Here is a 66,080-nt window from a genome sequence, read left to right as displayed (position 1 = left end):
TCAGCATGGACGCCAGCTATGGACGTTTGCTATTCTGTCCTACCTCTGCTCACTAGTGGTAACCCTCTCCAGTCTTCTCCCTCCTACAGTGGGGCAAAAGCCAAAGGGCAGAGGCCATCTCTTGTCACCCCCAAGTGTAGGGGTGATGACCTTTCCAGAGGCCAGGACGATGAGCAAAGGACCAGGGGCCTACTTCCAGCCCAGCAGCCAATCCCCAGCCCCTCTTTTCATCATGTGGATAATGGCTCCCAGCCAGTCTCAGAAGCCCCTCCGACCAGGGCCCTTCCACTGTGGGTAAATCATGGCTTTCCCGGAGCACGCTTCCAAGGCACTTCCATGTTGGCCAAGAGCAAGCAATCAGAGCGTGATTCATATTCTCTGGGGATGCAGCTCCATTGCCCAGACCCCGTTACTTAATGGGCTCTCAATTAATTGTTCATGAGCGGATGAATTACTAGAGCGAGTTAATGAATGAGTGAGTAAGTGAATGGCTGGATTCAAGCATGTGCCAGACTATAAGATGAACAAAGAAGGGAGAAATCAATGAGATTTACCACTCAGTCACAGCTGACGGGGCCAGAAGCAGCCCTGGAGACCATTTAGGTCAGTCAATTGATTCTACACGGCTCATAGGATGTAGGAGCTGGACGTTGCCTTGCAATCTTGAGTCCAACTCTCTCTACAGAGAAGGGAAGGTGACCCAGTGGTCACATGGGACACGGGAAGGGAGAGAAGGAAGGTGTGCAATGGGTAGAGATGGGAAAAGCGCCAAGGGGCAGAAGTGACCGTGATCCTTGTGAGGAACTGACTCAGAGAGAGGGGACAGGCTGAAAGAGAGCCGAAGTTGCCCTTCCAGAATCCCAATAGAGTCTTTCTGAGACCCAGAGTTCCATCTGGAAAAAGTGACAGATCAGCAGCTTTGGATCCCATGGGGAAGATTTGTGGGCCGGGCCTTCCACATCAGCAGGATCAACACTGGACGTTGTCCAGGACGACAGAGATGGGGCTCTGAGCCGATGGACGTTTCAGAGCAAGGAGATGTAGACTCAAAGGTTCACCCCAGCAGCTCTGCCCTGCCAACCCCAGACTGCTGGATGCTCCTAGATCCGCATCCTTGGAGACTATCCCATAACATATGGTACAGAGGTCCACTTCTCAGAGGTCTACTCCCTCAGCACTGAAGCTAAAACCCTAGGACAAAAATGGAAGGCGTACTTCAGGGGGAGAGGGCAGAAGCCCTGGCAAGGACCAGGGCTGGCCTGGGGATGATACCATAGAAAAAAACTCCATTGAGTCCAGAGACTTGGCTTCAAATCAAAGTCAAATAATTGAAGTAGACCATCTTAAAGACCGTTCCTTCTAGAACATTCCCAACAAGCAGATTTGTGCTTTAAAATCTCCAAGGAGGAGGTGCTGGGGGTGTTCATAGGACATCCATGATGAAATGGTTTTCTCTTGGTTCGGCTGATGAATTCACAGAAGAAGAGGGCCAGGCCACATGGGCATGAGGGCAAACGCAGGGCAAAGAAGTGTTGGCACTTTGTCAGCCCTTTTTGAGGGACGAAAACATTCGCCAGTATAAACTGATGGAATTCGGTGGCTAGCTCGTTTCTGACCATGGATCGGTGAGCTCCGATCAATATTTTACAAAAATAACCAGAGCAAAACCAAGCCAAACCCAGTCTCCAAGGGCTAGTTGAGGCTGGAGATAATTTTGCCCAGTAGGAAAATTTCTAGCTCATCTCTGTCTACTGTGTGACCTGTGGCAGCAGAGATAAAGAGCCACAAGAATCCAGTTCTCTCTTTTTAAAAAAGAATTGAAATATGTTTAATATTATTGATTTGTATAATTTATATCACATTGCTTGCCACCTTGGGGAAGGAGAAGGAGAGAAAGGGAAGGAGGGAGAAAGAAAATTTAGAACTCAAAATTTTAGAAAAGTGAATGTTGAAAACTATCTTGACACGTAATTATAAAAAGTAAAATACTGTTAAGTGTTGGGGGAAGTATTCTTTTAGTAAAGAATTTTCATTTTATTATTCGTTTATAATTTAAATGAAATGAATTTCATTTAGTTCAAATGAAAGTGCAGGTGGAACAGCACATATCAGTGATGATAGTGACTGGTAGAACTGTGTCAGCAATGGATCAGTAGTACCATCTGTGTGTCCAAAGGATGGAGTGTGAATTTACTGCTACACCATAGAATAGAAGCTAATCTAGAGCAGGGAAGTATCAAGTGTTCCATGCTGGTGTGCTTTGTGGTTGCTCAATAAATATTTTTTCTATTTTTTTTATTATTAAAGCTTTTTATTTTCAAAACATAGGCATGGAGATTTTTCAACATTGATCCTTGCATAGCCTTGTGTTCCAAATTCTCCCCTCCTCCCTCTACCCCTTCCCCTAGATGGCAAGTAATCCAATATGTGTTATACATGAAGAGCCCGGTTCTCAAGAAAGAGTATTCCTCTGAAGGGAATGGATTTTTTTCTCTCTCCCTTCCCTCCATGGTCATAGTGTCTAATCCAGTAGCTACTTGCTATGCCCCCAGCAGGGAACAGTCACCATTAGTCAAAGCCTGAAGACAGAGGAGCTTTGTGAGTTGAGAGAGCATCAGCCCTGGCCAGGAGTTGAACCATAGTGAGAAATCGTACCCAAGAGCACAGCCAGCGGAGCCGCCCCACCTAGATGATCAAACTTCAAGAAAAAGACAATAGGGCCCTGTAGTTTCTGGGTCACCTGTGTTCCCAAGTTCTGCTCTCTGGGTACCAGAAAACACTATGGCTGCATCCACACCCTTTTCCTGTTGATACCGCCTGTGTCTGTGACAAAGCACGGCCCCGCTCATCAGCCTCACGATGCCATCTTAGTAAAGGCCTTTGCTTGGGCCTCCTTGTGTACTGACTGACTATCAATGGCACCTGTGCCCAGGGTTGTTGTGGGGATCAAATGAGACAATTATAAAGCACTTGCTGCAGTCCCTGGCAATGGAAAGCACTGGATAAACTTTTAGTATTATTATTATTAAATAGAAGCAGCCCAGCGGTGGTTTGTAAGTCATTGTTTTAGGAGAGAGGATTCACCAAGTGATGATCGCCATACTCCCCCCAAGGACCGAGGCGGGGAGAGGTGAGAAAGGATGCAAGGGAGGGAATAAGTTTAATTGGGAGAGGGATGCAACATGTACATAAGTAAATGAATATAGTCATTACAGGAGGGAGAGATTTGTTGGGCGGGGGTGGGCACAGAGAGATCCGGAAAGGTCTTTGGTAGGCTATGGCACCTGGGCTGTGAAAAAAACTGAGAATTCTAAGAGATGAAGACAGGGAGGGAGGGCAGGCCCAGGGAACAGCCTGAGCCACATATGGAGTGACAGCAGAGAGCTGGGAGGTCGGCTTGGCTGGAACAGTATGAAACATGATGAGCAAGAAGGCAGCTGGGAGCCAGAGTGAAGTGGGTATGAGATGCCATTAATAAGTGGGTCGCTTTTTATCCTGGAGACAAAAGGAAACCGTGGGCCTTTGGTGCCTCGGGAGCTGAGGAAGAAGCATTTCCTCCCATTCACTCATTTTACAGACTTGTAGAAAGGGATTAGCTTTCCACTCCAACTGCCTCCCATTTCTGTAATGGAGGCTGTGTGCGAGAGCACCTGGACTCCCATGTGGGCAGCGTGCCCACATGGAGATCAATGAGTCAGTCAGGAAGAATTCAGTAAGTGTTGCTGTGTTTTAGGAGAGCGCTTAGGTGGGGCCTGCAGAGCGCTGCATCTGGAGGCAGGAAGAACGGAGCTCATGTCCAGCCTCAGATGTTAGCTGTGTGACTCTACGTCCGACCTTGATTTGCACCGTAACCCTCTTCTCTCCTCTTTAGTAAAAAACCTGCAATGGCAAACTGTGATCTCTGGGATAAAATGCCAACTCCACTTATTAATGACATTTAAAGCCTTCTCTCTACCTCCTTAAGCTTTTTTTTTTTTCCCCCCCTCATATTTTTATCCTTCATTCTTAATTCTGGTCAAAACTGGCCTCCCAGCCCTCTCCATGTCTTTTTTCTCCATCATTGAGGAAGAATTAATGTAGCCATCCAAGAAAGGAGGTCCCTCGGTCCCCTTGTTTACACCCATAATCCCCCGACTCCTTAACGGAAGTGGTCCAGCAGGGGATAATATTTTATCTATGTAATCTTTTTTCTTGTTCAAGATTCCTATAAATGTTACCTGGAGTCATCTTGGTGCATAAAGTCATATCTTGAGGGCCTGACCGAGGCTGTTCCATACCTGTAATATCTGGTGAACTAATAAAACGGATTTGCCATTCCCTCTCTTTATTAGGACTGATAGTTTGTCAATGCATATGCTATATTATTATTATTATTTAAATTTTTTTTTTGGTAAGGCAATTGGGATAAGTGACTTGCCCAGGGTCACATAGCCAGGAAGTGTTAAGTATCTGAGGCCAGATTTGAACTCAGGTCCTCCTGACTTCAGGGCTGGTGCTCTACCCTCTGGGCTACCTGGTTGCCCTAATGCATATGCTTTATTAATCCAAGTGTGCAATAATGACTCAATAGTCCAAAAACAACCTCTAATAGGAATTATTTAGTCAATCCCTTCTAATCTCACTAAATGTGTCTCCCTCCAGTCCTCACAAGGACGCTCCTTCTGGGTCCACTTGGACTGGGGGCTGAGGGTCTCCCTCCAACATGGGACTCCAACAAGCGACTCTCCATTACTCTACTCTTCAGTGAGCACATGATACTTTGGGAAACATGGGGAGCTATCTTTGTGGAGACCTACAGGCTGATGGCTGGGATGCCAGTGGCTTGTTATAGTTCTGGCTAAGGGTGGTCATAAAAATCCAAATTTCGATTGGTGATTGATTCCCCAAGCTTATGACAAAAAGAAAATATCAAGCAAAGATAACGTGATTATTGGCCATTGGGTTGTCACATTTGGGGTAGTTAGGTGGTACAGTGTATAGGACACTACAAGTAAGAATGACTCATCTTCCTGAATTTTCCAATCTGGTCTGACACTTCCTAGCTGTGTGACCCTGAACAAGTCACTTCACCCTGTCTGCCTCAGTTTCCTCATCTGTAAAATGAGTTGGAGAAGAAAGTGGCAAAAGACTCCAAGAAAACCCCAAATGGGGTCAGACACAACTGAACAACAACAAAACATTTGGAATGTTAGTCTGAAACTAGAATTTTACATCTTGCCAAGATGCCCGTGTTACCGGAAATCATCATGGGGCAGAGAATGTCAGAGCGTGGGAAACTCTACCATCTTTAAGCTCGCAATGACTGGATATCCTCATAAATACTAATAAATTAAATAAAATTGGTTCTGGCAGACTTGAGCCCCCAAATGCAGAGCACAGCAATAGCATTATTGTTTTCATTCGCAGTTTAAGCAGGGTTAGACGAGCAGGTGAGGCCTGAGAATAAACTCGTCTCCCAGTTCCTCATCTCCCACCACCTACTCCTTCAAGCCATCTTGGCTACAAACAGGAATGGGGTTACTCTGTGTCTGCTTGTTGACAGATTGATGAAGAGTCACACCCTGGACTTACCACCGCCCACAGGTGTTCCACTTCCAAGATAAAGAATTGTGAAATCCCTTGATCGAACCATTATCTAGAATCATTCCATTTCTCCTGCTGTCTCACTCCTCCTAACACCATCTGTCACCTCCTTGATGTCTAATTCCTTCTCAGGCCTCGCTTTCCCTGACTCAGAACCCATGTTAGCTGTTTCCATACTAATTTTGTGTCTGCTGCTGACAAATAGGGCCAGATTTCTCCCATCTGAATGGGATAAACTGAGGGAGGACCTCTCTTGGGGATATGCCTTGAACTATGACTTGAGACTTTGCCATAACAAGTTGAGCCATAGCTAAAAAGCTGCAGGTATTCGGTTGTTTTGGATGAACGGTTCCCCTCCCGTTTCTCCCCACCTCTCAATTAGTATTTAAGTAATTTTTTTTTAAGGTGATGGCATTGGGAATTCATTCCAGGATATCTACTTACTTGTATAGCAGTTCTCTAGGGAAATTTGAATTAAAAGATTGTTATTCAAAAGGTTTTGCAATTGTCAATGCTGAAAAATTACCCATGCATAAATCTTGTAAATAAAAAGCTATAATAAAAAATTTTTTTAAAAAGAGTTTGTTATTTATTCTTTTGTTTCTAGGATAGATTTCCATGTTTAGGGTGTACCGGACACCCCTAGCCAATGGGAGAAAACATCGGGGGTGGGGGAGTTTCTGTGTTTAGGGTCTATTTTATCTTGTGTTTTACAATTTGCCATTTGCATTTTTCTACTGACACCTTGTCTGTTGGGAGTTGCCCTTTCTCCAATATTGTAATAAATCCTTTTTTTTTGGTTGTTTTTTTTGGTAGCCTGGAGATTATCTGATTTTGATTTGAGTAAGTGTCACTATCCCACACACATCTTCAGAAAATCATCTCTTGAAACTATGATTCAGTCAAGTGATTCTCTAGTATCTCTCCTCCCTTTTACAAACAAATTTCAAAAGCCGTCTACACTGGTTACTTCCCCTGCCTTCTTTCTCTCACTCCTCAGCCCTCAGTAATTTGGCTTTTAATCTCATTGCTCAACTGATAATGCTTCCCCAGGTCCCAGTGGTCCGCCAACGGCCAACTCTAACAGCCTTTTCTCAATCTTGGTTTTAAGCCCCTTGTTTTTTTTTCAGATGTCACATTCAACATGACAATAGGCAACATTTGGGGGGAGGGGACCAATTTCTACTATTCTGGGTGATTTAAAAATTTTTATTTTTATTATTTTTCTTTTTATTTCTTTTGACTTCTTTTTCTTAACATTTATTTTTCCTTTCTACCACCTTGTCTTATTTACCTCATTGTACTCCACGCCCCTAAAATGATTGGGCTTTTGTTCTATCCAAGGGTAGATCCCTTTTTCTTTGTCCACTCACCTGAAGTGACTGACCCCATGACTCACCCTCCTCCACTGAGGAAGGATATTTGTTGTTCGATTGTGTCCAACCCTTGGTGATGCCATTTTGGGGTTTTCTTGGCAAAGATGCTAGACTTCTCTGGCTCATTTTACAGATAAGAAATGGAGGCAAACAGAATCACACAGCTAGTACATGTCTGAGGCTGCATTCGAACTCAGGAAGATGAGTCTCTTGCCTCTGGGTCTGGCGTTCTACCCACTGTACCACCGAGAAAGGATATTGCTATCTATTAAAGGGAGGAGGTGTCTTTGCTTATGTCAGAAGTGATGGTAGATAGCCTCTAAAAATAAAGCTCCTCCCAGGCACCCTTTCTTGCTGGGTCTCCATGACCCAGGCTCTTTCTGTCACACTAATTCTTCTCCGCTTCCTCACTGGATAAACGTGGCCATTATGGCCGCTCACTGTGAGTTCTTGCTTCTTTCCTCTCCACACCCTCCGGTGTCTATGTCACCTTGCTATCACCCACATACAAAAGATGAGGTGCAAATGATGAGGTCAGTGGTAGTGGGGATGAGGTGCGAGAATCAGGGTGGGGAGTCCCCTCTGGTCGGCGCTCATCCAATGGGAAAGAATTAGCAAACCCGAAATCTGTGTGGCAAAAGGGATTTATTGGCACTGAGACGCCAGCCTGCTAGGAAGACAGATTTCTCAGTGGCCAAAAAGGTCCTGTTAGGAGAACATCTTCACAGGGGGGCAAGAGTCCTGGCAGGCAGCTCTGCCAAGAGAGAGCTTCCTTGGCAGAGAAAATCTTGTTTGGGACTTCTGCAAAGTTTGGGGTTCTGAGTTGTCTTTTATCAGCCGTCTGAGGTTCGGCCTTCAACTCAAAACTGAATGAGGTTCCCTCAAATGTTGACAGTTTCGGGGCTTAGAGCTCTAATTGAAAAGAGATCACTTATTTTGGGAGTTTGAGCTACTGGGAGTGGTTCCGGATTGATCTTCAACTCAACAGAGGGGAGCGACCAGGACTGATGAAACCACTTCACTTCTTTGAGGGTGGCTCTCTCTCAGGAGAGTGTAGCCAATTTCAGGGTTCACCCCCATCATTCCCCCACAAAAGTCAAAGGGGACACAATTTGCATCACAGAGAACTCCCCACTCTATATACCAGCCCGACTCCCTCCCAACCCACCAGTTCCCTTGGCATTTGGATATTTCAAATGGGATATCCTGGAGTCAAGTCAACACCACAGGTTTAAATTGATCTGACTGTCACCCCAACACCCCCCTTTCTGAGCTGCCTTATTTCTGTCTGGTATGCCCGCTACCTAATTCAAAGCCGTGATTCCACCTACATCTGTCAGTGAATGTCGGTGATTCTAGCTCAGTGGCTGCCCCATTGATTTAGGGCCTTAATCTCTCGCCTGGACTATTGCCGTCCCCTAACTGGCCATGTTGCTGCCTCTTCTTCCTACTACAACTTGAGCTCCTGGACACTTCCCTTGTTCCAGGAGATCCCCACACCACACCATTCCCGGAGCCTCAGCCCATGTTGTCCGAGACCTTTTCTCCCTGCCCTGTGTCCTTACTACCACACACTATAAGCTCCTCTAGGGCAGGGGTGGATTTGCCTGCTCTTATTTCCTCAGACTTAGCCCATAGCCTGGCTGATAGAGCAAAGCATCTGGAGCAAGAGGCAGGAGGTAGCATGAGGCCCACAAGGCAAACTGTGCTGGCATCTTGGTCCCAATTTTCCCTCGGCTCCTGATGGGGACAGCCTGAGCCCAGGAGCCTCTAGCCCAGAGTTCATGTCCTGGGGACAGCCTGAGCCCAGGAGCCTCTAGCCCAGAGTTCATGTCCTGGGGACAGCCTGAGCCCAGGAGCCTCTAGCCCAGAGTTCATGTCCTGGGGACATCCTGGGAAGCCATCCTTGGGGACCATGCAACCGCAGCCATTGGAGGCCCAGAAGGGAAAGTTGTGACCCCAAAGTCTTGGGCCCTGTCCGGTGGTTCAACATCAGGAGAGAATAGCCCTGACCTTCTGCTTGGCTAAGGACCACAGGACTCCTCCATCCAAATGGCAGCTGAGACCTTTCTCCCATTGGAAGTTCTTACTTGAGGGGAGGAAGTATTTGCCTGGTCTCTTTTATCTCCACCCTTTAGCACAGTGCTTTACACATAGTCAATGCTTAATGCATACTTTTTTTCACTCATTCATTCATTAATTCAATACAGTACTTAATCTAAATTTCATCAATTCATTCATTTTTTTTTTCCTGATTTCATTTCCTCTAGCCTCTCTTCTCATTCATTTCTCACAAAAGTATACTCCGGGATTCTCCATCAGGCCCCAGAAATCTCTTCACCTTGCCAGCTCAGCCCTGTAATTCATACCTCAGAAGTACCCTCTACCCTTGGGCCCTCTCCCTGTGATTGGAGGGTGGAGGATTCTCCCAGACCCTCCTCTGAAGGATCTTGGACTGGTCATCACTTCATTTCTCCCCAGGATGTAATCCAAGCTTCTCCCCCCTACCCTAGCTAGATACCTCCTCCCTCCAGTTTCTTTGTAGGTCTTGTCTTTCCCCATTAGATTGAAGACTCCTTGAGGTCCGGTTTTGTGGTTTTTTTTTGCTCATAGTATTTGTATTTCCAGCATTTAACCCAGGGTTTGGTTATAGTATTCATTCATTCTTTCTTTCTCTCTTTCTCTCTTTCTCTCTTTCTCTCTTTCTTTCTTTCTTTCTTTCTTTCTTTCTTTCTTTCTTTCTTTCTTTCTTTCTTTCTTTCTTTCTTTCTTTCTTTCTTTCTTTCTTTCTTTCTTTCTTTCTTTCTTTCATTTAATCTTCCCCCTCCCCCCCAGGCTGGGGTTAAGTGACTTGCCCAGGGTCACACAGCTAGGAAGGAAGTGTTAAGTATCTGAGATCAGATTTGAACTCAGGTCCTCCTGAATTCAAGGCTGGTGCTCTATCCACTGCCCCACCTAGCTGCTCCTTAATCATTTTATTAACAAGGCCAACTGGTTATTAAAAAGAATGGTCGTTTGGCCATTTTCTTTTAGATCAAAGACAAATATTTTATCAAGGGTTTCTTGGGACTTGTGAGGGGAGACAACATGAGAGGAAAAAATGAAAAAATGGCAGACAAAAATGGCTTGACAAAAATAAAGGGGGCAAACCCCTTTGATAATTGGATCTTATAGATAAAAGATGAAAAGGAAAAAGTAGATGTCTACTTCTTCCTCTAGATACTTCTCCTGCAGTCCTGTGGCTCTGGTCTGTTCTTCAGCTCAGGCCAAGTGTAGAAGTTTCCTACAAAACTGATCTCAAAAGAACCTTCCAATTTACTTTGCTACTCAACAGGTAAGGACATGAAAGTTAACTCTAACTTTATGGAATCTTTCTAGACCAGGGAATTCACAATTTTACTTATCACCAATATCCATCACCTGTACACCGCTCTATGTCTACAAACAGAAATCAGAAGCCAGAATAATAAGATGTACTCCAATATATAAACAAATTCTTCTAAAGTTGCCAGATTTATCTAAAGTTAACAAAAGATTCTGGGATGGATACATAAACACAGTGAATAACAATTTTAAGTAATCCCAGTTTAAAGTTTAAAATAATGCATATGAGATTCACAATAAAACCATTTAACTTGTAGCTCTGTTCAAATGCACACACATCTGGACATCTCTTACTAAACATGTATTCCTTAACACAGAACAGACAGTTAATTATCCTCATAGCATTGAAAAGTCAAAGGATCTTTTAACTTAATATATAACCTTTGTCTGAACATCTCCTACTAGACATGTATTCCTTAACACAGAACAGACAGTTAATTATCCTCATAACATTGAAAAGTCAAAGGATCTTTTAACTTAATATATAACTAGTATACCTTTGTCTTTCTATATATATACTATCAGATATGCTCTTTAAATTAGCTTATGCAGATTTGATATTATTTTCATCCAACATTTTCATCCCGTTATATCATCCAACACGATTATAGAAATTTGGCGTATAGTTTCTTTTTTTTTTACATCATAGTTGGCTTTTTTATTATAGCTTTTCATTTACAAGATGTATACATGGGTGATTTCCAGCATTGACAATTGCCAAACCTTTTGCTCCAACTTTTCCCTTCCTTCCCCCCATCCCCTCCCCCAGATGGCAGGTTGACCAATACATGTTCAATATGTTAAAGTATATGTTAAATACAATATATGTATAATATCCAAACAGTTGTTTTGCTGAACAAAAAGAATTGGACTTTGAAATAGTGTATAATTAACCTGTGAAGGAAGTCAAAAATGGCATATAGTTTCTTGACCACTGACTCTTCTTCCAAATTCATTGTCCACCCAGCTGCCAAAACAATATTCCTAAAACTAGGTCAAACTATGGTCCTCCTCTCCTCAGAAAATCCTGTGTTTTTCTTTATCTTTTAGGTTCAGATACAAACTCCTCTGTTTGCCATTGAAAGCTCTTCATTCCTTGACCCCCAAATAATGTTTCTAAACATTATTGGACATCAGTCTCCTTCTCATATTCACTGACCCAACCAAACTGTTATTCTCACTGTTCTTCCCATAAGACACCATCTAAGGGTGCCATGCTTCTGTACAGTTTGCTCCCCATGCCTGGAATTCATTCCCTCTTAATCTCTGCCTTTTGGAACTATTCAGTTTCTTCAAAACTCAGCTCAGGAGATCTCTCCTAAACTGCATGCTCAAAACAGAAATGAGTACCTCCTTTCAAAAAAAAAAAAAAAAAAGCCTTTGGTTTATCAAATCTGTCTTGTACACACTTGTGTACATGAAGAGAATGGAAGCTCCTACATCTACAGGGCCCAGTGGTAGTTGGTTTGGATTCAAAGTGTGTCGGCCTTGGTCAAAAAAAGGGGAGGGGTAAGGTTCCTCAACCTCATGACCTTCAAAGAGAGAAGAGACCTTCCTTCAGTGATGTCATGGATCTTTGCCATCTCCTCTGTGCTTAGAGCCCTGCAAGTTCTCTGGGGGAATGTGGGAATTATTTCCCCATCCCTGCTCCTTTCAGGGATTGGAGGCTCCCCTTTTTCCTGGGTGTTTTAGACTTGATCCTGCCAGGAAAGGACCAGACTTTCATTTCTAAGGATTATACTTGGCTCTAGGACCCCAGGTCTAGCCTGGATGAGTAGGAAGAGGCTGGGAGAGGGATTGTCAAGAAAATGGGGGGGTAGCCTAGATTATAATAGCTGCTGCTATTACCACTGTTATCCCTGATGCTGCTACTATTACTACTATTATTCTTGATGCTGTTACCATTACCACTATTATTCCTGATGCTGCTACTATTACCACTATTATTCCTGATGCTGTTACTATTACTACTATTATTCCTGCTGCTGCTGCTATTACCATTATTATTCTTGATGCTGTTACCATTACCACTATTATTCCTGATGCTGTTACTATTACTACTATTATTCCTGCTGCTGCTGCTATTACCACTGTTATCCCTGATGCTGCTACTATTACCACTATTATTCCTGATGCTGTTACTATTACTACTATTATTCCTGCTGCTGCTGCTATTATCACTGTTATCCCTGATGCTGCTACTATTACCACTATTATTCCTGATGCTGTTACTATTACTACTATTATTCCTGCTGCTGCTGCTATTACCATTATTATTCTTGATGCTGTTACCATTACCACTATTATTCCTGATGCTGTTACTATTACCACTATTATTCCTGATGCTGTTACTATTACTACTATTATTCCTGCTGCTGCTACTATTACCACTATTATTCCTGATGCTGTTACTATTACTACTATTATTCTTGATGCTGTTACCATTACCACTATTATTCCTGCTGCTGCTACTATTACCACTATTATTCCTGATGCTGTTACTATTACTACTATTATTCCTGCTGCTGCTGCTATTACCACTGTTATCCCTGATGCTGCTACTATTACCACTATTATTCCTGATGCTGTTACTATTACTACTATTATTCCTGCTGCTGCTGCTATTACCACTATTATTCCTGCTGCTGCTACTATTACCACTATTATTCCTGCTGCTGCTGCTATTACTACTATTATTCCTGCTGCTGCTGCTATTACCACTGTTATCCCTGATGCTGCTACTATTACCACTATTATTCCTGATGCTGTTACTATTACTACTATTATTCCTGCTGCTGCTGCTATTACCACTATTATTCCTGCTGCTGCTGCTATTACTACTATTATTCCTGCTGCTGCTACTATTACCACTATTATTCCTGCTGCTGCTGCTATTACTACTATTATTCCTGCTGCTGCTACTATTACCACTATTATTCCTGCTGCTGCTACTATTACCAGTGTTATTCCTACTGATGCACTGGGGGGCACAGCGAATGTGAGGCCAAATTTGAACTCAGACCTTCCTGAGTGCATTATCATTGCGCTCCCTTTCCTAGAGGTCAGCAAGATTATAGATGACGATTTGCCAGGTTCTGGTGACCTTTGATGTTCTCTGAGATTCTAGGATTCTGTGAAAGGCACTCTAGTGGAAGGAGCCAGGCCTTACATCACAGAACCGTCTCCCTGGAAACAACCAGGTCCCTCCACAGAATGTGAGACCCCACAAGTCCATTGAATGAACTGAGGTAAGGAGAGTTGCGGATGAGAGGTTGGGGAGGGCGAGAAGAACCGGGTCTGGAGGTACCCAGGCCAATCATCTGTCACTCTCGTGTCAGTTCCAGAGTTCCTTTTCAAGATGAATTACTTAACGGTTCCAGAGGAGATCCGGAGGGAGGTCGAGACCCCAGAGTCCCAGGCTGCTACTCTTCCAGCACCCTCTTCCATTGCCTCTGGTGTGTCACATAGCAGAACTGTGCATATGAAGCACACTCCCCGATCCTGGAGCCTAAAGAGCAAGCCCTCTCGAAGTAGCAGCCGAATTCAGCCATCGTACAGCTCCATGGGGCAAAACTGGGAACAAGATCACCGCCTAAAGATGAGGAGAAGTAAGACAATCCGCCTATCGATCCCTAGGCCTGGGAACCCCGGCTCGGCCCCTCCCTTCCACCCAGGAGTACCCGCTTCTGGATCCTGCTCCCTGGAGCCCTTCGGGCACTCTGATGGAGCCAGTGGAAGTGTGTCACGGCTCCCCAACCTCTATCTCAGTCAGAGTCAAGGGAATATTAGGGTGCTGTGAAGGGCACGGCTGTTCCTGATCTCAAGACAGAAAAGCATCGCTGCCCAGTGTTTGGCTTGGTGCCCTTGTGCCCAGCATTAATATGGCCTAAGCCCTCCCCCAAGTGTCTTTGGGGCTGCCCTCCCATTGTCTTGTGTTACACTTTAAAAGCCAGGCTGGGGCCCGGCAGGCAGAGGCTCCTTCACATCACGGCTCATATTCTCTGTGTACAGTGAAGGGGTCGGTCTCTTCCAGATTTAAGTAGGTGAGTCTGAGAGGGAGCCAGGGGCCGCATGCCCGTCTGCCTCTCTGACGGGGACGGTGCCAGAGCTGCCGCCCGCTCGGTTACTGATGATCTCCGAGCCCCCGTCGGGGCGCCCACCGAGCAGAATGAGGCTCGGCACAGTCAGTGCCCAGGGCCTGACCTCCTTCTGTCCCAAACTCCCACCTTGTAGTGAGGATGCAGCGGACCCACAAGAAGCAGATGGCCACCAACGAGCTCCTCCACAAGTGCTGCTGGAAGATCTTTGAAGTCTTTCTCCACATCCAGTCCATGCTGGCCGTCCTGGTGGAGAGCCTCGGCTTTGAAATCTTCATCTTCATCGTGGTCTGTTTAAACACCATCATCCTGGTGGTCCAGACCTTTGCTGAGGTGGAGATCTGGGGAGGTGAGCATCCTTGGCAGGGGCTGAGAGAGACGCTACCTGATCCGGTCTGGTTCTGAAACTCGGGGGGCCGCTAGAAGTGACCAGGGAGCCCATTAGGACTAGCTGCTCCGTCTCCAGCTTCCTGGAGGAGGAGGAAGAGGAGGAAAAAGAGCGGGGGAGGAAGATGAGAATAAAGGGAAAGGGGAAGAGAATGGGGGAATTTCAGCCCACTTATATCTTGAAAGAAAAATAAAGCGACTGTTAAGTCAATCCGGAACATGTCATTTGGGATTTAATATCTAAGAGGGAGATATAACTGTCAGAAGACTATTTGTCCTAGAAAGACGATTCCTCGGGGTTACTGGGAATCCTGCCTGAGGAGAGCCAGGAGGTGGTTGGGTCAGGGCAGAGGGAGGAAGTGTGTGTGGGGGCTGAGACCTGCACTGACATGGAGGATCTCCCCCCCCCCTCCCCACAGAATGGTACTTCACAGCTTTTGACTCGATCTTCCTCTGCATCTACTTCATGGAGGCTTTCCTAAAGATCATAGTCATGGGAATAGGCTACTTTGATTCTTGGAACAGCCTAGGTGGGTGAGGTGGGGAGGGCTTGGATGGGAGGAGGGTTGGAGGAGGTTAGGAACAAGCAGGGGAGGAACCCGCCATGGAGTGGCGGTAGTAATGAATTGGCAGGTCCTGCAGGGAATGGTCTTCCAGCTGGGGAAAGGGGCTGGATGGAATAGAGGGGGAGTACCAATAGGGGCTCCAGATTTAGGGAAAAGAGGTTCCGCCACCTTGCCCAGGAGCTTGCTTTTCTGATGGAGACCCCCTGGCTAGTGGTCAGAACACTGAATCCTAGAGCCCAGAAGACCTGGGTGCAAATTCCACCTTCAGCACTGACCAACCATGCAACCCCCAGACAGCTCATTTTTCTTAAATCCCAGCTTCCTCATGCATATAACGCCTGAGGTAACTCTCTCCCAGGGTGACTGGGGAGGTTCAAGCGCTAGAAGAGGGGTGGGTGCTTCCCCAGCCTAAGGGAGGCAGGTCACCTGCACCATGAGGGGCTGGAGCTTTGCAGGGCGGGCTCTTGAGATGGGCGCTGTGCCCCTGCCCCCTCAGATTTCTTCATCATGGTCATGGCCATGGTGGACTTCATACTCAAGCAGATCTACTTCTCGTCTGTCACAAGAATGGCCCACAGCAAGACCGTCTTCGGCATCCTCAAGATCTTCAAAAGCCTCCGAGCACTGAGGGCCGTCATGGTGCTCCGCAGGCTCAGGTGAGGGCCAGCTGGGCTCTTGGATCCCACAAAAAGAACCCACAAAATCAAAAGCTCTTTGGACGATCCTCAATAATTTTTAATCACAAAAAGACGCCAAGAACCAAAGTCTGAGAGCCACTGAATTAACAGATGATTCTAAATGACTCTTCTAGATGCGAATCTATGACCTTATTCCTGAATGAATAGCCACATTCCTCAGTTTCCCCATCTATAAAATGGAAGGATTGGGTTACAAGCCCGCTAGGCAGCTTCTCCCTGGAAATCTAGGGTTTTCTGGGTTCTAGGTCCTCAGCTCCAAGGTTCCTCCCAGCTTTTTCTCCTCTTCTCCTAGGTCAGCCGTTCTCCACCCTGGGCTCTAAGGGGGTCTCCCTGCCCTGACCCCTTGCCTTTGGCCTCAGACCCTCCCTAATTCCAAGGTTCTCTGAAGCCCCCGGGGAGCCTGGCCAGGCCCTCTGACCGCCTCGTCTCCTCCTGCTTTCAGCTTCCTCAACAACCTCCAGGAGGTGACGGGGACACTGGCCAGGTCGCTGCCATCCATCGGGGCCATCCTTGTCCTGATGTTCACCTGCCTCTGTATCTGCCCAGGAGGGAGCTGGGGAGGGAGGGGGATGGCAGGGCCACAGGAGGTGGGAGGCTGGGGGGGCGGCATCTGAGGCTGGGCAGAGGTGGAGGGCTGGCCAACACTGCAAGGGCCTTGGGGCCGCCTTAGCCTCCCCAGTCTTCTTCTCAGTGATATTCCGATCCCTCTTCAACCAATCGGACCCCAAGCGCTTCCAGAACATCTTCACCACCATCTTCACACTTTTTACTATGCTCACGCTGGATGACTGGTCCCTCATCTACTTGTCCAGCCGAGCGAAAGGTAGCGGGAAGGGGCCTTGGAGGGGGGTTGGGGTCCAGCAAGGTGGGAAGTTGCACCGGTCTTGGGAGCTTCGGAGCAGGAGTGGTAACTAGGGTGAGACAATGGGGACTGTGGCCCAGAATGCAAAATTCAAAGGGGGCTTCCGAATACAATTCTTCCTTTGCAACAACAACAACAACAACAACAAAATCCGGTTCTGCACATATATATTGTACCTGGGATATACTATAAGATATTTAATACGTATGGGAATGCCTGCCATCTAGGGGAGGGGGTGGAGGGAAGGAGGGGAAAAATTTGGAACAGAAAGGAGTACAAGGGATAATGTTGTAAAAAAAAAAATTACCTATGCATATGTACTGTCAAAAAAATGTTATAATTATAAAATTAATAAAAAAAAATTCAAAGAGGGCTGATCCAGAAAAGTGACAGCATCCAATTAGAAAGAAAAATTAAGATGATAAACTCTCAGGGGGTAGTCCCCCACTTCCCACCCCCCTCTTGCTCCTCTCCAGCTATGGGCATCCTTCCCATGACTTGCCTCAGTCTCTGAGTACAAAATTTCCTCCCCCAGGTGCCTGGTACATCGTTCCCATCCTCATGATCTACATTATTATACAATACTTCATTTTCCTCAAGTGAGAAACCAAGCCCCCTCTCCCCTCCCCACCCTGGCTCCCCAGTCCCTGGCTGCCCCCCTCCCCCCCAGGGCCTTCCCAACCTCCTCTTCTGGGCCTCAGGCCCGTGCCCCTCTCCTCAGACAAGCCCCAGCTCAGCCCCAGTTCTGCCTAGGAGTCCGCCGGGGAGCCCCTGCCCCCCATGCCCTCCCTGTGTGGCCCTGCCCCTGCTCCCGGGGCCTCAGACCTCATCCCGTGTCTTGTAGCCTGGTGATCGCGGTGCTGGTGGACAACTTCCAGATGGCCTTACTCAAGGGACTGGAAAAGGAGAAGCAGAAGGTACGGGGGTGGCAATACCCACTATGTGCCAGCCATGGAGCTGAGGGGGACGCCAGCTTTACTAGGGGCCCCGGCCAGAAAGATGGCCTCCGCAGCCAGGAGCTCCACCTGCCCTGTGTCATTTCTCTGCCGGCCTAGTCCTGGGCTGGGGGAGGGAAGGCTCCCAGGCTGCAGCCCCCGTCCCAGCGAGGGGTCAAGGGCTGAGGGTCCCCACCAAGTCCCATGGACGCCCACATCCCAGGTTGCGCAGCCCACACCCTCCATTGCAGTCCCTCTGACGAAAGCCCGTGTTTTCCTCTTGTTTTCATCCCAACCTCCCCTGAGCGCCCTCCAGGACAGAAACAGCCAGACAGGCATTTAGCCAAGGATGCAAGCCACCCCCCCCCCCAGGGCCTCCACCCCTGCCAGGGAGACCACCTCCTTCCCCTAGGACTCTCTCCGGGGAGGGAAGAAGTGACTCCTCTCCTCCAATTGGCTCCCCAGAAAGTGGCCCGGATGCACGAGCGCCTTCTGGACGAGTCGCTGACCATCCTCGAGAAAGGTATCGACGCCTCGGAACCCGCTGGCTACGTCCCCCCCTTTCTTGAGCCTCCTAGACTCCCGGAGGCAGCCGGTGCCGGAGAGGGGCATTTCCAGGCCCAGAGGCCCTGCTGGAACCCCCTCCCATCAGCCTGGACCCTGGCCTCTCCCCCATTTTCTGGCCACCTCTCTTCACAGAACCGGAGGAGAATTTGAGCGGAACTTCTCTACAAATGAAGATAATTGAGAAAAAATATGGGGACCTGACAGAATCGTAAGGAGAAGCTCCGGGGGCTGGGCGCTTGGGGAGCCGTCAGGAAGACCAGGGTCAGGGGGGTCAGTGGACCAAGAGGGGAAAGGAGGCAGGAGCCACTGGGGGAAGGACCTGGGGGCCTGAGGCTCTGGGCTAAGGGAAAAGAAATGGCTTTGGCCCTTAGGAACTTGAGTCACTGGGGAGATGGGGCCCTCATTTTATAAAGGGTAAACTGAGGCCCAGAATGGGAAAGGAGCTTGCCTTGGGTCAGAAATGGGGAAAAGGCTCAGGATCAGGAGTCGAATCAACCCTTCGACCTCAAGGCTTCTCAGTGCTCTGAACTGCATCCCCTAAGGCACAGGCGTCTGGGATCCAGGATGCCGGCTATCCCTGGGGCTAGGATAGTTAGTGGGGGAGAGTATTGTGGGAACAGTGTTCCCACTTTCTCCTAAAATCTGAAGGCTCCTTCATGCTCTGAGCCCTCCCCATCCCCAGGGGCTGAGCTTCCCTTGAGGGGGGAGCCTAAAAGGCTGCAAGGAAGGGTCCTGGGTCTAAAGGCGGCAGCCTGCGCCGTGCCCCACTCCTGGGCCCCCTTCTGAGACAGAGAGGTCTCTGCCCGGCCCCCAGCTTGTCTGGCTTGGGGGGCAGAAGGGTTTTCCAGCCCAACCTTAATGGTTTGTAGAACAGTCAAACTTTGGGCCTGGGAGACTCGAAAACAGAGAACAAAGAACCTCGGCATGGGGAGGGCTTGGAACCAGAAATGGTAGAATTGGAAGGGGCCTATCAAAGCTGGGGGCCCCTTAGAGAGCAGACGATGTCAGAGCGGGGGGGGGCCTTAGAACATGGAAAATCAGAGAACAGAGTGCGAGCTGGGAGGGGACCTCAGAGCCCAGTCACCTGGCGCGCAGCCTCATTCTGGAGCAGCCGCTCAGCGAGGCTGGGAGCCTGGGCCCACGGCTCTTGGGCCCCACCAGTGTCGGAGAAGGCTGTGGGGGTGGGACAGCCGAGGAGACCCCCTGCTGCTGCCCCTCTAGACACGCCCTGTGTGCCCCTGCATGTCCCCCAGCTCTGGCAGCTCTGGTCCTCTGCCATTGGAGCAAGCCCGCTCTCCTCTGTGGCCCTCAGTTTCCTGGTCCGTAACCGGGGAGCAATAATCCTCGCACAAGCTGCCAGAGGAAAGCCCGGGGGTCCCCGTTCTGGGGAGCTGCCCCCCCAGCTGAGGGCCCCCTGTGCCTCTGTCTCCCAGACAGCAGAACCAATTGTTCCACTACCTGCAGCTGATGGCGGCCGTGGAGCACCACCAGCAGGTGTTCCGCTCGCAGGCGGCCGTCATCGATGAGATCATCGACAGGGTTTTCGAGGTGAGCTGGGGACCCTGGGGGTGGCGGGTTCCTCTGGCTCAGCCCTGACCCCCCCCCTCCTTCCTCTCAGGCCGGAGAAGAAGATTACAAGAAGTGAATGGAGAAGTCGCTGAGTGACCGGAAGTGGATCCACTTCCGCCCTTTGTGGCCTTGGGGCCGGCCGCAGGCCTGGGACTGCCCGGAAGCCGCATTCCAATAGAGTCCTGAAGTCTCTTTCTAAGCTCTTGTCTCCTTCCTGGCTGCAAATCAGTGGGCTTGTAGGAGAGACCCCCGCCCCCCCCACAGCCGCCCTCCCCCCGGTTTTCCGGCCAAGGGAGCCCGGCTTGTGCGGCTTCCCCATCAGAGCCTCATTGCAGCCTGTGGCGTGGGCAGTCCATAGAGCGGTCAGCCTGTGGCCCAGGAGTCCCAGACTCCAGAGGGCAGAGACAAGAGCAGCTGGGGGACGCCCTGGGTTGGGGAGGGGGAGAAGAGCAGCAGGTACGAAAGCTAACTCTTAGGAGACTTGAAGTTCTGTGACTGTTTTCTCATTTAAGCCTCCCATCAATCCTGGGAAACAAGAGCCCCATTTTATAGATGAGGAAACTGAGGCAGACAGGTAAAGTGATCCAGCTAGTAAGTCTGAGGCCAGCTTTGAACTCCATTTTGCCTGCCTCCAGGGCTTGCCCCCTTCCCACTGTACCCACGGCCAGCTGCTGGTAAACGGCAGGAATATCCCAGGTAAAATGAGCCGCTGTGGGCGGGCGGGAGGGAGCTGCCTCCCAGGAGGTCTCGCGGGAGGCTGGAGGCCCCCGCTCGGCCTGGGACAGACCATCCCTGCTGCCTCAAGCTGAGGGATGCTCATTGACACCTGGCCCCAGAAGGGCAGGGCTGGGGCTAAGGAAGGCCCAAGACTCAGAGCGGGGCAGACCTCCCCGTGTGGTCAGTGTGCCCCAAACCTACCATGCGGGAAGGACTCCCCCCCACTCCGGGGTGATGAGCCCCAGCTCTCCTAGGCCCCGGAGCCAGGGAGAACCCTGTTACTCAGAGTGATGGCCACGGGCCAGGCGTCAGCTGGGCCTGAGTCACTTGTCACCAGGCCAGAGTATTGTGCCCAATGCCCAGGGAGCCAGTGATGACATGGGCCGGGCAGGGGCCCCGCCCACAGCCAGGTGTGCAAATGGCCAGGGATGGCCACTCAGGGCCAGGCACCGGCACGGCGGGTGCTCGGGAGGGGCCTGAAGGCCGCAGCGGACCAGGGCTGCCGGGTCCGGGATGGGTGAATAAAGGGGCTGGAGCATCCACTTGGACGTCCCGCCATTGCCATAGGACCTTGTTTCCCCCCTCCATCCCGCCCCATGAGGGGCCTGAACCTCGCTGCTGGGGACCTAGGCCGATGAGCCTGGAGCTCAGAATGGCTTCAGTTGGATCCAATTCAGTGAGTACTTATTAAGTACCTGCTGTATGCTGGGCCCTGCAATTAGCTAGGGGCCCTTTCAGCTTTGAATCTCAGGGTGGGACCGGCTCTGCCCTAGGTGACAAATGACGGCTTGAGGGCACCAGGAGGGACAAAGGAGGAGAGAGGAAGCGAGAGGGAGGAAAGGGAGGAAAGGGAGGATGCCAGCGGAAATTGGAAAGGAAGAAGACGGTGGGCGGCCCTGAGGAGGAAGTACGGGAACCTAGCCAGGACCCATCACAGCCCTCTTTCCCCTGTCAGACGTCCTGTTCGGGGTCCCCCCCCATCCTGAGCCTTCCTCCCCTGCCTGCTGTTGGGCCTAGAAGGCTCTGAGACATCTCCTGGGCCAGCCAGGTCTGCCTCCCCCCACCCCCTGCCCCCAGTGCGAGCCCTGTTCCCGGAGGCTAATGGTGAACCACCAGGGAGGGCCCAAGGGAGGGAGCTGGAGGGGCCCACGGGGAGCCTCCCAGGAGCCTGCAGGGGTTTAAGCTTTGGGCAGCAGGGAATCTCTGCTGGAGGGCAGGGGCACCTGGCCAGGGCAGTCACAGGCAGAGGCCCCCCCGCCCAGTGCCCGTTTCCTAGCTCCACTTTGGCCGCCAGAGGGCTAGTGGCGGTCTTCCCAGGAACCTTTGTGTGTGTGTGCGTGTGTGTGCAGCTCTGCAGGCAGCTGGATTCTGGGAAAAAGGACCAGGGAACCCCCCCCCATGAAGTCCTAACAAGCCCTCCCCCCATTAAGCCCCCTTAAAGCAGAGCTCGGGGCAGCCCAGTCTGGCCCTGCAGGGCTCCTGGGCCTGGCCTCCTGGGCCCTTCTTCCAGCAGAACTCCACTCCCTGATAAGCGGGCTGGGGGGGAGCCAAGAGGGGAGGGGGAGGAAACCTTGGGAACCCAAAATCTTACAAAAATGAATCTGAAATCTCTCTTTTTGTGGAATTGGAAAAATAGGGTTGAGAGAAGCTGGGGTTCACCCGTTTTCACGCCCAGCACCGGGCGCAGCATTAGCCCTAAAGGCTCGTGACCGTCCTGGGATGTTCCTGCCCCCCTCCCCCTGGTCCTCACTTGGGGGCTCGCAGTGAGCAGAGAAGGCAATGGGTTTATCCGTTTATTCAGACAGCCAAGGCTGCTGTTCAATCTCCAGGGCCTGGAAGATCCCCCCCCCTCCCCGCCTGTCCCATCTTCCTCTGCAGGCGCCCCCCTCCCCCCATGCTGGGCCAGGGCTTAGGCGGGCAGACAGGAGAACTTCTCGACCGTGGTCTGGTTTTTCCAGGGAACCTGCAGGATCTCAAAGTCACAGCGGAAATTCTGGGGGAACAGACAGAGCCGAAGAATGGAGAGCGTCCCCCTCCCTCTCAGGCCCCCCAGATCCTCGCCCCCTTTGTCTCAGGGAGTCCCTGCAGAGGCCGCCCGGCCGGCTGGGGATGGGCAGAGGGCAGCTGCGCCAGAGGCTGGAAGGGGAAACCCGGGGCAGGGGCGAGAGCAGGAAGCCCTTTGATTGTGTGCTCATCCGGGCTCGGCCCAGAAGGTTCTGGGGAAGGAGGAGGCCACGGCCTGGGACCTCCCCTAGAACGGGGTGAAGGGATGCTGAGAGCCTCCTCGGGGAGCCGTCAGCCTCCGCCTGGGCCCAGCTGCCCCAGGACCAGTCAGGACCATGGGCTTAGGGCTGGAAGGGACCTGAGAGGCCAGCTTACAGGAGGGGAAACTGAGGCTGAATGGGGGGGGAATGGCTCAGTCTCCCAGATAGGAGATGGCAGCATCAGGATCTGAATCAGCGGCCCCCCTCCCCAACCCCTCAGCCCCTCCTCCACTGTCCAGGGGGCTGGGGGAAGAAGGCAGGGGCGCCCTAGTCTGACAAAGGCATCTGGTCCCTGATTCTTCTCAGTCACATGAGCTCCCACCCACAGCCATATGTGCTCACACTCTGACATTGTCCCCAGCTGGATGTAGCCTCTCTGAGGTGGATCCTGGGGTCTCAGGAGACCCCTGCTTGCAGGACTGTTGAGCCCTCCCCCCCAGGCTTTGCTCTGGAGTCAGGGTGGCTTGGGAGGACCCAGGCCCCTTTGCGGCTCTTACCTGCTGCTCTGCGGAGAATGGGCACTGGGTCAAGTTCACTCCCTCGCCCGTATCGGCGCCCTTCCGGCACTCGGTGTTCCTAATCTCCATGGTCAGGAAGTATTTGATGCCAGACACAAGCTAGACACAGCAGTCCCTGGATCAGGCGGGGGGCCGGCCACCCCGCCAAGCCTGCTGGAAGGGACCCCGAAGCCACCCACCGGGGCCCTGAGCCCCTGCCGCGTCCCCCAGGTACTCTGCGAGCCGCCTTGCAGACCTCTGGGGCTGGGGAGCTCACTACCTTCCCGGGCAGTGCTTTGGTCCCTTCTAAGGACTGAAAATTTGTCTTCGACGGAGCCTCAAGTTCCCCTTCCTCCCCACTCTAACCACGCTGCCTCAGTGGAGAGTCCAGCCTGAGGGTCGGGCCCTTTCCTGGGAATCCCCCAGACAGACTGACTCACGGCCCCGAGGGAGATCCCCAAACCCAGCTGGGGCTCCTGGCCCTCTGAGCCCCTCACCCACCTGACCCTCCCAGGGGCCGCCAGGACGAGGGTCTGGCCCCTGAGCCCCCAGACCCGCCTGCCCCACCCCCGCCGGCCGGGGCCCCTCACCTGCTTCTCGGCCTTGAGGACTTTGGTGTCCCTGAAGTAGTACATGCTGTTGCTGCCGGTGTTGAAGGTCTCCACGGCCAGCTGGGCGTACTCCTTCACCTCGGGGCTGCTGGTGGACACGGGGATGCGGGCGCCCAGCAGGTTCCCCGGCCGGGGCCCGTCGCTGCTCCCCTGGTCCCCGTGGGCCACGGGCAGGCTCAGGGAGGCGACACACAGCACCAGCAGCGGCACCAGCATCTCGGCTATGGGCAGGCCTTGGGAGCTCAGGGGAGCAGGCCGGCCAGAGCCTTTTACCTGCTCTGGGAGCCCCACCCCCGGGCGCCGGGGAGTCCCCTCCCCCTCCTTCTCCACCCCTAGGAGCTGCCCGACAGGTCCTGGGCCGCCTCCCTCCCCAGCCTCGGGCTGGATGGAAACTACTGTTCCTGTCTCCCTCCTCCTGGAACGCAGCACCCTGGGCCCTCGGCCCCCCCTCCCAGAGCCCCCGGAGCGGGAGGGGGCTCCCCCTTTCAGGGGTGAAATCTGCTCCTCTCCAGCCTATGGATCCCTTGCCTCCAGGCACTGTAGGGGTGACCATTCCACCTCCTGAGAGCACTTACAAAACAGTGTCCATCCATACACGGATGTGGGAAACTGGGGAGTGTGCAGCTAATATCCCAGTCACCCACACAGGCAGACATTGTGGGACTTATCACCCAGGAGAAGCAGCAGCCTCAGGTTTACTGATACAGACCCCTAATAAGCAACCTGGTGACGTCGCCCAGATTCTGACTCCAAGCAGCAGAGCCCAGGAATATTCTCCCATGCCCCGTTCCAGGAGGAGGAGCCTGGGAGCCTGAGCATCCTCAGGGCACACGGTGATCACTCAATGCTGGCTGCCTGATCCCCCAGACGCAGGGGGAGAGCGGCCAGGTTTGGGATGAGGGCCCCCACCCCGGCCCTGGTCCTCTCAGAACTGACCTTTGGCCCCTACGATGGAGGAGGGGGACAGGTGGAACCCTGGGAGACGCCAAGGAGCCAGCCTCCATTGGGCGCTTCCTGCGCCCCCGGGGGTGCCCGTTCTTTGGGCCCAAGCTCGATGGCTCTGCCAGGGGGGAGGGGCTGCTCCTAGAATTTAGAGCCCAAAGGGAACTGAGAGATGGTTTTGGCAAAGCCCCCAAAGAGGTAAACTGAGGACAGGTTTGGTCCAGGGACATGCTCGGAGACATAAAGCTGCCACTGGCAGTTGACGATTCGAATCCAGGGTCCCTGACTCCAACCTGCCTCCCGCTACCGAAGCTGCTTTTGGGGAGCCGAGCTTTCCTCCGGGAGGGCCGGGCAGCCTCCTTCGCCGCCAGGTGCCCTGACTTCCCATGTCCCACAGCAAGGCTTATAGCCTTGGTGCATTGATTCGGCCCCGATTCCCAGGTCTTGTGCTGAGTGACGTTCCCCGTGATGTCCACGTGTCCGGCAGGAGATGCCGTGGTCTTCACTGCTCTGAAGCCATTGCAGCCCCAGCCCAAAGCCCCCGGGGGCCCAATGAGCTTGCTCCTCACGGGAAAGCCCCGGATCTCCAAGAGAGAGCAAGCCAGGGAGAGGGATGTGGGGGGGCTGCCGACCCCCAAGCTGGCTTCTTCCCTTCAGTAATCTGGAGAGAAATCCAAGTCTTCCACCTTCTCTCTCAGAGCCCCAACGGGGCTTGGGAAACCCAAAGGGCAGAAGAGGATCCCAGGAAAGCGGAGGGCTCATCCTCCGGAGATTTTCAATAAACTTCTGCCTTCTACTGAGTGATCTCTGAGTAGTCATCTTGGGTAAGGGTCTTCTCCATCCTCACATGAGGAAGGCCCTTTGCAGGCTGGGGGGCCCAGGCCCTTGTTTTCTTTGTTGTTGTTCTATTTTATCCCCCATCCACTCCCCGGGTCACGAATCCCCTTCCTCCTAAAGGGGTGGTTCCCACTCGCAGGCGCCAGGAGCCTGGCAGGATTCAGGCCCCAGTGACCCTGTGATTACTGTCTGCGAGGGCGGGGCCTGAGGAGACTCACAGGATGGACATCTGAGGGGGGCTTACAAAGATGGAGGACGAGACACGGGAGAACGGGAGCAGCCTAGCACCCAAGGCCGAGCTTCCCTCCTGACTCCTCGCGGGCCTCCGGTTCCCCATCTGCCAAGGAAGAATGTGTCCCTTGTGGCTCAAAGAGCCCAAATCAGGACAGAGGGCAGCCACGGCCTCGGCCCCCCAAAGAGCAGGGGTTTTCTCCCACTTGCACCCCGGAAACAGCTGGCAGTCCAGGAGTTTTCTGGGCTGGGACCTCAGCTTGCTCTTCCAGTGGGGAAAGAAAGAGGACGACCTGGCCCAGCCTGGTCCCAGAAACACTTTGGGTCCCGAGGCCAGTCAGGAGAGGGGAGACTGCAGAGGGAGGAGGAAGCCTTCCAGGGAAGGGGGGCCCTGAGCTTCCCGCCCCGACAGTCAAACCCAGAGCCCTTTCCTCCTTAATAAGGGACCAAAAGACACAGTCTCAAGCAGCCACTCTCATCGCCCAAAGCTCAGCAGAACGGGCCGGGGACTCTCCCCCTTCTCGCCAGGGGCTGAATCTGCTGAAATGAGCCGCTGGGTCTCTGCGAGTGGCCACGGGCACCTCCTGGCCGGGCGAGCCTGGACAAGTCACTTCACCCTGCTTGCCTCAGTTTACTTATCTGTAAAATGAAAAGAAGGAGGAAATGGCAAGAAAAGTCCAAATGGGTCACAAAAAGTCGGACATGAGTGAAGCTGGGTTTTATTACAGAAAGATCATTCTTTTTGGAAAAAGTTGTTTTTGCAATTAACAAGCATTTATTTTCTCTTCCTCCTACCTCCCCATCCCCCAATTGAACAAACACACACACACACATACACATACACACACACACACAGACACACACACACACATACACATACACACACACATACACATACACACACATACACACATACACACACATACACACATACACACACATACACACACACACATACACACATACACACACATACACACACACACATACACACATACACACATACACACACATACACACACACACACACACACACACACACACACACACACACACACACACACACATACACACACATAAGCCCCTTGAGGACGGTGTCTGAACTGTGCTTCTTGATGCACCTCTGGGGCTCCGGTTGGCTCTCACACTTTGGAACAGTTAGAAAATGGCAGCGGGCAGTAGTGGGAGAGCGAGGAGCCCGGGGGGGGTGCCACGGGGCACAGAGCACCCGGCCTGGAGACTCCTCTTCCTGAGTCGAATCCGGCCTCAGACACTCATTAGCTGTGTGGTCCTGGCAAGTCTCTTCTCCCTGCCCATCCCCATTCCATAATCTGTAAAACGGGCGGCAGAGGGAAGTGGTGGACCCCAGTATCTTTGGCAAGAAAAACCCAAGGAGGGTCATGAGAGCAGGAGCCAAGTGAGCAGCAATGACAGTGGGGAGACAGGAATGAAGAAACACCGAGGGAAGGAGGGAGCTCCGAGCCCCAACTTGTGGATGATGCCCCACAAAGGGCCATGATTTGCCTGGGACAAGGGTCACAGGGGAGGGCGGTGCCCTTCCCAGCCTCTGTTTCCTGACCCGTCTGACTGAGATTTCAGTTCAAGGAAAGGGCCCTTAATCCTCCATCCTCAGCATGTGACCCAGCGATCCCACTCTGGGACTTGGGGGGAATCCACACAGAAACAGGGTCCCCGATTCCCCAAACGTCCTTCTCCACACTCCTAGAGGTAGAAAAGGCCCAGCTGCCTATTAATCACCAAACATGGAAAGAGTGATGCCGTGGAGGCCCCCCTGTCCCCGTGGGCGCAGGATCCCCAGCTGTTTGCTTGGGCAGCAATTCCCTCCCTGGAGGCTCTGGCCCAGCTGCTTTCCACCTGCTACCTGGGCGCCATCCTCCCTCCTACTAACCCTTAGGCCATCCCACCTTGATGTGGGATGCGCTGTCCCCCTGAGCCTCCCGCCACCTCCCCCCTTCTCCCTGATCTCTGACTTCTGGAGACTGCCCTCCATTCCAGTCCCATGGCCGCTGCCAGTTCCACCCCCCTACGCCCACATCGGGAGCACTCCCTTTTCAGCTCCCTTCCCCTGGAATTCTTGGCTTCCCGGGAGCATCCTTCAGGTGGTGTCCGCTGGCCCTCCCCTCCTCCCTCTGGCTTTGGCTCCCTCCCTGACGGCCCTTCCATCCTTGGTGAGATCTTGCTCCTGCTCCGTATTGACTGTACTTCCTGGGAGACCGGAAGCCCTTGGGACCAGGGCCAGCCAGGTTTTATTTGGGTTTTTCGTTTTACTCGCTCCACAAGCCTCTAATACTCGTGAACCTAATAAATATTTGTTGGATAAAATGGAGTCATGTAATAATAAATTAATGTTTAAATCCATTGACTCACAGAAAACATTTAGGAAATGCTTACTATGTACCAGACACTGCATCAGGTTACAAATACAAGCAAGATGGTCTATGCCCATTGCACTGAAGCAATCAGGGTTAAGTGACTTGTCCAGGGTCACACAGCCAGGAACTATTTAGTGTCTGAGGTCACATTTGAACTCAGGTCCTCCTGACTTCAGGGCTGGTGCGCTACCCACTGCACCACCCAGATGCCCCATGTAGCTTATATGCTAACGGGGCTGGCTAGAAATTTCACCTTCTATTACAAATCGTTGACACCATATGAAAGACTGCCCCAAATCATTAGTAATAAGAGAAATGGAAATTAAACAATTAGAAAGTTTCGCCGAACCACCAGAGATGGCAAAAAATGGGACGTCGGTGTTAGAGGGCTTAGAGGGAGGCAGGCACACTAATATTTTGGGGCGGGATCACAATGAATAAAGCATACCTTCAAAATAGACCTTTTTTTTTTAGTGGTTTTGCATCTCCTAGAATTCCCCCACCCAGTGTTCCCTTTCTCGGTCCCAGAGAACCATCTCTAATAATTAATAATTTTCTATAAGAGGAAGAGAAAGAAATTCAGCAAAAACAGTCAAGACACGGAAAAAAATTATGACCTTATCTACAGCGTTCCAAACCCTTGACCCAGCTGCCCCTCTGCAAAGGAATAGGAGCGAAGTCTTCTCGTCTTAGGGGTCAACCACCCCTGAGCTTTATTCCACACCATTTCGAGTGTTTCATGGTTTTCCCCGGTCTCACAATTGTTGTGTACACTCTTCGCGGTTCTGCTGACTCTTCTCTGCATCAGTTGTATGCTTCTCGGTTTGGATGGTTTCTTATAGCGCAGTAATACACCTTTGTATCTGTGGAGCCATTTCCCAAATGATGGACATCCACTTTATTTCCCATTCTTTGCTATCACTAAAAGAGCTGCTGTATTTAACATAGACTTTAACATATTTAACATGTATGGGACTGCCTGCCATCTGGAGGAGGGGGTGGAGGGAAGGAGGGAAAAGTTGGAATAGAAGGTTTTGCAAAGGTCAATGCTGAAAAATTACCTGTGCATATGTTTGGTAAATAAAAAGCTGTAAAAAAAAAAGAGGTGCTTTAAACATTTTGGCATCCATGGACCCCCTTGAGATTGTTTAATGTTTAAATTAATGTTTAAATTAATTGACACACAGGAAACATTTAGGAAATGCTTACTGTGTGCCAGACACTGCATTCAGTTACAAATACAAGCAAGATGGTCTCTGCCCAAGTGCAGCATATATATTTGTACTGAAGCAATCAGGGTTAAGTGACTTGCCCAGGGTCTCACAAACTAGCAAGTGTTAAGTGTCAGAGGTCACATTTGAACTCAGGCCCTCCTGACTTCAGGACTGGTGCTCTATCCACTCCACCACCCAGCTGCCTCACATAGCTTATATTCTAAGAGGGCTGGCTAGAAATTTCACCTTCTATTGCAAATTGCTGACACCATATGAAAGATTGCTCCAAATCATTAGTAATAAGAGAAATGGAAATTAAACAATTTGAAAAATAAAGCACACTGATACACTGTTGAAGGAGTTGCAAATTGAGTCCAACCATTTTGGAAAGCAATTTGGAGTTCCATGAAATTGGGCAAGAGATGCCGCTCCGAGGAGTATTTTCTTTCTTTTTTTTTTTTTTTCCCCCTGAGGCTGGGTTAAGTGACTTGCCCAGGGTCACACAGCTAGGAAGTGTTAAGTGTCTGAGACCAGATTTGAACTCTGGTCCTCCTGAATCAAGGCTGGTGCTCTATCCACTGCGCCACCTAGCTGCCCCTGAGGAGTATTTTCCAAGGGTTCGTGATAAAAAGAAAGGTTCCAGATGCCAAAATGTTTATTGCACCCATTTCTGTGTAGAAAAGAACTGGAGAAAGGGGAGGTGTAGATGTCCGTTACTTGGAGAATAGCTGAGCAAAGGTGACGTGATTTGCCCGTGTGTGTGTGTGTGTGTGTGTGTGTGTGTGTCGTGTGTGTGCATGTATGGCAATTGGGTCTGCTTAGGGTTCTTGCCCAGCATTTTAGTATTGGGTGACTTACCCATACTAATAGGTGTCAAAAAGTGGTTGAGGCTAGATTTGAATTCAAGTCCCCTTGACTCCAGCACCAGACCCCCGAGCTGCCCCCTTTGGTTCCTGAGTATAATAGCCTATTACGATGTCGTAAGAACATTGAAAATGGAAGCATGGGAAAATTTATATGAACAAGTGCAAAGCAAAACAAGCAGAATCAGGAAGGTAACCGATCCAACAATGAAGTCATTGTATAGGAGAGAACAATAGCAATTAAAGAGCCAAAAATGATGGCTGAGAAATCCTGCTGCTAAAGAGAGCTGAGGATGGAGCTCCCCCCTTCTCTGCAGAGGTGAAGGCCTATGGGTGTGGAACGCTGAATGTGTCACACTTGGGTCACGCCTCGCCTCGTTTTGCTGAATTGCAGTTTGCTCCTTTCTTCTTTATTCCAAGAGGAGGCTGGTAGAGTGGGAAAGAGAGTAGATTTAGTTTGAATCCTGCAACTTGACTAAACTTGTTACTTGTTTGTAGGAACTTTGTAGTTGATTCTCGATTTACTGTCAAATCACCTGCAGTGATAATGGTATTTCCTCCTTGCCCACTTGAATTCCTTTCATTTCTTTTTCTTCTCATTGCTAAAGCTGACATTTCTAACACAATACCCAACAGTAATGGCGATAGTGGGCAGCTGGCTTCTGCTAGTCAGAAACATCGGGCTGTAAGAGTGGTGACTCCCAAATCAGCCCTCAGGCATCTTCACTGGGGGATCAGATCAGGGCGGCTCCAAGTCTGCGTGGCCAACCCGACCCTCCCAGCCGGGGTCAGACGCAGGTGGGATGCTCTGCCTTCTCCCTGCGGCCCATCCACTGCAGACAAGTTTAGCATCCGGGTTAGCAATGGGTTCTTTTAGCGTTTTGGTGTGTTTTGTTGGCGACTTTGCTGTGTAACGTTCTATTCCTTTGATTGGCCCGTGATGTCACCCTGTCAGGAAAGGAAATGGGACCAAGTCTGGTGTGGCCTTCTTGGGAAGGAGGAAGCCCTGCTGACCGTTCTGTTTCTGAAGCTTGGTTCATCATTCCTTAGATAACAGGGTCCAGCGAGTTGCCAGGAAGTCCGTGTACAGTTTTTTTCTGAAAAGTGGCCCATGTGTCCTCCTTTGCGTCCCTGTCCTGTTCTCTCCAGTGCTCACTTCATATCCTTCAGTCCTATGCCATTTCCCCTTCTCTTCCATCCTCCACAAAGTAGCTGATGACCTGGTAGTCACATGACCTGGTACCAGACACCTGCTAGGCCTCTGGTCCCAGAGCAGCTCTGTTCCCGCCGCTCTCTCTTCTGCACAGGAAGTTAGCTTGGGGGCTGATGCTCCACCTCTGGCCATCCAGCTGTTTGCAAACCCAGGCTCCAGACGTTTCCTGACCTTTTCCCTTAGCCAGTCTGTATGTCCAGCGAAGCTCAACTGCGTTTAGCATATTTCCTTGGGTTCTGGAGATGTTTGCATCTGAATGACTCGTATGGTGGGAATCCGGGGCTCAGAATCAGCAGGGCTGAACCCTGTCTTTCACTGGCTTAGCCCCCATTCAGTCTGCGGGACCCCAAGGAAGGACCCTATATGTCTATGAGGATATGGGGGGGGTTGGTGGGCTCCATTGAACTTCCTCAGATTCCAAAGAAGGGCCCTCGCCCCAGCTCTAGAGTTCCAGATCGTTCCAATCAAACCTAGACCAGCAACTGCTAGCAGGGTGGGGGTGGAGGGCATTGAAAAGGTCAGGCTGGGCAAGGCTGGGGAGCGGAGTGGGCGCTCAGTCAATATTTGCCTATAGTGAAGCCCAGCCCCGTCCTCTGCTCCTGGTGAGCACACCCAGCCTGGGATTCCTGTGGGCCTAAGATCAGATAACACCCCCTTGGGCAGGGAACAGCAAGTTGCTGGCTCACCCAGCCTGTCCAACCCAACAGAAGCCCTTTGTCTTGTGGTCCTCTGGCCACTGTCACACTTTCCAAAGCCATGATCCCAAGTGCTAACATCACGAGTGGCCACAGACCTCGGGCCGTTCTCCCCCCACCAGCAGAAGGCAGGGACCAGCTGACGTCACTCTCCCCATCTCCCATCAGCCTAACTTGGGCCGAGAACCTGCAGAATGGGGACCGCCGGCTTCCTGAGCCCCCGCCACACGCTTGGCTCCCTGCGCTTGCAACCTCGAGGCAGACTCAGTGCCTCCCAAGAGTCCCCAAACAGGACAATATTTCAGTGTCTGACCAACAGAAAGCCTGGGAAGGTAACAGAAGGGGGAGAAGTCAGTGTGGGCTGGAGTCCGGGAAGGCTTCCTGGAGGCAGTGGGAGTCTGAGTTACCCAACTTAGCCCCAGGGACATTCCTTCTCCACACAGAACATAGAAATCCAGCCTCCGCTTTCCTCTTGCTATCAGTCTCACAGGATCCAAGGTCTAGAGCTGGCAGTAAACACTCTAACTTGTAAAAGATGAGGAAGTCGGAGTCCAGAGAGGGATTTGCTTCGTTATACTGGTCACAACAGGGGAATATTTTAAAGCCAGGGCCTTGGCTTCCAAGCCATGTGGTAACAGAATGTCAGGGGGGATGTTCATAAACTTCTCTCTCGACAGAAAATGTGCGGGTTCTTTGGGCAGATCAGGGATGGTGAATGATTTTTCACATCAAGCAGTTTTTCTTCTCAAGGAACTGAAATGTTCCTTTGAGCTTTAATTCCTCCTTGGCACCTGGCTCTCCATCCCAAATCCTCAGGTGTTTTCTTACACCTGGAATGTTGTGGTTAACAAAGCAATGGCACCTTCCTCCCTCAGTCATTCTGAAGGTGAACAGCTGGGTTCCCACCCCCACCTGATCTAATACAGGAAACTCCGATCAGTCATGCCCTGAGCTTGGCAGCCGGCCCGTCTCAGCAGGTGATCGATGACCCACATCCTGGGCTGCCCACCACCGACCGCCAGACCACTCTGCCGTTACCACCTACTTGGACACACCTGAAACCTCCGCCCTAGGAAGAAACTTCCCACCCCCCTTAACGAAGGAGTTGGGACACCAACATGTCGGTCCGTGCCCGGAGACACTGACTCCAACGGCCCGAAGGTGACCAGCTTTCCAGTTTGACTTGGTGGTTGATAAAAGTCCTGTTTCTGAAGACGCCCCCTCCCCCGCTCTTGCACCTCCCTCCCCACTTCCTATTGCACACATTAAGACCAGATGTCAAGGCTGCTGACTTTTATTGGTTTTAAAAAACTCTTTACAATGGCAGTGAATGTTCTTTTGCCAAAACTATCCAAATGGCATAAAAGAAACAAGAAGTGGGGTTTAGGGAGTGGGGAAGTCACTCCAGAGACCCACCCAGGAAAGTTAATAACTATCGCCACTGGAATTTACGGGACAGGACACATGCTGAGGTGAGGGCAGGGAGACTCGAGTCAAAACGATAGTGGAGAGGGGGAGGTGTCCCAAGGAGGGGCGGCAGCAAAAATCTTTCCTTTTCTTGGGAGTGGGGAGGGGAGGAGGGATTTCCCACTTGGGGGTGCTAACTGTGAAGCCCCATCTGAGGGGTAACGGGGGGCCGGCCCCCAGGCACAGGGCTCACAAGAAGGCATCACACCACTCTCGGAGGCAGCAAAAGCAATCCCGAGACTGCTTGGCATTTGCCCCGCAGGTGTCTTTGAGCCACTCCCGGAAGAGGTCTTCGTCTTTTTTCAGCACCAGGAACTGGCCTAGAACCACGTAGGCCTGGAAGAGACAGAGAATAAAGGGTCTGGGCTCTGCTCGCGGAACACCGGGCTGAGATGGGAGGGAGGGGATGGTCAGCGCCCGTGCCAGCCTGCTCTGGCTCAGTCTCCGGGTCCCGCTCTCTTCCCTTCCAACTGAAATCTGAGTGTCCGAGGACCACCTCCCAGAGGCCTGACCCTTCCCCTCCCTCAGAAACTGCCCTACCCCCGTTCTGCTCTCCTGCTTGGCTGAGAAATGGGGTGGGGGGACAGGTATCAAACAAAGGTGTGGCCTGACAGCAGCCTCCGCCACGTGCCTCCTTCCTGAGGCCCCTCCCCAAGAATCCACGCTGGGAAAATCATTTGGGGCTTGCAGTCTGCACGCCACGTGCACCCTTGGGTCTGCAAACCGCAGGCCCTGGGGACGGCCCCTCCCCGCCCTCAGCTTCCCCTTGTGTCCACAGGGCCCGGACCTTGTCGAAACCCTTGTCCTCAAGCTTCTTGCCCAGCACTTCTCCGATGCCCGCCAGGCAGCACACGGCCTTGTCCCCCATGGGCTCCGCCACGAAGTCCCGGTGCTTCTGGGAGGTCGTCATGGCTTCTCGGACCTGCTGGCCACTACCCCTGGGGGGGAAGGAGGCTCCGGAGGGGGAGCCAGAGGGGGAGTCACTGCACCCATCCCGCCCCTCGCAGCTCCCGACCTGCCTCCCCGTGGCCCGCTCGCCCCCCTTCTTCCTCCCCCCATCCCACCAGATGCAGCCCGCTCTGGTTTGACAGCTTGGTCCACGTGGCCCCGCCCTTTCTCCCCCCCTCCCTCAATTCGGTGTAGGGAAGAGGAAAATATCCCACACGGCCCGCCCCGCCCACACGTGCAGGCCTGCCTCTCCCGCCTGCAGGATTCACGTGGTCCCGCCCCTTCCCTGACCCCGCCCCCTCCTCCCCAAGCCAGCCCCCCACGTTCCTCAGCGGGAGGGAGCGAGGGGGCCACAACACCCGGCCGACCCTCCCCCGTCCCCTCTTTGCTTTCCCGCCCCACCCGTGCCCGAGACCCCGGCGCCCGCAAGCCGCGCGCGCGCCCACCGGCTCCGGCTCCGGCTCCCGTAACGGTCACAATCCCAGCAACTGGCCTCTCCCGCCTCAGCCTCAATCCCGCACGGCGAGTGCCGGCTTCCGCTTCCAGGTTGTCGAGGGCGTTTCCGGGGCATGGGCGATTTGAATGAAGGCGGGAAAGGGGCGGGGCCAGACTGTGGCTGGGACGTCTGGGAGGCGAGAGCTGAACGTTCTACTGGGCGGGTTCTGTCCGAGTAAGTGACCATAGAGACGGCGCACGCCCTCCTGCGGCGGAAGCGAGCTTCCGGAAGGTTACCACGGAGATGGCGTGCGCTCTGCCCTCCCTTCTCTATGGCCAGACCTCCGGCCGCGCTCTTCCCGGTGCAGCGAAGGGCGCTCTGCACACTCGCGGCGCCTCCGGAGGCTCTCCACTCAGTCCACCTGGGGGCCGGCGGCGGCAGCGGAACTGAAGCGCCGGGGTCTGCGCTGCCTCCCAGGGGGAAGAGTTAGGCGGGGACTCCGAGGCCCCGGAGGGGAGCCCTTGGGCCTGCGCACCGGAAGTGTGGTCTCCGGAAGTCCCTGGCTCCGGCTGGCGAGGTCTGTCGGAAGCAGCGGCGGCGGCGGTGGCCGGAGGAAGGTAAGCGGGAAGAGGGCCGGTGGCGCTGTCCGGGAGGGCTTCGTGCAGGCGGTGATTCGGGGCTCGGGCTCCGAGACCCCGCCCCACGACCCAGGCCTCCCCTTCGCCTCATTCAGTGGTGGCCGCCCGAGCCCGGCGCGCACCCAGACATTGAGATTCTCGAAACTGGGGCGGCCCCCTGCGACCCCCCCCCCTCCGTCCTTGCATCGCATGTCTCACTTTACTCATTTGCAAGACGAGGGTTGGGTTCGGGCCCCAGAGTTGGGTGTGTGGGTGTGACAGAATCCCCCAGCAGGCCACTGACCCCTCTGCGGGGGGGCGGGGGTTCCGTCCTGTTATTTACAGCCTCAGACCCAGCATGTCTCAGGCTACCAAGAGGAAGCACGTGGTACAGGAGGTTCTCGGGGAGCACATGGTGCCCTCGGACCAGCAACAGATCGTCAGGGTGAGCTCCCCCAGTGTCCTCGCCCATCCCTGCTGCTGGATCGTTGGGGAGGGGGGTGCACCAGGCCACAGTTGCTTCACTTCCCCCTCCAGGATTCACTGCCCTTCCCCACAGGACCACTGCCCCTCCCCCCTTCACTCCCCCATCCCTGGCTCTCTTCCATCACGGGGCAGGTTTTAGGGACCCCTGGCAACAACCTGCACGAAGTAGAGACTGCCCAGGGGCAGCGCTTTCTGGTCAGCATGCCCTCCAAGTACCGCAAGAACATCTGGATCAAGAGAGGTGAGGGGTGGGTCGGGGGCCGGGGCGGCCGGGAAACCCCAGCCTTTTGGGCAGCCCCGAAGCCTCAGCGGGCACCTCTCCCACAGGTGACTTTCTCATCGTGGACCCCATTGAGGAAGGGGAGAAGGTGAAGGCCGAGATCTCCTTTGTGCTCTGCAAGGACCACGTGCGCTCCCTGCAGAAGGAGGGGCTCTGGTAGGGGCTGCCTGGTCCTGGGGGAAGGGCTTGTGTGGTCCAGCTCGTCCCCACCCCAACTCATCATCCTCTTTATTTAGGCCGGAAGCCTTCTCTGAGGTAGCCGAGAAGCAGAGCAACAGCAGGAACAGGTGAGGAAGCCCCGGCCCCTCCGAGCTCAGAGATGGGCTGTGTCCAGCCCGGCCCTCGGGTTCTCAGGCAGCAGGAGGCCTCTGTCCAAGTCCGACTCCTCACCACGAGGTCTGGAAAGGCCCAAGGAACCCCTCTCACTCCCGTCTGCCTCCTCCCTGCAGACCGCCTCAGCCAGAACTTCCAGGAGAAACCCAGTCTTCTGAAGACGACAGTTCCGAAGATGATTCCGACCTCTTCGTCAACACCAATCGGGTCCAGTACCAGGAGAGTGAGGAGGAGGAGAGCGAGGAGGAGGCCTGAGGCTCCAGCCTCCCTGCCAGCTGGAAGCCGAGTCTGCCCCCGACCCCACCTCCACGGACATAAATGGGCTTGCTCTGTGTGCCCACCCCCTGGATGGGGATGAGGCCGGGCTCCCACCTGAACTCCTGCTCTTCTCTGTAAGAGATTAAACCCCTGGTGGGTTGAGAGAGAGCCGTGCATTGACGTGTACCAGTGTGCCTAGTAAAGCGATTCCGACTTTGATGTCTCACTCCAGTGAAAAGGAGACCAAAAGAATGGGTGGGTGGGGTTTGCTGGTGTTCCCCGGCCACCAGGGGCAATTCAGAATGGGCCTGGGCAGAGGGCAATACTTATTTTTGTGCCCGCCCCACTCTTTAGCTCAAAGCAGGGAAAAATGGAATCATAACTTAAACGAGGGAGGAAAAAATAAGTAGGGATATTTATTTAATATTAAAGGACTGGGGAAATGGGACGTCTTCACTTTGTGATGGTGTTCCTGTGGAAAGAAGAGGTGGGAGATGAGGAAGAGATGGCAAAAGAAGCAAATGTAGGCAACCTCCCCTCCTCCCCCGCTCCCCAGCCAAAGAAAGACCCCATCCCCTGCTCACGCGTTCATGCTCTTGCCACTGCCACTAAGCACAATGTAAGGGGTCTTCTGGGCCTTCTGTTTCTCCTGGAGCAAGGCCACTGTGCCCAGGGGGGTGTCACTGGAGCTCATCTTCTTCAAGAGCTGTAACAAGGGGACAGCTCATACTCAGCCCCCTTTCTCTGGCTAAGCAGCCATACTCTGCAAACCCTTGAAAGATGTCCCACCCCACCCTGGGCTTGATTAGCCACTCACAGCTTCCTCATCGAGCTTCTTCATCCGTCGTTCGGTCTTCATTTTGCCTGAGCCCTTGCCATGGAATCGGTGGGACAGCTGCCGGAAAGCCTGAACAGAAAGATCAGTCAGTGAGAGCTTGGGGCAACAGGTTCTGCACTAGAGAATCCACAAGGACAGCTAGTTCTGCTTTGGGGAAATAAAACTGGAGGCACAGAAGCAGACTAGAAAAAGCATCAAATTTTATATCACAAGCCCCTATTCTGAGGGGAAGAAATGTGGGAAAGCCATGAAGTACCTTTGAGCCTCAGTAATTAGAAGGGGATCTTCATCCCCATGAACTCAGCTGGTAGTTTTGGGGATGGAAGGGGAAGAAAAGGGAAAGAGGATGCTACAAGCCAGATGATGACATTACTGGGTGCCACAGGTGAGGAGACTGAGGGAGAGGGAGTCTGGAGGCAGTCCACAGGACGGGAGTCTATTCGGAGCCCAGAGGAAGGACAGGCGGCCTTGGATGTTTGGCTAAGATGGGGCTCAAAAGAAGTCACTGGCAAAGCCTACAGCCAACCCTGAGGGGCTACAGGATGGGAATCCTTGCCAGCTTTGGCATTACTGTGACTGACTTCAAGGCTTGGAGGACACAATGTGTACTTGTGGAAGCTGGCTCAAAACAGGGCTCCTGGCCAGTGCTGGCCACAAGAAAACAGACCCACAGCAGAGCATGGCCTCGGGCACATTACACACAAGTGTGCGAGTCTGCTCAGGCCTACCACCAGGAGGTTGGTTCAACTGCACAGAAAGGACTGGTGAAGGAATCCAATCTGATGCAGAAGAGAGATCTGGGCCAAGGTCAGAAAAGGATCGGCCAGGGAGTGACCGTCCTAACATGTCTGCGGCCTGCTTTAATACTATTGTCTTCAAACAGAGGACATGGCTGAACAAAGGACATCTGAGATAACTTTGGGAAAGGCAGGTGAATTCCCAAGAACCACATAAGAGTCAAGCAGAAAAACCCAAGGCGGCCCACTACACAGACCTCAGATAAGCCACCAACTTTCCCAAGATGCTGAGAAGACAGCAGCCCAGGGGAGTAAGAACCAAAAGAAGAGGTGCACAGGCTTGAACCTGGGGGAGGCTTTGGGGGTTAGATCAGGAGCAAGATAAAGGAGGGAGAAGAACACAGCTCAGAGAAGATTGGCTGGGAGTGAAAATCTGGAAAAAAGAAAAACGACGCAGTATTTCATCTGCTTTTTTCTTCTCAGGAAGACTATTTGGACTAGGAGGAACAGAACAGTTTGTCACCTAGCTCAAGAGAACTGCCCCCCTCACTGTCCTATAATAGCTGAGAGGACGGCTGACCCATATGATCTTCACAGAGAAGGAGACAAGCAGCGGGACCAAGAAAAAGCTGATGTCCCCATTTTCAACAGGAGTAGCAAATGCCAGGACAGGCTGGTGAGTGTGACTGAGGCTTGGCAAGACTGGCAGATGGGATTCAAGGGATGGTTGGTTTGTGAGGGATCTGAAACAAATGCGATGGTTGCCAATAGCCAAAATGGGACTTGCCTTATCTGATCAGGCATCAGACACAGGCACTCTGCAAAATCTCTCAAGGTTTCCTCATGGGCTACAAAACACTGGAGGCTGGCTACTTCAAAACTGGTTCAATGCGGGCACAGAGGGCTTGTTCACCCAAAGGCAGATGAGACAAAAGATAAAATGGACAGCAACAGGCTGTGGCCCAGGCCCTCGTTCCTCTGACAGTTCACTTCCCAAGCCCTATTGGGACCTAGGGGAGGCCAAGCTGGCCAAGTCCGAACATCTGAGCTCAGAAAGAAGGCCTGGAAGGCCTATTCATTTTACTGATGAAACAGGACCAGACACAGATGAGATCATATGGATGGTTATGGGAAGAAGCAGAGTAGGTAAATAACCCAGATGTTGCCCTGCCTTCTCTTGCCCTCCCCACAGTACACAGGACCCAACTGGCACGTGGGCTGGCAGCCAGAAAAGTGAATGCCTTTCTGGGCCGCACCAAGAAGCCTGGGTTTCAAGGAAAGGACAAACACCTTAATAAAAATTACAATGCATTATTAGGATAGATCCATGAGGTAAACCCAATGGCAAGGGAATTAGAAACCAGACCCATGCGAGGACTGCTGTAAATATGAGGCAAGTTGACCCCCAGAATATCTTAGGAATTCCCACCTCTTGAAGAAGAGTGTTGTTCCACCTGTTGCCCTGGGCTCGAGGTGGAACTAAAAGGCAGTTTTAGGAAAAAGAAAAAGAAAGCTGCCAGTGAGGCATCCCAAAGGCAGAAGTAGGACTGACCAGGGCGTTGTGCTTTCCTACCTCCTTGGGTGTCAGCTTTCTCCCAGTCTCATCCACATACTCGATCTTGACATCCGGCTTGTAGCCATCTTTCTCCTTGAAATCCTGTGTGAAGCCTCGGTACTCCTCCCGTCGGCTGTATTTGTCATCGATGGCCCTGTGGCGGACGACACAAAGGCCCTTCAGAAGTCGAACCCCTCCCAGCCCCCCAGCTCCAAGGGTCAGGGGCTCCCTACCGCACTCACATCTTATCCTCGATGCAGTACACAGCAGAGGGCAGAGACTTGTTGGGGGCCTTGACCCGCGCTACCTTCTGCACCGTTGTCTCCAGCAGCCCTGAGGAAGAGAGTCCTTAGAACCTCCCCCCCAGGCCCTCCCCAGACTGTGCACCCCCACCGGAGCTTCCCCGTTACCTTTGTTCTGACACAAGAGCAGGGCGGCGGCCAGGCCCCTGTTCACGATGGGCTCCTCATCTAGAATGGTGGTGGACGCAGCAGAGAACTGGTGGAAGAGAGGAAGGAACCTAAGCCAATGGTGGGTGTGCAGGCCCCCCGCCCCACCCTGCCTACTCTATGGGCCCCTCCTCACGTCCTGCTGCTGCTTCTCCTCGTCCAGGTTGACGGTGCTCCAGCCGATGTTCTCTTCCCCATCAGACTCTGAGCCTCCATTGGCAGACCTTTCTTCATCTCGCTCAAAGTCCTGGGGGGGGAGGGGGAACCAGGGAACCAGAATGATGCTAACAGATGCCACACAGGTTCCTCGTGCCCTGGGCCTGCTCATTCATCACCAGCCCAGCCCGTCCTAAGAGGACCTACCATGAGCTCCTCTTGGTCCTCCCGGTTGCCAGCCAGCCCATAGGTAGGGATCTCCCCCAAGGTCCGGCAGAACTCCGAGGTGGCGTTGAACACGATGGCCCCTTTCCGCTCCGGATCCTCCTCCTCCTCCCGGTTTCGCTGCATTTCAAGTTTCTTCACAATCTCAATCACCTATGGGGAGATGGGGATGTTTAGCCTAGAGAAGAGAAGATTTAGGGGAGACGTGATAGTTGTCTTGGAAAAGTGGAAGGACGGCTAAGTCAGTCTTCCCTGCTTGGGCTCAGAGGCTACAATGGGGGTGGGAGGCAGACATTCCCACAGAAGGGGCTGGATGGTGGCTGCACAGTGCCAGGCTTTGGGCAGCCCTGTTGATGAGATGCCCACAGGCCCTTCTCACCCCTCCCGTGCCCAGAGGCTCCCATGACTCTCACCTTCTCCCCACTGTCTCTGAGCTGCTGCAGCTGCCTCAGCTTCCGACCCTTCTCCAGCTGCTTCTGTAGCTCGGCCTCCACTTCATCCTCCTCCAGGATCTCGGGGGAGCCTGTCACCTGGGCCCCCTCCTCTGGGAGACAGACACGGGCCCAATGGTAGCCTTGCCTCTTGTGCTCTCCCCCTCCCTCCAGCCAGCCCCTCCCCTCACCATCATCACTGATGTCCATGTTTTCCACTCTGGTGTCATCAGACTGGGGGGGCTGAGAAGGGGCTTCCTTCTCAGGATCTCCAGAGACTTCGTCCTCAGCCTCGGGGACTCGGCGACGGCCCCTCCCCCGCAACCTGTGGGAGGGGTAGACCACTGAGCCCCTGCAGCACCTCTCACCCCCCCTCCCAGCCCTCCTCCTCCCCTATCCAGGCAGCCCCAATTACCTGGAGCCAAAGTCTCCTTCACTGGTCTCATTACCAAGAGGAAGCAGATCATCGGCCCGAACCACAACCTCCTTCTCCTTCTTTCGGATTTTCCTCACTCTCCGTTTCGTCTTTTTGAAGGTCACCTGCGGGGGAACAGAAAGGCAGAGATGAGCCTCAGAGGTGACCCTGAGACCTCATCAGCGCCCCCAGACTCCTAAACCTTCGGTCCCTCTGCCCCTCCCTATCCCATTTTTCAGCTCTGAAAGGGCCTTGGACAGGTTCTCTTCCCTTCAGGCCCCTGCAGCATTCTGGAGGGCTGATGCCAAGCCCACCCACGGTCCTTTGCCACCACCTCCAGATGAGTGTCAATCAGTCCTCCCCAAGCTTAGTCTCCCTTCCTCATTGTCCTTTCTGCTTTCTTTTGCACATTCTCTAGCTCAGCGATGTCCTCCCTGACGTGTGGTGCCCAGAGCTGCCGGCTGTGCCAGACCCTCTCCTGCTGTGGCTTCCTCCAACTCTGCTTGGAGCTTTACTCCCCTTGGCTCACTGAACCCGTGAGCCAAAGCTTGTCCAGTGAGACCTCCATCAGACATTTCCTTAATCCTTCCTCTGGTCTGGCCCAGGCACTCGGCTGGCACCCTACTTGATTTCAAACTGTTTGTGAGCCCTTGCCTGGGGTCCCACTCATTCCTCTTCCCCTTTTCCACAAGACTAGGCAAGTAAAGGCCCGGTAAACTCCTTACCGCATTCCTAACCCACCACTTTAGAAACGCTCGCAAAAAAGGGGAAGGTTAGCGTGGCACGTCTGCCCCCATTGCTGCACCTTTCCCCAATCTAGGAAGACCACTTTTAAGGAGCTGCAAGTCTGACCACATGTGACACACACTTGGGCCCCTCCCCTCCAGGATGATATAAAAAACCCTCTCATTTTCACAGCCCTCCATTACAGCTCCTTCCTTTCAAATCTCATTAGCCCCTCCACCCCCACCCCCATCCCCAAGCTCCGGGACCCAGCAACAACCCAACAATCCACTGAATTTGGAGCTATAGCCCCTCCCCCTGGCCGCCAGGCTGAGCAGCAGGCCCTCCCGCTGGAGTCTCCAGTCCACCTGCCGCCCTGTTGATTTGGCCCTTTATTCTTCACCAACTTGCCCTCCTGTTTTTCCACCCTTACCCTTTCTTCCTCCTCGTCCCATCTGCCCTCCCACTGCTGGCAGCCTGGTACCACCAGTGCCAACACCTGCTCAAGCACTTCTCTAGGACTGGCTCCCTTTGGAGCTCCCTCTGCCAACAAGATCACAGACCCACTACCCGGTCCTGACTTGCTGGTCGGCAGATGCAGCTTCCCCACCTTGGAGCAGGCCTTCCTCGTGACCACTCTGGCCTGGCTCAGAACTTCCAAGCCCTTCCCACCACTCGCCCCCTTCTCCCACTCTCCTGGGGTGCTCCGGCTGGGGCTCCTCTCAGGGTCCCGCCCAGTGGCTCCTCCCATAAAGTGCATGGAGTGCCATGATCAGGGTGAGGTCATACATAGCAGCCCCACCTGAGGTTTCTCGGGGCACCTGCCTCCATTTACCCCTGCTAGACTGACCATTTCCTGGGGGGTGAGGTACTCGGAGGCGAGCCGGGGTCCAGTCATCGTCAGGGATTGCGCCTGCTGCCGCAGGTTGGCCCGGATTTCCTCCAGCTCCCGCTCCCGGGCTCCGTCGGCCGCCCCACTACGATCAAGTCGGAACGAATGGGGTCGCTCTCCTTCCAGCTCCTCATCGTACTTGGCCAGGATGGACCGGGGCTTAAACTGTGGAGATTGGCTGATTCAGCCCCACTTCCCCTCCTCTGAGTCCGTTCCTCCTTTCCCATGCTAGCCACAGTCCACTGGACCAGTTCTCTGGGCCCCTGCCCCCCTCCCCTGATTGCTCCCTACAAACCACGGCCATGTCATCCACGCTCTCATCTTCAGCATAAGGTCGGTAGTCCGGCTTCTTTTTCCGAAGTTCCACGTTCTTTTCGGCCCGCTCTTTGTCAAGGAGGTTCACGTTGACTAACACGTCCTCCTCCTCCTGCAGCACGCCTAGAGGAGCAGCAGCCGGGGTCACCCATGCCCCCGACTCATAGCTTGGCGCTCTACTCCCTTTCTCCCCCGCAGTCCTTCAGCTCGGAGGCTCTGACCAGACACCCCCCTTCCTGGCTATACCTTTGTCCTTGAGGGTAAGAATCATGGTTTCTCCCTCCCGGAAGGAGTCAACAGCATGCTCCACAGTCAGCCCCTGCAGGTCTCGGGCACTGTACTGATCCTAGAGCAGACACAAAAGCAGCCTCAGTGGCCCTGTCTAACTCAGGACCTGCTGGTGACCCCAAGGACCCATCTGCATAACCCCCCACCCCCTGGACCTGCTGCACCCCCCCGAAGTTCTCCTCACAACGACGCCTCACCTTCCGTCTCTGTCCAAACTCCTCTTCCACCAGGGTGCTCACTCCAAACTCTTGGTCCATCTCTTCCAACAACTTGGCCTGCGGAGTGGGATGAGTGGGAGGTGTATGGGATCCCAGCAATTCAGTGTAATAAGATAGCATTTAGAAGGGAAAAAAGGCAATCACTGACGGACATGGACACACACACACACACACACACACACACACACACACACACACACACACACACACACATCTGGACAGAGGTAGACATATCTCGGAAGCTGCTCCCCAGCTCCCCACAAAGCCCACCTGCCCCACAGACTCCGGCCTCCAGAGCCCCTCTCCCTAACCTGCCCGGGTCAGGTTCTCACCCTCTTCTCAGCCAAATCCTTCTCTTTCTGCAGGCGACGGCTCTTCTCGATCCACGCGACTGTGTCATCCAGCCAGGGATCATCATCCCCCAGGGACTTGATCTTTCTAAAAGAACATGGGAGGAAAAGCCCATTGGATGAATCCCCTCCTGCTGCTAAACATCTACTTTCAGGCCCAGTTCTGCTCCTATCTGCATGTGCTGCTGTCCATGTGCCCACCCACCCCCAGAGGCTTTCTCCACTCACCCCAGCTTCTGGTTGAGGAGACGCTTCTCCTTGGCCGCCGCCAGCTTCTCACGCAGCTCCTCACGCTGCCGCAAGGCCAAGGGGTTGATCACGTCGGCCAGCACTGGCTCCTCCTTGGTGCCCGCCGCTTCTGGAAGGAAAGGCCCGGGGATGGTGACCCCTGGCCCCCCCCCCCGTTCCAGCTTGGTGAATCATTCCCACCCCCAGGGCTGGCTCACCCACAGCTCTGATCTCTCCAGAAACCCGAGTCTGCACCTACTCATTTTGCAGCCTTGACCCTGTCTCCCGCAGGACAACGCCCTCAGTTCACCCGTTCTGGCCTTTGCTCTGTGCTGCTTCCAGACCCCAAGGCCCTCCCTCAGTAGTCAGCCTGTCTCCCATCACTCACCCTTCTTAACAGCATTAACCTCCAAAGGTTTGAGTCCCAACTTGGCTCGGAGTTTACTGAAAACAAGAGATAGCCATGGTTATGAGGCAGCCAAATTCTGCAGCTGCCCAAGAAGAAAAGAGATTGGGGAGAGGCTGCTCTGCACTAATTTGGAAGCACCAAGAATTGGGCCTCCTTGGGTCCATCAGCACAACGCTGCGCTGGAAAAGGTCAGAGGAAGGCAGGGCTGAGCCTGATCATCCCAGGCAGGCACTCACTTGGTCTCCTCAATGCTGAGAGATGAGGCATCTCCAGAGCTGGCCTTGGAGCTGGAGGCTGGAACAAGAAGGACGATAAAAGTCAAAGGTTGAGGAGCGCTCTCCGGACCTGTGCTGCTTCGAGGGCATCCTGACCAGGGTTCAAAGAAGAGGCTCCTCGGAGAGCTGGAGGCCCCAAAGTCAGGACAGCCCCTAACACAGGCAAGAAGGCTACGTTCACTTCCTGCTCATTACATCTTGCTTTCCAGCCCACTTAGGAAATGGGCAAAAACTTCTTTAGCTCCCCAACCCAGCTTTTCTCTTCCTGGCATCAAGGCACCTTCCCCAAGGTCCCGGCAGAGAATGAATTAAGAGTTGGAGGCGAGAAATGTTTCATTACCAACGCATAAAAGAGTTCGGACGGGGGACAGACTGCTCTCACTTGAAAGGGATCTCCAGTCCTGTCTCTAACTAAGCAAGAGTCCCACTGAAGACCAGCAGTCCTGTCGACGGCTGCCACCCCCAGTGCCCCCATGACCTCTGGCAAGCCAATCTCACCTTTCTGAGCTCTAACTTCTCCACATGTAAAATGGTGCTAAGATGCTCCCTCTCTCACAGAGTTGTTGCTAAGGAAAACATTTTGTGACTCTGTGGCATTTTAGATAAAAGCAAGTTATCGTTCGAGTCAAAACCCTCCAATCATTCCTCACAGACCGTGAAGCACGTGTAGAGTTCTTTCTGCTCGGACAGCTCCTAATGGCCCATTTTTTGTCTTTCCTCACACTGTTCTCCACCAAACAACTATCCATCATCCCGGTCTACCTGCAGCTTCCAGGCCTCTCCCTTCCTGCATTCCTTCTCATCCTTTAAAGTCAAACTTACGTGTCCTAGTTCTCTGAGAACGCTTTTCTGCTCATTGACAATCTTTCCTCTCTGACCCTTCGTCCGGTTTACATTTACTGCATTTATCAAATTTATCTAAGGTTTCACGGGGATGAAGTGAAGGCAAGAGCCAAGTTTTGGCCAAGCCCAGTCACAGCTGAAGGAGCTTTGTGGAACTGGGTCCAGGAGTAGAGACAGATCCAGATTTGGGGTCACATGACACGACTTCCTCACTTGAGAGCCGGGAGGGATCTTTCACTCCATCTAACTGAAATCCCTCACCTCCAGGGGCAAACACAAAATCCAAGGCCTGTCAATGTCACCTCTGCAACAACACCTCCCAAACAGTCCCCTTTCTCCCTCATACTGTGCCCGCCTCCCCCCAGGTCATGCATGCCCCCCACTACTCCACCAGCTCCAGGGGCACCCACTGCACCGGGTGGAACACCAAGTCCTCTGCCTGGGAACCAAAGTCTTCTCTCCCCTCCCCTCCCCCTCCTTTTGCCTCCTGGCTGCCGCTCCTAATCGTGGACCTTCTCTGGCTGTACCAGACCAGGCAGGCTCTCCTTCCTCCTACTGAGGCGCCCAGCTTCCTTTAAGTCCCGATTAAATCCCCCCCCCAGGAAGCCTCCTTCCCTCGTTTCCCAGTTATTCTGCCTGGAGCCTCTTTGTCTGTAAACCCAGGAGGGCAGGGGCTGCTTTTTCTGTACAGCGCCAGGCCCGCTCTAGGCCTTTCTCAGGCACGTCCTCCCTTCCCCTGGCCTTTGACATTCACTTCCCCTCTCAGATCCTCAGTTTCCCCAAGCGTCAAACGCAGGAGAAGGGAACTAACATTTGTGGATTTGAAGTAATTCGAGTAGGAAAATGTCTGGGATAGAGCAGACAACCCCCCTCCCCCAGCTTCGAGGAGCTTTCTTACAGGCCCATTGGGGCGGACAGGCTCAACCCCCTGCCGTTCATTGGCCCCGCCTCACTCCGGCCTCCTCGGCCCCGCCTCCCCATTGGCCCTTCCCAGGCCCAGACCCGCCCCTTGGGCCCCTCGAGCCTCGCGCTCACCAGCTTCGTAGCCGTCATCGCGCTTCTCTCGCTTCACTCTTCGCTCCGCAGGCTCAGCCTGGCTACGCTCGCGCCCGTGCGCGCTCCCGTTGCGGGCCTCGGCCTCGCCCCCTCGCCGGCTGCTCCCCCTCTCGGCCCCGCGCTCCCGGCTGCGCTTGCGCCGCTCGCCGGCCCCGCCCCCGCCGCTCCCGCTGCCGCCGCCCCCGCTGCGGTGTTTGTGCTTCTTATGCTCGCGGTGCCGCGGTGCCTGCTCCGCTGTGCCTGTGCCCGAGCTCCCCGCTGTCCCCGCTCCGGTCCCCGCCGCCGCCTCCTTCTCCCCGCGGTGCTTTTTCGAGGAGCCCATGGCGGCTCCGCTCCCACCGAACCCCGGCCGCCGTCACCGCCGGGCCCAGACGCAGAATGGGAGCGCTTCCGGGTTACAGGCCGCCCCTCGGCGGCTGTTGCCGGAAACCTATGGGCGCCGTTTCCGTTGTGCTCTGGTCCTCTGGTCCAACGCCCGACAGGAAGTTAGGCCTGAAGCTTCCGGCGTAAACTCGTCACTGCGCTTTCTCCGTCGTGCCTCTCTTCCCGGGCTGAGCCTAGCTCCTCCCCCCTCCCCCACTCCACTCCACTCCGCATCCGGACCGAAATACGCATGCGTCACCAGGCACCTGGGACTGCTTAAGGTCTCTGGTGGCTTCAGCCGAGACCCTTTGTGTGCTCGAAAGATGTCGCCTGGAGTGCGGCGGGTGCGCATGTGCGGCCCGGGAAACGTTCTGCGGCCTCTGTGGACGCCCCTTTAGCAGCTTTGCCCCTTGGCAGCCACCGTGCTCCCTCCCGCAGCCTTCATGCCGCGGGCCCTTGTGGGGGGCCCTACCCTTCCGATTGCACACAAGGGGCTCCGTAATGAGGACGCCCGGGCCTTTTTGTGGCCTTGCCCAGGAAATGTTGAGTTAGATTTGTGCGGAGGAGAGTTCCCTCCGTCCTTTTCATTTTTGAACGGAAGGACTCAATTAGGAATTATTTATGGAGCAAGGAGGGATACCAAAGGTCTGGAACAAAACATGGAATCAGGCTCCTCTCTAGCGGTCTGCCCGCACTCATCTGCACCTGTGGGCTTTAAAAGGGAATAAGCCTCTGTCAGCAATTGACTGAAAGTTGTGAAAAAAGATTTCATTGTTGTGGATTTTAGAGCATTCCACTGAAATAGAGCCCCACCCCTTCACTCCTGCCACTTCATTAGGTGAACCTCATTCAAGAATTCTTAGATCTGAGATTAATTCAGCCCCTTCTGATCAGAAACACCCAGAGACAAAAAATAGGCAGCTGTGTTCTTGCCACCAACATTCGCCTTTCTGACCCGCCCCGGGGCCTTCAGGAAGGATCCCCTTGTGAATGGTTAAGTCTTTTTGATGTCCCTGCTTGAGGGTGACACGTTGAGTCAACCCCACCGTTGCATCTCCTGGAAGAGACTATCCAAGGGGGAAAAAATCAGATCGTTAAAGGCTGGCGGTGTCCACAGGACCTACAGAACCTGCCCAACAATATGTATCTGAGGGAGACGGCACAGCCACCTTCTGGATCCAGATCCAGATCTGAAAGTTGTTTCTGGGAAATGGCTTTTACCGACCTTGTTTCCCATGACAGCAAAGGACCGATTTCTTCAGCCCCCACCGGTCTGTGTGAGAAGACATTGCCTCTGAAGACCTAAAGAGCAGCATCACCACAGGGATCTCAGAAGGGGCGGGTGTGATCGGACTGTGGCAGCTAAAGAGCCCAAACTGCCCCAAAGGGCATCATTGGAGACTTGTGTGACGGAGATGGGTGAACGCCTTTCGGGGGATGGAGGCTTTCAACATCCAGGCGGGCCTCTTGTGAACCTTGGGAGGACCTGAACGGAAGGGGCCCAGGATGCAAAGGCCACTTCATTATTGAAGAGACCAACCAACCAAAGAACATTTGGACGTCCCCAGCACGAACTTTTCCCTAAATCCTCATAAGACTCTCCTCTGAGGGATGGTAAGAGTTATGACTGTGAAGTCCTGGAAGTTTGGCTCTTCTGGAGTCCAGGAAGGTGGTTCCGAATCCTATGGCCCAAGATCTCACTTCCTCTCAGAACCTTCTGGGACTGCCCCTTGCTCCAGCAATGAAGTCTGCTATCAGATTGTATTGAATCAATATTGTTTCAAGTATCAATGACGTTGGATACTTCCCAGCCCAGCAGAACTGGCCAGGGGAGGCAATGCTAATACCAGCTTCATGAAGCCTGCCCTCAGTTCAGGGAGGATTGGAGCCATTCCCCATCTGTAATCTTGTTTTAACCAATCATTTAATGAAATTCTGTAGTTCCCGATAGCTGCCGAGGTCAAAATCTCTGCCCCACCACAATGAGCTTTGCCAACTGAGCCCTGGTTACCTCCTCCCCAGATGTAGACACTGGAGGAAGATGTGAGGGTTGATACTATCAGCAACATCACCAATGCGTTGGGAGTGACTAATGTGGATGTTTTGCAGGATTTCATATGTATAAAGGACATTTTTTTTTTATTTCTTAATGGGTGTCCGTCCCAAACTCCCACCGTCTCCAGGGCCATCTCCAGTTGTCTTAATGTTACTTGTTGGGGTCTTTTGGCAAATCACTTGATCTCATTCCCCCCTCAGAATGTTAGATGAGGCGGCCTCTGAAGAGATTTTGTGATTTGTTCTTTGTTCTTAAAGGGGACTATGACCCCGGGAGGTGGTACTGTGACATACAAGTGGATTGAATTGAAGCGAGGCAGGGCTGGGCAAAGCCGCCAGTCTCACTTTCTCCTCTGGAGTGTTTCAGTGGCGAGCTAGGATTCTACGTATTGTATAAATAATCCTTTGGGCCTGCAAGATCTCACCACCATACAGTCCTTTCCACTTTTTTATGTCTGCATGTTCCTTTGCTGAACACCAGCCTGCCCTACCTTTCACCTTTAAAGGATCAGGGAGAATCCTGACCTTTTAAGCCCAAATTAAATTCCCCCCTCCCTCAAAAAGTCTTTCCTGATCCTGCTGGCTGGATCTTCACTTCAGATCATTAATTTGGAGCCAGAAGGGGACCAATCCTCTGCTTTAACAGATTTACCCAAACTCACAGAATTAGTCTCAAGTGAGAAGGGAACCCAGGCCTTCCTGACTCCCATTTTTATATGCCTGGGATGCCCTGAGCGTGTTGTCAGTTCTGTGTGGTTCCTTTGTAACCCTCCATTAGTAAAGCAAGGACTTTATTTGCTGTCTCCTTGGTACCACACCCACTGGAAGTTAATACATGAATTCGTATGGTTCGATGAAGTTCACTATCCCGCTATGTTGTCTTTTTTTCCTAAATGCCTTTTTATGGAACCATCTCCTTACTTTCCTGTGATGCAGTACAAGATCTCTCTGCCTCCATGTACCTCAGTTTCTTCTTTTGTAAACCATAGAGGAGCTTCTCCTTCCATATAGGATTTGAAGCCCGAGAGATCTCTAAGTTGGGGCGAGGGAGTTCTGGATTCCACAGGAACGGGGGCCAGGCCAGAGGGCTAAGGAGCATCGAGATTGTCCTTGCCACTGGCTCTGACAAAGAACCCAGGCCTCCCTCTGAATTTGGCAAGCCCTCACCATCAAGTACCTGTCATTTCTGCTCACTTCCCCCTATAGACCCCAAGCTCCCAAGGACTCTGGCTGGGCAGGAAAGCAGACGCTGGGCTTAAATACAATAATTTCATTTTTCCCTCTCTCCCTCTTTCCCATTTAACCCTGGGCCCTGGGTAACCCCCCTCCCGTACTCGGCTTGATGACTTCGGGCAGCTTGCAGCTCTGTTCACTCCATGTCCCAGTAAGGCTGCTCCATTCGGATCCTGGCCAGCTTCCTGGTCTTTGAGGACCTGGCAAGAGATGGAGGAGATGTTCTTTGGCATTTAGGCTCCCTTCCCTTCTCAGGGCCTTGGAGCCACCTCCTTGGAGCACCTCTTCAGATTGGGCTGGCAGCAGGGACTCCTACTCCCAGGAGGCTTTCTCAGTCTACAATGTGAGTCCAATAGGTGGGATGGGTGTGGCTCTGGTGGGCTCCCAATGTGGGGCAAAACTGTGAAGCTTCCTCTTTCCTCCGTGTGCATCTCAAATACCAGAAGGACCCAATTAAGCTTCTCCAGCTGGGGTCAGTCATATGCTATTTCCAGGCCCTTAGATGGCAATGATGGAGATGGCTATCCTACTGGCATGCAGCCAACTAGCATTCATGAAGAACCTACTATGTGTCAGACACTGTGCTAAGCACTGCAGATATGGGTCCAGTTCCTACTCCCAAGGAGCTCACGGTGTGAGAGAGGAGACTCCAAGCACTTATTTACCCGGAGCACATTGGGTGCAGCCCACAGGGAAGGCACTGAAGTTAAGAAGTGGAAAAGGCTTGTGCAGAAGGTGGGATTTTAACTGCCCCTGGAAGGAAGCTGTTGGGAGTGAGAGCATTCCAGGCAGGAGGACAGCCAAGTGGAAAGAGGCGGGATTGTGAGCTAGGAGGCTTGGCTCTCCTGGTGTTCTGAGGGATGCTTCTCCCACTAGCCTCGTGACCTTGGGAAAGCCGGGGGGCTCCTCCATGGGTTTCACTTTGCTCCCCTCCAAAATTAGGGGTTTTGTCTAAACCTCCACCTCCAGCCCAGCCCCCTACCTGTATTTTGAGGGGATTTCCTCAGTGTCATCCCTCATTGCTTCAGCCAATACCTGCTCCTCGTCCAAACCCAGGGCCGACAGCACCTGGGAGAAGCGTCTGTTCACCGAGAGCCGGGCATTGGTCTGTTAGGGAGACAAGAGCCCCTGAAACCAGTGGCAAGAGTGAGAGACACAGCCCCTCTGGACATGGCAACTGTCCCAAGTTGTAGGAGGGTGGGCTCCTCCCCCTTATCTGGGAGCCACCAGGAGCAGCTCAACGGCTTCCCTTGATTGGGTTCCCTACTGATAGAAGGCTCTGGCCATGGCTTCTGGAATGGGCAGGGCCAGGAAGACTCCATCGTCTAGAAGGGGCTCCTGTGGAGTTCCCACCAACCTTACTTATCCTTCTGACATAAAGCTGAGAGCTTTGGGGGGCCCCTCCCCAGCACCCCTCTCCTCCTCTCTAGTCCCACGGTCACCCCTGAGTGCTGCCTCATTCCCATCCCCCTTTGCATTCACCTCCTAATGGCCAACTTCCTCCATTCCTCTCTCTAGTCTCTGAATCTTACCTTCCTTTTCTGTACCACAAGGGGACTGGAGTGAGATTGCCTCTATGTCCACCTCCAAACCAATCAACCTCTGACCTTTTGGATCCCTGCCAACACCGACTTTTGCTCCAAAGGCTTCAGAGGCTCCCCATTACCCCCCCAGCTGGAATCTTCCTGCAAGCCCTCCCCACTCCCGCGGGGCACCATCGCCCTTCCTGTAGTGATTCGCCTTATTTTTCTCGCAGCCCTCTGCACTGCGGCCTAATGAAGACTATTCTGTGCTGACCACCTGCCCTGCACCCCCTTATTTTCCAGTCTAGTTCATGCCATTCTCCTTCCTCTCGTTCATGTTTCATTCCTATGGGCTTTTAAAACCAATTCCAAAGGCCCCTCTCTGGGATGCTCCTTCCCTTTTCTACCAAGTTGGAAGCAACATCCAACCCCCTTATTTTACAAGATGGGGAAACTGAGGTTGGGCAAGAACGGGCAGGGATTGGATGGCACTATTGGGAAACTTCTCGATAGGGTCTCAGCTCCACTGCAGTTTTGGAGTATTTTGTAACTTATTCCTCATCTAGGAGCCCCTCACTCTCACACAAGCCTCTGCATACAGCACGGGCCTAATCAATAAGCATGGATCTGGGATATCATCCACGAGGTCTGGGGGTAAGGGCAGTGAGAATCTGGGGGAGAAAGGGTGGCAGAATTGAGGAGATCTTCCCCCCCCCCCCCCCGGTCCCAGATGTTGGGAGGGGCAAGCTGGCGGTGTCCAGGTCAGGCGGGAGCCCTTACTTGCATGGTCTGCTGGAAGAGGAAGGGGCGGTTCTGCACCCGTTGATAGATGCCCTGAAGCTCATTCTGGTACTCCGCCAAGCGCTCCTTCTCCTGCTGCCTGGCTTGGGGAGACAGGGCAGGGTCACTAGAGTTCGGGCTCAGCCCGAAAACCCCCTGAAGTGACCCTACTCTAATAGACCGAGGGTTTAGCCAGACTCGGGGCACCCCCAGTGACCCGAGGTGCTACATCCTGGGCTGGGGGGACCTAGCTAAGCAGCGACTGTGGCACAATTGGGAGCCATCCCTCCTAGACTCTGTCTCTAATCCTCTTGGCGGCTGGGTGGCCAGTGGGGAGAGCCAGAGGCTGGAAAGGCCTGGAGTCAGCATCCGCCAAAGCCCTGTGTGATTCTGGGCAGGGGGGGAACCCCGTTCTGTGGTGTAGGGGAGCACCTTGTGGGCCTTAAAGCCGAAGCAAACACTAGCCATTAGCCTTTTTTACTCTCACTGGGCCTGGGCCTGCAGCCGGGGAAGCGCCCATTTCACAGTCCCGTGAAATACACAGAGAGCGCAATCACAATTTATTTCCCTTGCTTCCTGCCCCTGGGACACACTTAACAACTTGTGGAAAGGAGACCCAGATTTGGAGTCACATGACCAGGAGTGGGATTCCGCACCCCCCCCCCCAGCTGTGTGATCTTTGGCCCTGATGGCTCAGAATCAGGCCCCGGGGCATTGGAGCACAGCTATGGGCCTAAGAGTTGTGCCCATGGCACCACCGTATCAGTGAAGGGCCCCAGAGCCAGAGTGCCCCTGCTCCTGAGGGCAGCCTCCCTGACCTGGACAGCCCTGGCCCTTCTCCATGGTGGAACAGAGGGTCAGGCCCCCTTGGCCAATTTGGAGCATCCCTTCAGACCCAGCTCAAGGCCATCCTTTCCCTGGCAACCTTTCCTACTTCTCTCAGGCCGCACAGGAGCCCCTGCTCCCATGCCCTCGGCAGTCTGGTCACGGGGCTTCCTGTGCATCTGCCCCCACTTGCCAGGGCCGTTTCCCCTTTCCAGTAGGGGCCCCCCTCTTTGACCCTCCCCCAAGGGCTGGGCACCTGAGCTCCTCAAGCTTGCGATGGGACGCCCCGGACCCCTTGGATCTGGAAGGTCCATAGGCTGCCAGGCACCGAGCCACCTGCTTCTGGACCCGCTGCTCCTGAGCTCGGCGCTGCTCTGCCCTGGCTTGCTCCTCCTGCTTGTGCCGTTCCCAGTCCAGCATCAAGGCCCTGGGGAGGAAGAGGAGCGAGTGAGTCCTTACACCAGGATGGGGAACCACCCCCCAGGGCCCTACCATCCACACGCCCCCTTCCCAAGCCATTGTCCAGCCACAAATGGAGGTTCTGAGAGGGGAAGGCCCAGGGAGAGAGGCCAGATGCTGCTGGTCTCCACTACCCCATTCTTCTTTCCTGAAGCCTGAGAGGAGGACGACAGGCTCTGCCGGTCACTATCAGGGGGCACCAAGACCAGAACATGGAATCATTGAGGGCCAAGGTCACAGACAGAACGGTGGGCAAGGATGGAGTCCAGAGGAGTGGCTACCCGCAAAAATGGGCCAGAGGAGCAAGGTGTCCCCGGGGGGAGATGTTGCCCAGCTTTCTGGGGACACTTTTTCCGGCCGCCTCTTGAACCCTAATCATCTGCCTTCCCCTCAGCTGAGCAATGTCGGAGACTTCCTTCAGAGCTCACTTCAAGGGGCTCTGCCTCCAGGAGGCTCCCCCCGAGCTCTCCCCTTCCCCGGCCGCCCACAAATCTGGCGATTCAACCCAGAGAATGGAGCAGTTCCTTCTGAGGATGCCCCAGCCTCCCCCATGCAGACCCCCAGATGGGCTGAGTATACACACTCAGACATGCGTGCAAGCTCACAACACACACAACACACGTGTGTGCACACACTCACTCACACTCATAACTTTTGCTCTGGGCCCCCCCGAGTTCCAACCTCCTCTTGATCATTTCTAACCCGACGTCCCAGGTCGTCCGCAAAGTCCCCCCCACGGCCCTCTTGCCTCCAAGCAGCCTTCTTGTCCAGGAGACACGGTCCTTCCGGGCGGCCCAGAGCACCCAACCTGACTAGCAGCTCTCCCTCTCCCCAGGCTGTTGCCAGACTAGACCAGCACCTTGTGACCCTCCTTGTCCCAGGTTTTTCACCTCCCTCAGCTGCCACAATGATCATTCCCCTGCTCAAGAAGTATCAACAGCTCCCCATTGCCTCTGGGATCCAATACACACTCTCTGCCCTTCCCCATCTAGCCGTGGTCTTGCTCCCCAGGCTTCTCCACAGCCAGGTCTGGCCAGGGGGACCCGACTCCTCCTCATGTCCCTCAACTAATTGAAGTCTAAAATCCTTCCCACACGAGGCCTTTCCCCACCCGGCTGCGAGCCCCGACATTACCTTCTATTTCTCTGTATCCAGGCGTGTTTGTACATGTTGTGTCCTCCCTCCTGTAGAGTGTAAGCTCCTTGAGGGCAGGGATTGTTGGGGTTTTGTCTCCTTAGAGTCCCACAGCTGGGCACATAATGGGCCCTTAGTCAATGCTGGCTGAATTATATTGGATTTAATTGTATCCTTCAGAGAGTAGGCAGTAAGCATCTAGTAAGCTCCTACTGTGTGCCAGGCACTGGGCACACAAAGAAAAGGCCAAAGATAAAATGAAGCTCTCCCAGTCCCTCCCTTCAAGGAGCAACGGGAGGAGACGAAGTCAGATTTTTGAGATGAAAGAAACCTCAAAGTACAGGGGTCCTTTTACATAAGGAACTGCCCAGGGGAGAAGGCGAATCAGCGCACGGTTCCTGGTGGGCAGCCATGCCTTGGTTGTAACCATCCTCCCTTTCTGAGTCACTTTGGGGGGGTCTGCCCGGTGCTTTGGCCAGGTAGGATCGAGGCTGGGCCTCCTAGCAGCCCTGAGAGGCAGACCTTAGTGTGTCCACTTTACAGGGGGGGAAACCAAGGCTTCTGCCATCAGCAAGCAGTCAGTCTCACAGATTAATGAAGCCCAGGGCTGGCCGGCCCCCTGGCATAAGGACCAAACCTACCATGTGCCCCCAAGGGTCCGATATGGGACCTGACCTGGGCCTAGAACAGTCTGCATTCCCTTCTGCTGGGCCCGTGCCACCCTGGGGCTCCGTGGAGCCAGGAGGACAGGTGGCCCACTGGACCGGGTCAGAGCTCTGCTGGCCGTTCGCCTTTGGGCTTTGGAAGGGGAAGAGGGTGGGCTCAGTGGGCTCCCTTTGAAATCCCTGTGCTTGATGCTCTGGGGCAGGAAGTCTTGGGGACTCGCAGACCCGTGTCAGGGCAGCACGGGGGCCCTGCCTGGAAAGGTTTGGCCCTTTTAGGGAAAGGGGCGGGGGCAGGATTGGGAGAGTTCCCAAGCACCTGTAGGCCTCTGTTTCCTAACCAGAAGTCTCTTCCCTCTCTATCTGCAATGTTGTCTTTAGCCTCCATGAGTGTGAGAGAGTGTGAGTGTGTGTGCGTGTATATACACTATCATATGGGATAATAGGCAGTAGTAGGGAAGCCCCCTGGGCCGATGCGGACAGATCAGAACCGGGACCTGTGGACGGCCCAGCCCATGAAGTCCGGAGCAGAGGGGCGGGCGTCCCCGACCCCCGGCCCTGGCAGGGCAGATACCTGGTAGCCTCTCGTCGCTTTTGGAAGGTTCTGGTGGTCAGCGGGTAGGGCTTTTCCTCTTCGCCAGCCTGGAACTTCTCGGCTCGAGTGTGGGTGGTGTCCGGGGGGGGCCACTGGGCGGCTGATGGCAGAAGCACAGGAATCAGGGACCACTCCCCGGCCCCTGCCTCCCATCCTCCCCAATGCCGTATGCCCACGACAGCCCCAGCAGAGGGCCTGGAAGGTTCCAAGGCAGCCGAGGCTGGCCCTGTGGGCACTACCTATAACCCACAGGGAGGCTGCCTGTCCCTTTCTGTCCCTTCAGATGGCTGCGGTGGCTCAGTGGGCAAGAATCCTGCATTTGGGGCCAGGGACCCCGGGTTTCAGAGCCATGAGCAGCAGTCACAACATAGGGAGCAGCAGCGCCAACGGGATCCCCAAAAGTTGGAGACAGACCCCACTAAGTGAGGAGAGGGAACCTCACATTCAGGACACTGAACAGAGGCTCGGGGACACCGGAGGTCATGCTCGGGGAGGGAAGGCCAGAGTGGGGAGGAGACTCCTGTAGGAAGGAAGGGGGGCTGCCAGCATACTTCTACTTTAGTGAGGGGATCCGGCGGAGGAGGAGACTCCTCCAGCCGATCGGCTGCCGATCTCAACTGCTTCTGTCAGCTGACAGGTCACCTCCCCTGGCTAGGACTCGGCAGACGGTCATTGAACCCAACTCCTCCTGGGACCAGGGGTGAGTGCCCCTGGGATGGCTCAGCCTGCCGGTGACCCTGGGCTTCCAGGACTCACAGTAGAGGCCCAGCTCCTCAGCCTCCTCCTGCAGATGTTTCTGCAGAGCCTCCAGGTTGTAAAACTTCTGCAGGTCCTTGGACTTTGCCAGTCTCCTCTGGAATCCTCTGAGGAGGGCAAAGCCAGCCAGATGCAGGGCCTTCCACTTCCGGAGCTGGCTCCTCTCCTCTGCTCTGGACCTGGTCACCGGGGGGACAGACCCAGGCTCTGAGCTCCTGCCCCTCGGGCCTCTGCCCAAAGTTCCGCCCAGCCAGGCCCCCACACTGGTTAGAGAGACTTCCTCCCCAAACCACCACAGCCCCCCAGGTTAGCTAGAGAAACTCTTAGCAGCCATGGCTCCCCCCAGACTGGTTACTCCTCCCCAGGTTAGCTAGAGAGACTCCCTAGGCCACCACAGCCCCCCCTCCAGCTGCCATGCTCCCCCAGGCTAGCTAGAAAAACTCCTATCCCAGGCCATCGGAGCCCCCTCAGCAGCCATGTGCCCCCTCTCCCCCACTCTCTACCACAGCCCTCTGGTTCTCAGCTTCTTCCCCCTGCCCCAGCCTTGGCCTTCAGGCCCAGGTCCTTGGAACCCCAACCTTGTCTTGGGAGATGAGTAAGGGGACCAGAGGCTGAAATCCCTCCTGCCCTCAGGCCCCTCCTCCTCCCTGTCGTCCTGGTCTTCCTGCCCTTCCTGTTCCTGGCCGTCCTGGCTCTCCTGGCTGTCCGTTTCAGGCTGAATCCAGGGCTTCAACTGCCTTTTTCTGTCCTGACACCGGGCCTCCATTTTCCAGTAGAGCGGGAAGGTGGCTGGCTGGGGAGAGGGGGGCACAGCCTTCCAGCGCGGCTTCCGGGGGGCCCTGGCCGGTGGCAGGGATGAGGCCTGGCCCTTCTTGGGCTGCACGGTCTGGTGGGAAGAGGCGGGAGGGGGCAGGGGCAGGCTCCGGCCATCCACCAAGAAGCTCTCCCAGGCCCACTGGAATGGGAAGGAGGGCTTCCGAGGCGGTGGCAGGATGAGGCTGGGGACGGGGAGAGAAGCAGCCGGTCAGGACACGGCCTCCCCAAGGCCCAGGTTCCCTCCCTGCACCCCTAGATACTCACTCTTCGGCCTCAGAAGGCACATTTCCCTTCTTGCCTTTGTAGGATGCTTCTTTCTTCCTGAGGTTCCCTTCACTGCGAGCCCTGGGTCGGCCCTGGATCAGCACACTGTCTCCATTCCTAAAAGCACCCTGGAGGGCAAGGGGGGCCGCGTTAATAAGCTCTGTCCCCCCCGGCCCACAGCTGCGGAGGGCCAGCAAGGGGCCCATGCCCGGAACGGGGCGTGAAGTCCCACAAAATGTGAGGTGTGGAGGCAGTGAGAGCCTTCAGTCCAGGCCTTCTGCCTCTTCCCAGCCACAGGAATGATCTTGTTTCACACTAGGAAGGACACGGGACCGAAAACGGAAGTCTCTGGAGTCTTAGGAAATGAGACCATCAAGGATCTTTTCCACTTTAAAGCTTCCCCCCACCCAGGGGCCCTTTCTCCAGCTTCTCCTCCCACGCCTCCACAGACCCCGGCATCCTGCAGCCCAGCTCTAGGCCTTGGCATTCGAAGCCTCTTACTTGTTGGGCCAGAGGCACTCCGGAGAGGAGCCCCAGCAGTCCAGCAGCCGTCGCCCTTTCAGATGGCGCCGAAGGGACCCGGACACGGGCATCGTAGTTAGCTTTCACCACAGAGGTAGCCAGAATTGACTGTTGATGGGTTCTTAGCAGAGAGTTCTTCTGCCCCATCCCCCCTTTCAGAACTTCTATCAGACAGATCCTGATCTATCTCCATGGAGACCAGCAGGCCTCTGAGAAGGCATGGCAACCTGGCCTCTGAAAGCTCCCCAGCTTCCCAGAGCACCCCCACTTCTGAGAGAATGATCACCTCTCAGAATGCCCAGACTCTGAGAATGCCCCAGCCTCTGAGAACACCCCAGCCTCTGAGAGCACCCCAGCTTCTGAGAACAACCCAGCCTCTGAGAGCACCCCAGCCTCTAAGAACATCCCAGCCTCTAAGAACGCCCCAGCCTCTGAGAATGTTCCAGCCTCTGGGAGCAACCCAGCATCTGAGAACACCCCAGCCTCTGAGAGCACCCCAGCCTCTGAGAACATCCCAGCCTCTGAGAACATCACAGCCTCTGAGAACGCCCCAGCCTCTGAGAGAGTTCTCAAATTTGGCATCTGAGCTTACTTAGAGGCTGAACACCCCAGCCTCTAAGAACATCCCAGCCTCTGAGAATGTTCTAGGCTCTAGGAACAACCCAGAGTCTGAGAACACCCCAGCCTCTGAGAGCACCACAGTCTCTGAGAACGTCATAGCCTCTGAGAACGTCACAGCCTCTGAGAACACCCCAGGCTCTGACAGAGTTCTCAAATCTGGCATCTGAGATAACTTCCACTTCTGAGAATGTACCAGCCTCTGAGAACGCCCCAGCTTCTGAGATAGCCCCAGCCTCTGAGAACATTATAGCCTCTGAGAATGTCCTGGCCTTGGAGATAACCGCAGCTTCTAAGAATGTGCCAGCCTCTGAGAAGGTCCCAGGCAATGGGAGCAACCCAACTTCTGAGAACAACCCAGCCTCTAAGAATGTGCCAGCCTCTTGGAGCACCTCAGTCTTTGAGAGCACCCCAGCCTCTGAGAATGTTCCAGCCAATAGGAGCAACCAAGACTCTGGGAGCAACACAGCCTCTGAGAGCACCCCAGCCTCTCAGAACACCCCAGCCTCTGAGAAAGTCCCAGCCTCTGGGATAGCCCCAGCCTCTGAGAACGTCCCAGCCTCTGAGAACATCCTGGGCTCTGAGATAGCCCCAGCTTCTGAGAACATCTCAGCCTCTGAGAATGTCCCAGCCTCTGAGCTAGCCCCAGCCTCTGAGAGCGTCCCAGCCTCTGAGAACATTCCAGCCTCTGAGAAGGTCCCAGCCAATGGGAGCAACCCAGCCTCTGAGAACACTCAAGCCTCTGAGAACGTTCCAGCCTCTGAAAAAGTCCCAGCCTCTGGGATAGTCCGAGCCTCTGAGAGCGTCCCTGCCTCTGAGAACCTCCCGGCCTCTGAGAACCACTCGGCCTCTGAGATAACCCCAGCCTCTGAGTGCATCCCTGCCTCTGACATGGTCCCAGCCAATGGGTGCAACCCAGACTCTAAGAACGTCCCAACCTCTGAGAAAGTCGCAGCCTCTAAGATAGCCCCAGCCTCTGAGAACATTTCAGCCTTTGAGAACGTCTCGGCCTCTGAGATAGCCCCAGCCTCTCAGAGCGTCCCTGCCACTAACAAGTCCCAGCCAATGGGAGCACCCCAGCCGCTGACAAAATCCCAGCCTCTGAGAACATCCCAGCCTCTGAGAAAGCCCCAGCCTCTGAGAACCTCTTGGGCTCTGAGATAGCCCCAGCCTCTGAGTGCACCCCTGCCTCTGACATGGTCCCAGCCAATGGGTGCAACCCAGCCTCTGAGAATGTCCCAACCTCTGAGAACTTCTCGACCTCTGAGATAGCCCCAACCTCTGAGAACGTCGCGGCCTCTGAGAGCAGCCCAGCCTCTGAGAATGTCCCAGCCTCTGAGAGCACCCCAGCCTCTGTGATAGCCCCAGCCTCTAAGAGCGTCTCGGACTCTGAGAGTGTCCCGGCCTCTGAGAGAGTCCCAGCCTCTGAGAGCATCCCTGCCTCTGAGAACCTCCCGGCCTCTGAGAGAGCCCCAGCCTCTGAGAACCTCCCGGCCTCTGAGATAGCCCCAGTCTCTGAGAACATCCCTGCCTCTGAGAACCTCCCGGCCTCTGAGAGAGCCCCAGCCTCTGAGAACGTTACAGCCTCTGAAAAGGTCCTGGCCTCTGAGATAACCCCAGCTTCTTAGAGCGTCCCAGCCTCTGAGAAGGTCCCAGCCTCTGAGAACGTCCTGGCTTCTGCCTCTGAGAATGTCCCAGCCTCTGAGAACGTCTCGGCCTCTGAGTGCGTCCCAGCCAATGGGAGCAACTCAGCCTCTGAGAAAGTCCCAGCCTCTCAGAACACCCCAGCCTCTGAGAAGACTCCAGACTCTGATAGAGTTCTCAAACCTGGCATCTGAGCTGACTTGCACCTCTGAGAACACCCCAGCCTCTTAAAACACCCCAGCCTCTGAGAATGTTCCAGCCTCTGAGAGCATCCCAGCCCCTGAGATAGCCCCAGCCTCTAAGAACGTCCCGGCCTCTGAGAGTGTCCCGGCCTCTGAGAAGGTCCCAGCCAATTGAAGCATCCCAGCCTCTGAGAATGTCTCAGCCTCCGAGAACGCCCCAGCCTCTGAGATTGTCCCAGCCACTGAGAATGTCCTGGCCTCTGAGATAACCCCAGCCTCTTAGAGCGTCCCAGCCTCTGAGAAGGTCCCAGCCAATGGGAGCAACACAGTCTCTGAGAGCACCCCAGCCTCTGAGAGCACCCCAGCCTCTCGGAACACCCCAGCCTCTGAGAAGACCCCAGACTCTGAGAACATCCCAGCCAATGGGAGCAACACAGTCTCTGAGAGCACCCCAGCCTCTGAGAGCATCCCTGCCACTAACAAGGTCCCAGCTGATGGGAGCACCCCAGCCTCTGAGAATACCCCAGCCTCTAAGAATGTTCCAGCCTCTGAGAGCGTCCCAGCCTCTCAGAACACCCCAGCCTCTGAGAACGTCCCGGCTTCTGCCTCTGAGAATGTCCCAGCCTCTGAGAACGTCTCGGCCTCTGAGTGCGTCCCTGCCACTAAGAAGGTCCCAGCCGATGGGAGCACCCCAGCCTCTGAGAGCATCCCAGCCTCTTGGAGCACCCCAATCTCTGAGAACGTCCCGGCCTCTGAGATAGCCCCTGCCTCTGAGAACGTCCCGGCCTCTGAGATAGCCCCAGCCTCTGAGAATGTCCCTGCCTCTGAGAAAGTCCCGGCCTCTGAAAACACCCCAGCCTCTGAGAGCACCCCAGCCTCTGAGATAGCCCCAGCCTCTAAGAGCGTCTCGGACTCTGAGAGTGTCCCGGCCTCTGAGAGAGTCCCAGCCTCTGAGAGCATCCCTGCCTCTGAGAACCTCCCGGCCTCTGAGAGAGCCCCAGCCTCTGAGAACCTCCCGGCCTCTGAGATAGCCCCAGTCTCTGAGAACATCCCTGCCTCTGAGAACCTCCTGGCCTCTGAGAACGTTACAGCCTCTGAAAAGGTCCTGGCCTCTGAGATAACCCCAGCCTCTTAGAGCGTCCCAGCCTCTGAGAAGGTCCTAGCCAATGGGAGCAACACAGTTTCTGAGAGCACCCCAGCCTCTGAGATAACCCCAGCCTCTTAGAGCGTCCCAGCCTCTGAGAAGATCCCGGCCTCTGAGATAGCCCCTGCCTCTGAGAACATCCCAGCCAATGGGAGTAACACAGTCTCTGAGAGCACCCCAGCCTCTGAGATAGCCCCAGCCTCTGAGAGCGTCCCTGCAACTAAGAAGGTCCCAGCCGATGGGAGCACCCCAGCCTCTGAGAATGCCCCAGCCTCTAAGAATGTTCCAGCCTCTTGGACCACCCCAATCTCTGAGAGCGTCCCAGCCTCTGAGAACGTCCTGGCTTCTGCCTCTGAGAATGTCCCAGCCTCTGAGAACGTCCCAGCCTCTGAGAGCGTCCCAGCCTCTCAGAACACCCCAGCCTCTGAGAAGACCCCAGACTCTTGAGAGAGTTCTCAAACCTGGCATCTGAGCTGACTTGCACCTCTGAGAACACCCCAACCTCTGAAAACACCCCAGCCTCTGAGAGCACCCCAGCCTCTGAGAGCACCCCAGCCTCTGAGATAGCCCCAGCCTCTAAGAGCGTCTCAGACTCTGAGAGTGTCCCGGCCTCTGAGAAGGTCCCAGCCAATGGAAGCATCCCAGCCTCTGAGAATGTCCCAGCCTCTGAGAATGTCCCAGCCTTTGAATACGTCTCAGCCTCCGAGAACGCCCCAGCCTCTGAGAGCGTCCCAGCCTCAGAGATAGCCCCAGCCTCTGAGAAGGTCCCAGCCAATGGCAGCAACCCGGCCTCTGAGAACATGCCAGCCTCTGAGAAAATCCCAGCCTTTGAGAGCGTCCCTGCCTCTGAGAAACTCCCAGCCTCTGAGAACGTCCCGGCCTCTGAGATAGCCCCAGCCTCTGAGAACGTCCCGGCCTCTGAGATAGCCCCAGCCTCTGAGAATGTCCCAGCCTCTGAGATAGCCCCAGCCTCTAAGAGCGTCTCGGACTCTGAGAGTGTCCCGGCCTCTGAGAGAGTCCCAGCCTCTGAGAGCATCCCTGCCTCTGAGAACCTCCCGGCCTCTGAGAGAGCCCCAGCCTCTGAGAACGTTACAGCCTCTGAAAAGGTCCTGGCCTCTGAGATAACCCCAGCCTCTTAGAGCGTCCCAGCCTCTGAGAAGGTCCCAGCCAATGGGAGCAACACAGTTTCTGAGAGCACCCCAGCCTCTGAAAGCACCCCAGCCTCTGAGAACGTCCCTGCCACTAAGAAGGTCCCAGCCGATGGGAGCACCCCAGCCTCTGAGAATGCCCCAGCCTCTAAGAATGTTCCAGCCTCTTGGAGCACCCCAATCTCTGAGAGCGTCCCAGCCTCTGAGAGTGTCCCAGCCTCTGAGAACGTCCCGGCTTCTGCCTCTGAGAATGTCCCAGCCTCTGAGAACGTCTCGGCCTCTGAGTGCGTCCCAGCCAATGGGAGCAACTCAGCCTCTGAGAAAGTCCCAGCCTCTCAGAACACCCCAGCCTCTGAGAAGACTCCAGACTCTGAGAGAGTTCTCAAACCTGGCATCTGAGCTGACTTGCACCTCTGAGAACACCCCAGCCTCTTAAAACACCCCAGCCTCTGAGAATGTTCCAGCCTCTGAGAGCATCCCAGCCCCTGAGATAGACCCAGCCTCTGAGAACGTCCCGGCCTCTGAGAGTGTCCCGGCCTCTGAGAAGGTCCCAGCCAATGGAAGCATCCCAGCCTCTGAGAATGTCCCAGCCTCTGAGATTGTCCCAGCCTTTGAATACGTCTCAGCCTCCGAGAACGCCCCAGCCTCTGAGATAGCCCCAGCCTCTGAGAATGTCCTGGCCTCTGAGAGCATCCCAGCCCCTGAGATAGCCCCAGCCTCTGAGAACGTCCCGGCCTCTGAGAGTGTCCCGGCCTCTGAGAAGGTCCCAGCCAATGGAAGCATCCCAGCCTCTGAGAATGTCCCAGCCTCTGAGAATGTCCCAGCCTCTGAGATTGTCCCAGCCTTTGAATACGTCTCAGCCTCCGAGAACGCCCCAGCCTCTGAGATAGCCCCAGCCACTGAGAATGTCCTGGCCTCTGAGATAACCCCAGCCTCTTAGAGCGTCCCAGCCTCTGAGAAGGTCCCAGCCAATGGGAGCAACACAGTCTCTGAGAGCACCCCAGCCTCTGAGAACGTCCCTGCCACTAAGAAGGTCCCAGCCGATAGAAGCACCCCAGCCTCTGAGAATACCCCAGCCTCTGAGAGCGTCCCAGCTTCTCAGAACACCCCAGCCTCTGAGAAGACCCCAGACTCTGAGAGAGTTCTCAAACGTGGCATCTGAGCTGACTTGCACCTCTGAGAACACCCCAGCCTCTGAGAACACCGCAGCCTCTGAAAACACCCCAGCCTCTGAGAGCACCCCAGCCTCTGAAAACACCCCAGCCTCTGAGATAGCCCCAGCCTCTAAGAGCATCTCAGACTCTGAGAGTGTCCCGGCCTCTGAGAACGTCCCAGCCTCTGAAAACACCCCAGCCTCTGAGAACGTCCCTGCCACTAAGAAGGTCCCAGCCGATGGGAGCACCCCAGCCTCTGAGAATGCCCCAGCCTCTAAGAATGTTCCAGCCTCTTGGAGCACCCCAATCTCTGAGAGCGTCCCAGCCTCTGAGAGTGTCCCAGCCTCTGAGAACGTCCCGGCTTCTGCCTCTGAGAATGTCCCAGCCTCTGAGAACGTCTCGGCCTCTGAGTGCGTCCCAGCCAATGGGAGCAACTCAGCCTCTGAGAAAGTCCCAGCCTCTCAGAACACCCCA

The 66,080-nt window shown here is 54.2% G+C and overlaps 6 protein-coding genes across 13 annotated transcripts; 2 read left to right on the top strand and 4 right to left on the bottom strand.

The window, feature by feature from the left end:
• The first annotated feature begins 13,469 nt into the window (after nucleotides 1-13,469).
• Nucleotides 13,470-20,223, top strand: CATSPER1 (cation channel sperm associated 1). The gene is made up of 13 exons (XM_074276557.1): nucleotides 13,470-13,591; nucleotides 13,682-13,951; nucleotides 14,577-14,789; nucleotides 15,247-15,357; nucleotides 15,890-16,049; nucleotides 16,534-16,625; nucleotides 16,771-16,914; nucleotides 17,489-17,552; nucleotides 17,798-17,870; nucleotides 18,354-18,411; nucleotides 18,588-18,663; nucleotides 19,889-20,003; nucleotides 20,074-20,223. Exons 2-13 carry the CDS (start codon nucleotides 13,702-13,704, stop codon nucleotides 20,098-20,100), a joined length of 1,383 nt encoding a protein of 460 aa, XP_074132658.1. The 5' UTR covers nucleotides 13,470-13,591; nucleotides 13,682-13,701; the 3' UTR covers nucleotides 20,101-20,223.
• A 2,298-nt stretch (nucleotides 20,224-22,521) lies between these two features.
• Nucleotides 22,522-24,409, bottom strand: CST6 (cystatin E/M). The gene is made up of 3 exons (XM_074276558.1): nucleotides 24,093-24,409; nucleotides 23,503-23,622; nucleotides 22,522-22,734 (listed from the first exon to the last, which is right to left on the bottom strand). Exons 1-3 carry the CDS (start codon nucleotides 24,327-24,329, stop codon nucleotides 22,651-22,653), a joined length of 441 nt encoding a protein of 146 aa, XP_074132659.1. The 5' UTR covers nucleotides 24,330-24,409; the 3' UTR covers nucleotides 22,522-22,650.
• Nucleotides 24,410-33,779: 9,370 nt separating this feature from the next.
• On the bottom strand, nucleotides 33,780-35,492 carry BANF1 (barrier to autointegration nuclear assembly factor 1). The gene is made up of 3 exons (XM_074274017.1): nucleotides 35,363-35,492; nucleotides 34,756-34,906; nucleotides 33,780-34,304 (listed from the first exon to the last, which is right to left on the bottom strand). The coding sequence occupies exons 1-3, from the start codon at nucleotides 35,485-35,487 to the stop codon at nucleotides 34,158-34,160; spliced, it is 423 nt and encodes a 140-aa protein (XP_074130118.1). The 5' UTR covers nucleotides 35,488-35,492; the 3' UTR covers nucleotides 33,780-34,157.
• Nucleotides 35,493-35,572: 80 nt separating this feature from the next.
• Nucleotides 35,573-37,771, top strand: EIF1AD (eukaryotic translation initiation factor 1A domain containing). Its single transcript, XM_074274018.1, has 6 exons — nucleotides 35,573-35,969; nucleotides 36,315-36,414; nucleotides 36,588-36,696; nucleotides 36,783-36,891; nucleotides 36,972-37,022; nucleotides 37,185-37,771. Exons 2-6 carry the CDS (start codon nucleotides 36,328-36,330, stop codon nucleotides 37,321-37,323), a joined length of 495 nt encoding a protein of 164 aa, XP_074130119.1. The 5' UTR covers nucleotides 35,573-35,969; nucleotides 36,315-36,327; the 3' UTR covers nucleotides 37,324-37,771.
• SART1 (spliceosome associated factor 1, recruiter of U4/U6.U5 tri-snRNP) lies at nucleotides 37,723-48,187 on the bottom strand. Its single transcript, XM_074274010.1, has 20 exons — nucleotides 47,709-48,187; nucleotides 45,792-45,849; nucleotides 45,535-45,590; nucleotides 45,147-45,276; nucleotides 44,901-45,006; nucleotides 44,548-44,625; nucleotides 44,309-44,408; nucleotides 44,043-44,185; nucleotides 43,706-43,912; nucleotides 42,133-42,257; nucleotides 41,909-42,042; nucleotides 41,700-41,830; nucleotides 41,269-41,439; nucleotides 41,042-41,152; nucleotides 40,867-40,954; nucleotides 40,699-40,789; nucleotides 40,475-40,610; nucleotides 38,144-38,233; nucleotides 37,911-38,032; nucleotides 37,723-37,798 (listed from the first exon to the last, which is right to left on the bottom strand). The coding sequence occupies exons 1-20, from the start codon at nucleotides 48,049-48,051 to the stop codon at nucleotides 37,780-37,782; spliced, it is 2,439 nt and encodes an 812-aa protein (XP_074130111.1). The 5' UTR covers nucleotides 48,052-48,187; the 3' UTR covers nucleotides 37,723-37,779.
• A 185-nt stretch (nucleotides 48,188-48,372) lies between these two features.
• On the bottom strand, nucleotides 48,373-61,033 carry TSGA10IP (testis specific 10 interacting protein). 8 transcript variants are annotated; one of them, XR_012483268.1, is made up of 11 exons: nucleotides 59,696-61,033; nucleotides 59,195-59,322; nucleotides 58,693-59,112; nucleotides 58,115-58,293; nucleotides 57,338-57,458; nucleotides 54,765-54,935; nucleotides 53,684-53,783; nucleotides 52,363-52,487; nucleotides 51,482-51,580; nucleotides 49,318-49,578; nucleotides 48,831-49,159 (listed from the first exon to the last, which is right to left on the bottom strand). XR_012483268.1 is itself a non-coding variant. In XM_074274015.1 (10 exons), exons 1-9 carry the CDS (start codon nucleotides 59,861-59,863, stop codon nucleotides 51,517-51,519), a joined length of 1,476 nt encoding a protein of 491 aa, XP_074130116.1. In that variant the 5' UTR covers nucleotides 59,864-61,033; the 3' UTR covers nucleotides 48,373-48,804; nucleotides 51,482-51,516. The 8 variants fall into 8 exon arrangements, 5 of the variants coding, with proteins under 5 accessions (XP_074130116.1, XP_074130113.1, XP_074130114.1 ...); XM_074274015.1 differs by lacking the exons at nucleotides 48,831-49,159; nucleotides 49,318-49,578 and adding an exon at nucleotides 48,373-48,804; XM_074274012.1 differs by having other exon boundaries at nucleotides 48,828-49,578.
• Between the last annotated feature and the right edge of the window lie 5,047 nt (nucleotides 61,034-66,080).

This window comes from Sminthopsis crassicaudata, chromosome 6 (genome assembly GCF_048593235.1).
Source record: "Sminthopsis crassicaudata isolate SCR6 chromosome 6, ASM4859323v1, whole genome shotgun sequence".
Taxonomy (NCBI): domain Eukaryota; kingdom Metazoa; phylum Chordata; class Mammalia; order Dasyuromorphia; family Dasyuridae; genus Sminthopsis; species Sminthopsis crassicaudata.
Note: the sequence above shows the minus strand (reverse complement) of the source record. Positions and strands in the feature narration are given on the sequence as shown.

Coding starts and splice junctions, on each gene's coding strand:
- CATSPER1 (XM_074276557.1), top strand. CDS start 13,702: ATGAATTACTTAACGGTTCCAGAGGAGATCCGGAGGGAGGTCGAGACC. Junction 14,790..15,246: donor TGAGGTGGAGATCTGGGGAG/GTGAGCATCCTT, acceptor CCCTCCCCACAG/AATGGTACTTCACAGCTTTT. Junction 16,050..16,533: donor ATGGTGCTCCGCAGGCTCAG/GTGAGGGCCAGC, acceptor TCCTGCTTTCAG/CTTCCTCAACAACCTCCAGG.
- CST6 (XM_074276558.1), bottom strand. CDS start 24,329: ATGCTGGTGCCGCTGCTGGTGCTGTGTGTCGCCTCCCTGAGCCTGCCC. Junction 23,623..24,092: donor TCCTCAAGGCCGAGAAGCAG/GTGAGGGGCCCC, acceptor TGCTGTGTCTAG/CTTGTGTCTGGCATCAAATA. Junction 22,735..23,502: donor CATTCTCCGCAGAGCAGCAG/GTAAGAGCCGCA, acceptor CTGTTCCCCCAG/AATTTCCGCTGTGACTTTGA.
- BANF1 (XM_074274017.1), bottom strand. CDS start 35,487: ATGCCCCGGAAACGCCCTCGACAACCTGGAAGCGGAAGCCGGCACTCG. Junction 34,907..35,362: donor GGGAGCCGGAGCCGGAGCCG/GTGGGCGCGCGC, acceptor CTTCCCCCCCAG/GGGTAGTGGCCAGCAGGTCC. Junction 34,305..34,755: donor AGGACAAGGGTTTCGACAAG/GTCCGGGCCCTG, acceptor TGTCTCTTCCAG/GCCTACGTGGTTCTAGGCCA.
- EIF1AD (XM_074274018.1), top strand. CDS start 36,328: ATGTCTCAGGCTACCAAGAGGAAGCACGTGGTACAGGAGGTTCTCGGG. Junction 36,415..36,587: donor ACCAGCAACAGATCGTCAGG/GTGAGCTCCCCC, acceptor ATCACGGGGCAG/GTTTTAGGGACCCCTGGCAA. Junction 37,023..37,184: donor CAGAGCAACAGCAGGAACAG/GTGAGGAAGCCC, acceptor TCCTCCCTGCAG/ACCGCCTCAGCCAGAACTTC.
- SART1 (XM_074274010.1), bottom strand. CDS start 48,051: ATGGGCTCCTCGAAAAAGCACCGCGGGGAGAAGGAGGCGGCGGCGGGG. Junction 45,591..45,791: donor CTCAGCATTGAGGAGACCAA/GTGAGTGCCTGC, acceptor TCTTGTTTTCAG/TAAACTCCGAGCCAAGTTGG. Junction 38,234..40,474: donor GAAAGCTGACACCCAAGGAG/GTAGGAAAGCAC, acceptor CTTTCTGTTCAG/GCTTTCCGGCAGCTGTCCCA.
- TSGA10IP (XM_074274015.1), bottom strand. CDS start 59,863: ATGGGGCAGAAGAACTCTCTGCTAAGAACCCATCAACAGTCAATTCTG. Junction 52,488..53,683: donor TCTTCCAGCAGACCATGCAA/GTAAGGGCTCCC, acceptor TCTCCCTAACAG/ACCAATGCCCGGCTCTCGGT. Junction 51,581..52,362: donor GAAATCCCCTCAAAATACAG/GTAGGGGGCTGG, acceptor ATCTCTTGCCAG/GTCCTCAAAGACCAGGAAGC.